Raw genomic sequence first — 72,089 nt, 5'->3', positions numbered from 1 at the left:
GCCCTGGTCGGGGTGGGGAGGAAAGCTCAACCCGCTCCCCTCCAAGGGACCCCGGCAAGGAACAGCCAGGCGCAGGGGCAGGAGACTGACTGCACTGGTCTCGTCCGGGAGCTGCATTTTGTAGTCTCTGAGTCTTGGCCGCTGATGGGATTACACGGCGCCAGGGGGCCAGGTGGTGGGTGTGACCCCCGCCTACTGGAATTTGGAGGATCTGGGTGGAGGATGCTCGACTCCAATTCGAGTAGGCTTGGAGATCTCGGTCCCGGAACCCGCGTGGCTTTGTCCCTCTGCCAGTACCTTCATGTGTGCGGAGAGTGGTCTCAGCATGGTGGTGGCTGGTCCTGAAGGTTTTCGGCTGCCGGAGCCCTGGTCGGGGTGGGGAGGAAAGCTCAACCCGCTCCCCTCCAAGGGACCCCGGCAAGGAACAGCCAGGCGCAGGGGCAGGAGACTGACTGCACTGGTCTCGTCCGGGAGCTGCATTTTGTAGTCTCTGAGTCTTGGCCGCTGATGGGATTACACGGCGCCAGGGGGCCAGGTGGTGGGTGTGACCCCCGCCTACTGGAATTTGGAGGATCTGGGTGGAGGATGCTCGACTCCAATTCGAGTAGGCTTGGAGATCTCCATACCCGTCAATATAAATGAAATATTAGCACATTACTGAACAGAACAACAGAGAGCTATGGGGAGAATTCAAGAGGAACAACAGGAGAATCATTGGAGTCTCTAAAAAACAGGATGGCAGGTTCAATGAAGAACCACTAAAGAAATCATAGCTAAGGATTTCCTAGAATTGAGGACTTCAGATTTAAGAGGCCAGAAGGGACTCAGTGAAAATAGACCCACGCAGAAAAGTCCAAGACATCAGAATCACATGACAAAAGTCAAAGATAGAGACAGAATATTGAAAGCAGCAAGATCAAAAAAAGGAATTTACATACAAAGGAAAGTCCGTAAGATTCACAGTAGATCAATCAAATGAGAGAATGGTGGCACAGAACAAAAACTCAATGAAATGTCACCTCAACAAGAATACTTTATCTAGTTAGATTATCATTCAGTTTTGAAGGAACAATATAGGCCTTCATGAATAGGCAATGACTTAGAAAATTTTGTAGCCTTGAAACCAGTCTCATAAGCATTAAAGGATCTTCTCTAAAAGACAAAACTTCTCAGCACCTTGCCATTAAGTATGGCATGCCATCAGAGTGCTTATGGTTGCCCTATAAAAGATTAGGAAAGGGGGCTGGAGTGATAGTACAGTGGGTAGAGTATTGGCCGACCCGGGTTCATTCCCAGCATCCCATATGGTTCCCCGAGCACCACCAGGAGTAATTCCTGAGTGCAAAGTCAGGAGTAACGCCTGAGCATTGCTGGATGTGACCAAAAAAGAAAAAAAAAATTAAGAAAGCTCTGTATATTCCTAACTTGCTAAGAGATTTTCCACTTTGCCTGTGGATTCTTAAAAGTAAAACCACTTTACAAAAGAATAAGTCAAAGTTCATCAAAGTCAACCTTTAGCCCATGTTAGTTTCATGTACTAGCCACCCACGACTCTTATGAAGGATTTCCTATGCCACAGAATTCTTTCAAGTATTAATAAAAGAAAATGTTAAGAAAATTATATCAGGGGCTGGAGCAATAGCATAGCGGGTAGGGCATTTGCCTTGCACGCAGCTGACCCAGGTTGGATTCCCAGCATCCCAGATCTTCCCCCGAGCACTGCTAGGAGTAATTCCTGAGTGCATGAGACAGGAGTAACCCCTGAGCATCGCTGGGTGTGACCAAAAAAACAGAAAAAAAAGTAAAGAAAATTATATCAGATGATCAAGTTGAAAAAGTTGGGACTAAAAGTACTACCTTTTTTAATGAGTATTAGGGGGCGGAGCTGAGTGCACAGTTTGGGACTGAACCTGCCAGTAACTAGACAGTTACACCCACCAACTGCCGTGTAACTCCAACAACGGCCAGGATCCAGAGATCATCACACTCAGCTCCTGGGAGAGAACAAGGCAGAGTCTCCTACCCTATGCCTGACTGTCTCCACCAGGGCCCAACAGCTGAAGACCACCGAGGCCCAGCCAAGGCCATGCTGGGAGCACTCTCCACACACTTGGATGAGCCTCACGCATAAAAGAACTGACAGAGGAACCCAGGTGTGTGGGACCCGGGGCTGAGATCTCCAAGCGTGCACAGTTTGGGACTGGACCTGCCACTAACTAGACAATTGCACCTACCAACTGCCGTGTAACTCCAACAACGGCCAGGATCCAGAGATTATCACACTCAGCTCCCGGAAGCTGATGATACCTTAAGTGATTAAGTGAAGGAAAGTGTTTTGGAGTAGGCTAAGTTTACCATTCATTATTCATTTTTTTTATGTTTTTTGGGTCACACCTGGTGATGCGCATGGGTTACTCCTAGTTCATGCACTCAGGAATTACTCCTTGCAGTACTCGGGGGATCATCTGTGGATCATTTTATCATCTCATTCCTAACTTGGTCAAACTGGCAGGCTACCAAATGTAACATGCCCACACGGCAGAGTCTGGCAAACTCCCTGTGGTATACCCAATATGCCAAATACCAGTAACAATGATGGGTCTTATTCTCCTAACCCTGAAAAAGCCTTGAATATGGCACTTTAAAAAAAAAAAATCTCAGGGCTAGGACGAAGAAGACGTTACTGGCACCTGCTCGAGGCAATCGACGAACAACAGGGTGGTCGTGATCGTGATCGTGATTAGGGGGCGGGGTGGCAGGGGGAGTTTGGGCCATACCCAGTGGTGCTCATGGGCTATTCCTGACTCAGGAATGAACCCCGATAGTATTCAGGGGACCAGGAATTTATCCACGTATTGGAAATAGAGGGGCGAGGTGGCAAGGCAAGTGCTGAACCCTTGTACTCTCTGTCTCCAACCCAGACTCTCCTTTTTGTCCTAATAAATACTTTAAGTTCTCATGTACCTATTCCTATCTTTTAAAAATAAAATAAAAACACTGGTGCTCATTTGGGATAGTCTATATTTCTAATTTGTAGAATACCAGTCTTCAGTTTCAAGATAAAAATTCTCTGGAAGATCATTATTATTTTTTCAACTTCGTGAAATATTGAGAGCTTTCTTTCTGTGTAATATATTATTCTTAGGCTCAGAGGTTGAAGAGTTTTTTTTTATGGTTAAGATGAAAAGATTAACATTAATCAATACATTTTCTTTCTCTCTTTCTTTCTTCTTTCATTTGTTTCGGGTGGGAGAGGATGGGTAAAATTGACTGTACTTAGGGCTTACTCCTGCCTCTGGATCATTCCTGCTGGGATTCAGGGGAACCATATTGTTGCTGAAAATTGAATCTGGGTCAGCCGCATACAAGACAAGCAACTTACCCAATGGATATCTCTCTCGTCACATATTTTTATTTGCAAAGCATGTGTAATTACAAAATGGAATCTATAAATATACTTTCTTCTTGAATCTTATTCAAAAATGTGTCAGAGCTCCTGTCTTGAAAGTTTCAAACCACAAGTTTAATCCCCGACACTTCCCTACATCCAAATGCATTCCAGGAAACCTCTGCTGTGTGACCCATAACAATGCTTGTGGATTTTGGAGCAGTCAAGTGTGTGCAAGCACCACAATAGGACAATCCCCGGAGAACACTGAAACCAACTGTGAGAGACTGTGACTCCCATGATTACAACAGCAAATGAAGGGAAGAGAGGAAAGGCATACATTTATGTCAATTCTATTGATCAATTTCTATTTATTTCCGAGGGAAGTCACAATAGAAGACCATTACAAAGCCAAACACAGGGAATGTGCCATTATTTCCAACTTTGGGAATAGTTCTATCTGAATACCCACAGAGATCTGCCTATAGGCTATAGGACTTTTTTCCAAAGAAGAACTCACTTAGTCCAAAACACTTTGGCTCTGTTCACTTTGGAAATTAAGCTGAAATCCCTCTCCGCCCACAAGTTCCTCACCCAGCTGGCCCCTGCCTTTCATAATTAATCCCATTTGTGCCGGATATTCTTAATCTTCCATGCCATCTGTTTCCAAATACTGTTTTTGTCAAAGCCTGGCTGACTTACCATTCTATTTCACGTCTCCTATGTTTGCTTCTCAATTTTTAATTGCTGTGCTTCAGAGGTTGGTTTCATTACCTTGATGGTGAACTCAGCAGAGGCGCCAACATGCCCAATTTCAAATCCTTTAGGTCTCTGATACTTCCTCAGTATTTTGCCTGAGACAGGACAAGACCTGGTCCTGCCAAATAAGCGAGATGGCCAGTCTACCATGCTACTCTCAGCCTGAGGATCAGCTCCTGTAGACATTGCCTGGTGTTGTAAATATGGCATTGTGCACAGCCAGAGAGAAAAATTCCACAAATATTGATGTTGTGTATGTGTGTGTGAGAGAATGTGTGTGTATGTGTGTGTGTGGTGAAATGAATTTGGTGCTTGAAACCACATGTGAAATTTGCTCATGGAGATTTGTTCCAAAGCATTCATTTTTCTACCAGTAAAGACCTGCCAAAAACCTCAAAATAAAGTTGTGTAGAGGTTTTCTTAGGATGACTATAGTTGCTTTCTATTAAAATAGCCTTCTCCTCTTCTCCTTGCATAACTTGTTTCTCTACTAGAGAAAGTTGGTTAACCTATAAGTTTCTAAATTATAGCTTATTTCAATTTAGGTCCAGGGTAGGAGAAATTTTTTGAGAGGGTAGCTTTATTTCAAGAATGTTGAAAATAATAGTGCAATTATAAACACTAGCTTTATTGCTTATCGTGTTATGGTTTTCCTTTTTTCTCAATCGAGATGAGTTTTTTGCCTAGGATTTTAGTAGCAAGAGTATGTACTGTATCTATTTTTATTTTTTCACCTAAGATCTATACAGCATTTGGAGAAGTTATGTATTGAGCTTGTTTGAATAGTCAACTATAGGATCAATTTATTTTATCATTTTGATGAATTAATTTAACCTAAATTTTGGTGGCAGGTGGGGTGTGGAGGTTTTGGTCACACCTGGGATTACTCCTGGTTCTGTGTTCAGGGCTCACACCCCAGGGTAGATGGAGTACCAAGGGTCAAAAGGTTTCCCATGTGCAACACTAATTAACAGACAGCGTAGGCAGAAAGCAAAGGAAATTTATAACTATCTCTCCTAACTACATAATTCCCCCCTAACATAGCTAACCAAACTTTTTTCCTTTTATAATTTAATAGGTCTGCAGTAACAAGAGTACTACAGTGTCAGTAGTGCTATAGGACCACTAATACCATCAGCTGAGCGTCTCTTCCATGCTGGGCATGTGCTTGGCATCTTGGGGCTATCTCCCTGACTCTTTTTCCTTTTGGTCATTTAATCAACACCACATTTTTGTCTTTCTCATAGTTTCTTCTTTCCATATACAAAGGAAAAGCAAAACAACATTTAACTACAGATTAACTCTAATTTTACCAAGATCATCCCCCTCTCTTTGGCAAGGCCTGGTGTCTCTGCCTCCCTCTTCCTAACTCTAGCATCATTTAGGCCAACCTTATAGCCTCTTATACTACACCAAAGCTCATGTGGAATGAGAGCAAAAAAAAAAAAAAAAAACTTGAAGAGACTTTTAGGCAATTCTTGGAAACTAACACAGCTTTAAACTCTGGAATAATTTCCTTGCAGTTTGGGGGGATGCAGTAATAGTCTGTTAGGATGTCTCTAGAAATGAGCTAAGTGCTTTCAATTTTCCTCTTCACTGAAGTCTAGAGGTTGAAGGTTCTGTGTTCCAGTCACCAGTTTTACAACTGAGCCTTCCTAGTGGTTTTGGGGGACTCCTCCCACATTGTCTCTGAACGCTGTTTTAGAAAAGGGGACCAGAGGGGAATTCTGGTATGACACTCCCTCCCCCATCTCTTCCAGAAGCTGCCAGTGTTCAACCTCAAGAAACCTCAGACTGGGCTGAGAAACCCCTGATCCAACATCACACAACAGATTTCAAAGGCTGTTATAGGTCAGGACATGGCAGAAATTTCCAGTCACTTCTTGGACTCTTTGGTCTTAAACAAAAAAAAGTCATTAATAAATATCAGCTCATTCCCCTGTGCTTTCACTTTCATAGTTGTTCTTGTTCTGCACTAAGAAATAAATCAGGGTTTCTAGGGTATCTAGGCCCAACTCTGATGCTCCCAAAATAATAAAATAAGCCAATATCCCCTGGGGCTTTTCCAAGCAGAGGACAGAAACCGGGAGATGTACTCCAGTACAGAAAGGTGTTTTTTGTTTTGTATTGTTTTGGCTTTTTGAGTCAAACCCTGCATTGCTTAGAGGGGAATCCTGGCTTTGCATTCAGGAATTAGTCCTGGCAGTGCTCAGAGGACCATATGGGATGCCAGGGATCAAACTCAGACTGGCTACATGTAAGGCAAAGGCCCTCCCCACTGTACTATCACTCTAGCCTCACTAGAAAGCTTTTTATTATTGGTAACTCTACTAGATCTCCAAAGATAGAATGAAATAAGATAGAAAATTTTCATATACATTCATATTCAAAGGATTTGAGGAAAGACGTGTGTTGTTTAACTAGTAGCTTAAATGTAGCTTAGTAATTAGGATATTGTTTTGGCTGCAGCCACATTAATCACTTAATCACTTAACTTCCCGTTAGTCGTCGATTTGCTCGAGCGGGCGCCAGTAACATCTCCATTTGTCCCTGTCGCGTGCTAGTGTAGCCCAATGGCATCTGTTCACTCTGGGAACATGAAGAGCCTCAAACCGATCGTTCATGATCTTGATGAAGCAGTCTGACCATCTGGTAGGTGGGCGGCCACGAGGTCTTTTGACATCCCGTGGAATCCAGTCAGTAACAGCTCTAGTCCAGCGGTCATCTTTAAATCTCATTATGTGACCAGCCCATCTGATTTTTTACACCTTGGCAAATGAGACAGCGTCCCTGATTCTTGATCGGATGTTGGAACTCCAGATTCATTCTCTCATTTGAGTGAAACGTGATATTCCAAGCATAGCTCTTTCTATTCTTCTTTGGGAAACCTGAATAGTGTTCTCATCCTGTTTGCGTAGGGCCCAGGTCTCTGAGGCATATGTTAATGCAGGAAGAACAGTGGAATCAAGGAGATGTGCCCGGAGCCGGAGGTTCTTCGTCCTCTTAGCTATTTCTTCGACGTTCTTGAAGGCATTCCAAGCCGCTCTCTTCCTCCTGCGCAGCTCAGGTGCCAGGTCATTTGTCATGTTGACTTCTCGACCTAGGTACACATAGCTGTTGCATTCGGAGATGTTCGTTCTGTTGAGAGCAAATGGGGCGTCAGGAACGAGGCTGTTTGTCATAAACATTGTCTTCGTAAGATTCAGCTGTAGAGTTTCAGAGTTTCTCTGCTTGCTCCCACCAACCACAGGTGACAAAGGGATTCTAATCAGGAGCCCCACCCTACCCTGTCCTGTCTGCTTCCATCAACCACCCAGGGATCGGATCGCGCACAAAAGACCCACCCTACCCAGATAAATACCCCACTGGCAGACTTCCACTATCGACACTACCTCCACTACCCAGCCGTCGTCACACTCCAGGATGCCTTCCGGACCCGCGCGGCCGCTTTGCAGCCGCCCGACACATCATAAGACACTAAATACCCATCTTCCGGAATTGTCATACCATATTTGATAGGGTTCAAATATGGTAACACCTACAAGGGTGATTAGAGGTCGCCCCAAAAGCCTCTATCCCAGAAGGGAGCACCAAATAAAGGATGTTTGGAGGATCCTCCCAGGAGGGGAGATGCATGTCGAAAGTAGACTATGGACTGAACATGTTTGCCACTCAATGCCTCTTTTGCAGACCACAACACCCAAAAGGAGAGAGAGAACACAGGGGATTGCCCTGCCACAGAGACAGGGGGGATGGGGGGATGGGGGTGGGAGGGATATTATCCATGGTGGTGGAAAATGGGCACTGGTGGAGGGATGGGTATCGGATCATTGTATAATTGAAACCAAAGCACAAAAAATTGTAAATCTACAACTTTAAAAAAAATAAAATAAAATAAAGGGGAAAAAAAAAAGCCTCTATCCCTCTCGGAAAGACTGGCAAGCTACCGAGAGTATTCCGCCCGCACGGAAGAGCCTGGCAAGCTATCTATTATGTATTCGATATGCCAAAACCAGTAACTACAACTGGTTTCATTCACCTGACCCTGAAGGCTTCACCAACATGGCAGCACTGAGAAGGATGAGAAAGGAGAGGCCGACAAAATCTCAAGGCCGAACTAGGCTGTCACAACGAAGGAAGACAAAAATGATCGTCTGTACTTTCAATGCACATATGCTAGCATCAGATGCATCCATCGAGGACCTGATGGTACAAGCGAGAATGATCAAGTATGACATCATTGGTCTGACCGAGACAAGAAGGCACGAATCTCACCATGCCGTTTTCGACACTGGAGAAGAATTGTTCCTCGGAACATGCGATAAAAGAGGTGTTGGAGGCGTCGGTGTCCTTGTCAACACAAACTTGACCATGAACATTGATTCATTTGAATGCAGCCACATTAGGGCTCAAAATAACAGTGACAGTTACCTAATAGCAGTGAACTATTGTATAACAAATTAAGTGATATCTGCAAAGAGCAGAGACTGTTTTCCCCTTCCAATATAAAAGCACATGTTGACAACCCAAGCCAGTAAGACTGCTCCACAATCTTTCTTTTTTATTTTTTCCATGTAAATCTGTTACATGAGTCGACTGTGTATCTCACACGCTTGGTTGTGGTGCTGTCCAGGGATCACATACCTGCTTACAAGGCTTGTACACACTGTCATGTATTCTCTGGGGCTCACACACTTTAGTTTCACCCTGCACTGCAGCATCAAGGCCCTGAATAGTAGAGCCGTAGGACTGTCCTCGGTGCGTGAGAAACCATCCATGGGCATCCAACTCATGGCCACACACCTGTGTGGCAGGTACCTTTCAGTCACTAGCCAATCCACAAACTCTTGAGATTCTTTTTGGTTACTGTCTTTTGTGGGGTTAGTGGGTGCACCACATCCAACACTGCTTGGGGCTTTTCCTGGAGAAGTATGAGAGACCCTAAGGTTCCAGGAATTGAAGCAGGGTCAGCCTCATGCAAGAAAAGGACCTTAACCCGCCTACCCCCCTACTAACTCTCCAGTCTCCTCCCTATTTGTTGCACTTTTCATTCTCAATAGCTGGTTTTAATCTTGGAATATTAGCCAAGGCAGATTCAGTTCATTCCATCTACTTCCATGCCAACAGGACAAATAAGGCATGGGAAGTTCTCTCTCTCTCTCTCTCTCTCTCTCTCTCTCTCTCTCTCTCTCTCTCTCTCTCCCTCTTTCTCACATGCACACATGCAGCACAACAAGCAATGGGATATAGTTCCCCTACTTACAGTCCATGACCAAGAATCTGTGGCTATGCCCCTTCCAAGGAAGGGTGCAAAATAAAACTTTGGCAAGATTACCATGAACTCATCTTTTGAAAAAATTTGGATTTGGAAGGCAACTATTAATTTCTGCCAGAGGCCACTTTCCAAGTATTATGCTGTAACATCTGCAAAAACTAAAGAGATTCATCTTTGTTTATAACTTTTAGATCACACTCAGCGGCGCTCAGGGCTTACCTCTGGCTCTGTGTTCAGGAATCACTTCTGACAGTGCTTGGGGAACAACAAGTAATACCTGGGGAAAGAGTGGTTTAGATAAATATTATGAGACTAAAGCCAGGAAATATTATAAAAAATATTATGATCCAAGGCCAGGAAAAACAGGGGCCAGGAGAACTGGTCAATGGTTGGAAGCTTGCCACAAGTACGTGGGAGGCAAAGGGCAGTTAGGATAAAGAAGGGGCCAGTATGACAATAATAGTTAGACATGATCACTCTGGACAAAAACTTAGTGTTGATAGTAGGTAAAAGGATATACATGATAACCTTTCAGTATTTGGATTGCAAACCATAATGTCCAAAAGGAAAGAGAAAGAGAGAGACAGACAGAGAGAGAGAGAGACAGAGAGAGAGAGAGAGAGAGAGAGAGAGAGAAGAAAATTGTCTACTGCAGAAGCAGGCGGGGGTGGGGGAATGGGAGAGAATCTGGGGACATTGGTATTAGGAAATGTACACTGATGAAGGGATGGTGTTAGAGCATTATATAACTGAAACTCAATCATGCACAATTTGTAACTGTATCTCAGTATGATTCAATAAAAAAAAGTTTTTAAAGGAATGGTTTTGACATCCACTTCCAACACCGTCACACTAAGCAATTGGTAAAAACACATCTGGAGCTATGTTGTTTTCATTGTTTTAATGGCAAATAATTCTTCCTGATCTTCTCCTGTGGTTCACATGTTTTCCAAAGTATTTAAGCCTAAACAGTTAAATTATTTTACATATTTTTACATGTTTCTATTAAAAATATTAATGCTTTTTAATCTCGTGAACTAAAATTTCTAAATGTTCGACTTAAGGTCAGAATCTTCATCGACTGCATTATTCTAGATACTGATAATACTTTTTGTGTTTCAGAGAGAGAGATGATATGTATATGCTGAGGAGGCAATTTAGAGGGATGGAAGTGTTGTGAGTCAGGTTTCTCTGTTTCAAATCTCAGTTCAAGTTTTCATGAACCCCCTGCTTTTACATGAATTATTTCATCTTTCTGAGCTATATAGTTTTATCTAGGAGTCTGGAAATAATCCTTTTGCAAATTTATTCTAAGGACTAAGTTATCTGTAGCATAACAAGTCTCAAACACAGTGCTTGCAACATAGCAAATGCTTAGGAAATGGTCATTATTTTTTGCCTGACTTCTTTTCTTCCTCAGATTCCTACCACAGCAACTTCAGCTAGCAATGTGCTCTCTTTTTGCTCATTCATTTCTGAAGAATAAGGAAAATCTTGACTTCTTGGTGATTTAAACACCACTTTTCAGTACCTTATTGGATCCTTTCCTCAAGGCCAGAATTCCTTTCCCCTCTGACTGGAAACATTTACCATGCTTTTCAGTACCTGCCCCTCAATGATGACCAGAAAGCTGAATTTTGCCAGTTGAATTATTTTAGCCAACTGTGCTTGGGCTAAATGTATTTAGGCAAGATAACATTAACTTACCAATTTATATCCTTGGTACTTTATAACTAAAAAAAAGGATATATCCTTACTGATTCATTTATATTTGAAAAAGAACTTGAGATTAAAAGAGCAAAGATCATCTAGAATAGAAAGATGATGATTAGAGGTTGCAATGTTCGAATAGTCCATATATGAGAATCCTACCAATAACAGTTTGTAAACCACAGTGCCTAAAATAAAATAATTTTTTAAAGGAACAATTGCAAGCTTAATGACAAAGTTTGAAAAATGAAACTAATGGCTGTCACTGAGCTGACAGCAAGAGTAGAATGAGATCACAGATGCAGAGAGCTGCAATGTGTCAGCCGCTGTTGAATCAAATGCTGCATACTCCCTTGCTAGCATATCCTTAACCACATTTTGTTCTCATTTAGCATTTCCACAGGTTCTTGGACACTGAGATCTTATGTGAAACAATTTCGAATGAAATTTGTTTTGTCATTTATATCATAATATGGCTGGAGCGATAGCACAGCGGGTAGGGCATTTGCCTTGCACACAGCCGACCCAGGTTCGATTCCTCATAGCTCTCGGAGAGCCCGGCAAGCTACCTAGAGTATCTCACCCACATGGCAGAGCCTGGCAAGCTCCCCATGGCGTATTTGATATGCCAAAAACAGTAACAACAAGTCTCACAATGGAGATGTTACTAGTGCCCACTCAAGCAAATCCATGAACAATGGGAGGACAGTGCTACAGTGCTACATCATAATGTGATATGATATATTGTTTTTGTCGCATTTCATGTCACATTGTTATGTCACTACTTTTTTTTCTAAGTTTTAATTTTTCAACATCTGAAAAGACTTTAGGGTCATCATTCAAACATGCATGATTATATTGAGGACTAAAAAACTCTCTCACCCCCCCCCCCCCCGCACACACACATACACACCTCAGCTGTGTGGCCTTAAAGATCTCTGAGAAGCTGCCACAAAGCACCTTCCCGTCTGTTGGGCGAATAAAGCTTGGAACAGAGTGGGTAGTGGCACATTGTCCAGATCTTTGATTGCTTCCCTTTACTCTTTCTCTATAACTAATACAATAGTACTTCTTTCTACAATGGTCCAGAGTACTCTTTGGTGTTCATGACCATTTTTGTTCTCTAGCAATTTCCCAGTGTGTGCTGAATAAAATAATCCACAGAAATTACAGATTTTGGATAAACACTTCCAAACCACTGAAAACAATGTCCATCAAGAATCTATCGGGGGGGGGGGGGGTATTCTTCATTCTAATGTCATCCACCCACTAGCTCTGAGTGCAGAGTTGATGAGTTGATTTCTTTTTCTTTTTTAAACTATCTCTCTCTCTCTCCTTCTCTCCTCTCTCTCTCAATTCATGAATGAAACTATTTACTTCACCAAATTTTTTGTATTTATATGTAAAACCCACAAGATAATAACAGGTTTTGCCTTTTCAATAAATTTCCTCAAAGGAAAAAAAAAACACACGCAATGCAACCTTTGTATAAGCATACCTCAACATTTCTTAAGAGAGCAAACATTTTAGAACCAAAAGACATTAAATCAAATGCCATCACACAGCCGACCCAGGTTCGATTCCTCATAGCTCTCGGAGAGCCCGGCAAGCTACCTAGAGTATCTCACCCACATGGCAGAGCCTGGCAAGCTCCCCATGGCGTATTTGATATGCCAAAAACAGTAACAACAAGTCTCACAATGGAGATGTTACTAGTGCCCACTCAAGCAAATCCATGAACAATGGGAGGACAGTGCTACAGTGCTACATCTTTTATTTTTCAGGGAATTGAAAAAGACTAAAGGTAAGAAACATAAAGTCTTCCAGCTCCTAATCCAAGAATACTTTTATTAGACTTTTTATTGTCAAACCCAAATAGAACCACTTTGAACACCACCTACAGGTGAGATGTGAGAACACAAGACAGGTGTCCCTTAACTGAAACCCTTGTGGCTGAGTGTTTCTGAATTCAAATGGATTTGCACATCAGATATTCTCTCAGTGCACATAGTATGTATTTCATAACATTTCTGGTGGGTTTAGAGTAGGACTTGCTGATAAGACACAATATTTCTGCCATAATGGTGTGAACATTCTCATTATATATAGTAAGTACAGTAAGTCAGACACAAAAAATTCATGCTACTTTTGCCACCAAAATGAGTTATGAAAGCTTTCTGTTTTCAGTGCTCTGGATTTGAGATCTAGGGCTAAGTGAGTGCTAGCTCTTGTTCCTCTAAAAGTGAGGGGTTCAAGTTTGGTTGTGTTATGGAACCAGCTGGGGTGTCCCAGCCCAGAAGCATGGAATCAGATTCTTTGGGATGCAGCCAGGAAATCTGAGTATTTGACAAATAACCCAGAATGTATTAATGCAAATGCCTAGAGAAGAGCACTTTGAGAAACAAAGCTGAGCACATAAAGTTAGAGCATGGGAAACAGATGGGAACCTCAACTGGACTATTTTTATCACACCCCCCTCTAGATACCTCCCTTTGTCCTGAGTTTGACCTTGTAGTCAAGTTTCACAAAATTTTTTTCATGACATTTTGATAGGAAGTAAGTCTCCAAAGAGTAGGTATATGCAAATCATTGAGGGCTCAAGACAGATGGAACAAAGCTCAATGAGTAGAAGGGAAAAAAACACCTGCTACTATAAGAATCATCAAGATACAGGCTAGCCATGAGATTATGTAATATGTATGTATTTGTGATTTGTTGAGCACTTATTAAGGATCAGACAATGACAGGCATTTGTATAACCATGGAGTATTCCTATACCAACCAAGTAATTTTGATTTGTGAGTTTGGGGTTTTGATTTTTGAGGGGGCCATGCCTGAAGTACTTAGAGGGTATTCCTGGCTCTGTGCTCAAGAGTGACCATTGGTGATACTCAGGGGACCATGTGTGGTGTTTGGAATTGATCTTGTCTTGTAGTAGCAATATAAGAAAAGAGCCTTAACTCTGGTCCCCAACCAAATAATTTTGAGGAATAACTCTCCTTTTTTCCCCACATCTTCTTGTTGTTTTTGTTTTTGTTGTTGTTTGAGGGACGGGCATCATCCACTGGAGTGTATCAAGCCCTTTCACGTTGCAGCTCCATCTTCTGGAATATAAAAAAATTCAACCTTATATTCCAGGTCTCACAACTTTCTACTACAGGTGAACATCTCTGTGTTATTAAATCATAGTCCACTGATACCTGTGGTCTGGGAATGCATGTTGAAAAAGACACTGTCTGGAAGTTTAGCTGGCCCAAAGGCATGGAACCCTTTAAAACAAAAAAGCCATCTCAGGTGCCTGGAAAACCTTAGTGATGAAGATTCAAGGCACAGTGCACAGATAGATCGCTGAGTGGAGGCTTAACGCCTGCAGGAGAAGGAGAAGTCTTTGGAACAAAAAGTTTGCTAGGAATATCAAAAGAAGAACATCAACAGCTCTAAGCTCTCCCCCTTAGCAATGGGCTTTGGGGATAGTTTGGGAAAATTACGTATAAATTTATTTGGCAGAGGAAAAAGTGAGGAGTTACCCATATCTGCCCCTGAGATGTGCTCTTCCTTAAGTTATAGTCTCTTTGGTCTGTATCTCTGCCTGGAATGCACATATTCTTACTTTAGTGTGCATTTCTTCCTTTGGGGAAAATGGCCGTGCACATTATTATTTGGGATGTGTATTTTGCTTGCTGTTCTCTCGTCTCTCTCTCTCTCCCCCTCTATCTTCCCCCTCTCTATATTTCCCAAATAAACTTGTTTTACTTCACTATTTGCCTTGCAAGCGGCTGATCCAGATTCAATTCCTTCGTCCCTTTTGGAGAGCCCGGCAAACTACCGAGAGTATCCTGCCCACATGGCAGAACCTGGCAAACTCCCCGTGGCATATTCTATATGCCAAAAAACAGTAACCACAAATCTCACAATGGAGATGTTACTGGTGCTCGCTGGAGCAAATCGATGAACAATGGGAGGACAGTGCTACAGTGCTAGTTTACTATTTGTTTCCTCCTGAAGTTCTTTTTTGTGCAGCAAGGAGAAGGACCTGAAAATCCAGGTAAGATTTCAGACTGACTTTCCTTTCCTATAAAGACAATGAACAGTTCTCTTCAGCTCCAGTTCAAAGATCATACAGCAAGGGTCATCTCCATGTTGGGCAGAACAAGTGAAACCCAGGTGCAGTTTGAGAACAACCTTGTGGGGCTGGTGAGACATGAGGACTGTAAGGTACAGGGGTTCATTTTATACTATGATCAGTCCTAGATTTCCCCAGGAACTACCCTGAATGACCCAGTGGGTATAAAAGAGGAAGCCTCAGGTTCCCCTTGCCAGCTAGCTGAGCTGCTGTGAGCCATCCATTTTTGACTGTCCCCATCCTACATTTTTGACTTCCTGAGAATTCTTGGACTCTCTGATAAACAGGAAGTGAACAATTGACCAACATCATGAAATTCTGACCCAGAGCTTAGGCTCACCAGGAAGCTCTAAAATAAAGGGCAATACCTAAGGATTTATTTGATTCTTGCTTTCTCTGCAACATTCTTGTCAACGATAAGAAATTCAAGAGCTTGGGGCTGGAGTGATAGCACCGCAGGTAGGGCGTTTGCCTTGTACGCAGCAGACCCAAGTTCGATTCCCAGCATCTCATATGGTCCCCTGAGCATCTCCAGGGATAATTTCTGAGTGCAGAGCCAGGAGTGATCCCTGTGCATCACTGGGTGTGACCCAAGAAGATTAAAAAAAAAAAGAAAGAAATTCAAGAGCTCAATTTTCATTTAAAAGGACTTAACACACACCAAAAAACAAACAAACAAACAAACAAACAAAAACCTTATCTTTAACTTCCTGTATTCTCTGTAAGACAAAGACCCAGTTTTTCTATAATAACTCCACAAAAAGAGCCAAGTTAACTTAGTTCTACAACTAAGTTCCTGGGGGAGGAGAGGGAGGAGTCCTTTTCCTTCCTCTTTTACTTTTCAATAAATATTTCTACTTTCTAACTCTGAGTCTGAGCACTTTATTACTCAACATTTTCATTCTTGAAAACATTGAAAAGTCCAGGAATAGACTCCCCCCTCTCAACTCTCCCCCTTCCCCCTCTCCCCCCATGGCTCCTGCATCAGGTAGAGGAGAGTGGCAGACTCCTTTTCCAAGGCTGGCCCCATTCTTCACTACACAGAAGCAGCTCAGAGAACCTTTCTCCTTCATAAGAGTCATGTCTCCTACCAGCAATCGCACCATTTGCCTGTCAGTTGTGCTCACAGTTGTGTTACTTGTTTGTTAGCTGCCAGTGAGGATAGGAAAGTATTGTCTCCACATTCTACTAGAGTGCATTTGGCTAATCTACATGGTTTAGAAGGCTTTAGTAGTAAATAGGTTAATACCTAAGAAAAGCGTTCTAATACAGCCTGTACTTGCTGGAGATGAAATATTGACCTTTGTAAGAGTAGTAATTAGGACTGAGCTCTGGAGAAAAGCTCCAAATGTGATGGTCATTGGTTCTGGGTATTGGCAATGGTCATTAACTAGGCCTGGGCACCCAGAATGCCAACAAAAGCCCGCAGTGGCCCTCTGGGTTCACCCTTACATTCAACAAGCAGCGATTCTTTTGCTAGGCATTCATTTTTTTCAACTCATTTTCTCTATGATATTCCGATTTTCTTGCAAAATTCCGTATTTTTTTGAAATGTATTCACCAAAGCTCACTGCCTCACCGCTCTCCCTTCTAAGAATCTGTTTCTCCAGGTTTGTCTCTTGGTCTCAACTTACATGCAAAGATCCGTTCCTCTCTGCAGAGCTTTCTTAGCGGATGCATCTGTTGGAAGCAGGGACCTTCTGTAGGTAGATGCATATCTCTGTGGAAGGTCATGGAGGTGAAAGTTTTTTTGTTTTTATTGATGCAGGTGAGGCGGAAGCAGTGGCAGCTGGTCTCTGATTGTTTGCAATTCCCAGGTTCTTATTCAGTGAAAATGCTGAATAATAAAGATGTTCAGACTCAGAGTTGTAAAGTAGAAACGTTTATTGGGAAGTAGAAGAGAAAAGAAAAGGAGTTCCCCAAGTGGGGAAAAACTTAGTATAAGACTAAGTTAAAGGTAAGAGTTTTGTGTCGGCCTTTTTAAAGGCCCTTTTAATTGACATGTATTACAGAGAATACATGGAATCCACAGGGTGGTTGGGCTGGTTTGAGTCTTTCTGGCCATCTGCCTCAGGTATTGTCCACTGTCTAGTTTCTCTGTGAGCCTAAGCTCTGGGGCAGAATTTTATGATGGATAATTGTTAATTCCTTGTTTTTCAGAAAAAAAAAACAGGAATTTGCAGGGAGCCAAAAATGTAAAATGAGCAAAACAAATGTGGGATTGATCACAGAAGTTGGCAAGGGTAAACTGAGGCTTCATCTTTCACTATTTAGATAGCTGAGTTCATACATGGCAATGTAACAGGAGATATGGCTGGCTTTTTAGATGGCTGGCTTTTGTGTAAATGGAGGGGTTGAATAAGTGAGGGGAAGGCGAAAGAATAAATATTTGGGTAGAGAGGGTAAAGAGAAAGAATAAATATTTGTGGAGGTGGATATGGGTATAATCCATGGAAGGGTCCACAAGAAAGCTGGATTTGGGAAGCCCCCTCCATGTGGTTAATAATAAAGAGTGAGAACTTCATTCATCATCATTGTTCTCTGGACTTTTCTCCCATGCTAGAGCAGGGCCTGTCTGACACACAGCAGTACGTGTTGAATGAATGAACATCATCATTATGGCGGGAACTGTTTCCTAAAGTGGTACCCTTCACTCATCTACAACTCTGTAAGTTGTATACAAGGGTTTCTTTTGTCAACACACAAGAATATTGAAATGCAAAGGCAGCCATGAGTCCATTAAAGTTGACCTTGAACATGAGACAAGGCATTTAATTTAATTTACATTAAAAAATTTATAATTTTTTTAATTGAATCACCATGAGGTACAGTTACAAAGATTTCATGATTGGGTTTCAGTCATACAATGTTCCAACACCCATCCCTCCACCAGTGTACATTTCCTACCACCAATATCCCCAGTGTCCCTCCTGCCATCCACCTGACACAGTGTGCCTCTATGGCAGGAACTTTTCTTCTTCTTCTTCTTCTTCTTCTTCTTCTTCTTCTTCTTCTTCTTCTTCTTCTTCTTCTTCTTCTTCTTCTTCTTCTTCTTCTTCTTCTTCTTCCTTCTCCCCCTCCTCCTCCTCCTTCTTCTTCTTCTCCCTCTCCTTCTCCTCCTCCTCCTCCTCCTCCTCCTCCTCCTCCTCTTCCTCCTTTTCCTTCTCCTTCTCCTTCTCCTTCTCCCTCTCTTTCTCTTTTCCCCTCTCTCTTTCTTCTTTTGGAAATTATGGTTTGCAGTACAGATACTGAGAGGCCATCATGTTTGGCCCTTTGCCCACTTTCAGCACACATCTCCCATCCAGAGCAGAGGAGCCTTCTCGATGTGCACATCTCTGCAGATTCCATTTCTCTTCCACAAAACCTGCTTCTATTCTCACCTTTCCAACTCAGTTATCAGCCTTGTCATTCTTCCCTCTGCGTGAACTAGGAACCTCTTTTCCTTTATTTCTTTTTTTAATCATTAAAAAAATTATGTAATGTGAACATTGTTCAGATCATTCAGGTTTAATAATCCTTTTCCATTTACACCCTCTTCTGAGAACCTCCATTTTCTGTATTTTCTTCTACATTCAAGCACAAGACACAGAATAATTCCCTTGCCTAGTTACTTATCTCCCAACTTCCACTCCTACATGTATCTCTACCTTTCACCACACTGAAACTAGGGTGAATTTTCAATTTTAACAAGGTCAGTAATTTCACTGCTCAGCCCTAACTCTATTTAGCCTTCCCACTGTATTAGAATAAACCTCAAACCTCGGCCTAGGCACCTGGAGTCTTACTCCGTTGCTCGCCTTCCACCACATTTCCCCCAGCCCCCAGCTCTGCTTCGCTCCAACTCCTGCCTCTTTTTGTCTCTTCAACATGCCAGCTTCCTTTTGTGCTGAGGTCTTTACTATACCATCCCCATTCTTCTTTCATCCTTTCTCCCACCCCTTCTTTCTTGGTTTCCTCCCCAAGTTCTTTCATAGTTGAATCCTTTCGCATCTTATACATTTCAGCCTGAAGGCAACTTAGAGACACTTTCTTTCATTATTCTATCCAAATAGGACAAACCCTCTATTACTCTCTATCACACAAGTCTCTGTTGTACAGGTCTCAGGACTCTTCCGTCTGTACTTATTGTCTGTATTGACTGATTATCCCCAACAAGGATGTAAGTTCCACAAGAGTAAGATTCTTACTTGGTGAATCTCAAACTCTTAGACAAGTTGCCTAGTCTGAACGAGAAATGCAGTCAGCATGTGCTTTAATAAATAAACAAACCTCTGCAGACCTCATTTTCTTATTCTGTGGCAGCTTATTTTGCTAGGCAACTTGACTCATCAACTTTCTGTGATTAAATGAGAAAATACCAGGCAGTCAACCAATATGAGCCATAGTTATTACTACTAATCCTATTCTTCCATATTGTTACTACTAGTAGTCATAGTTAGAGTACCATTATTCTTTTCATTAAGCTTCTCTAGGAAGTTAAAATTATCTATCACAGGTAATGAAAGACCAGAAATTCAAATAATGTGCTCAAGATTACTAAGATAATATGTATTAGTGCTTAAATTTTAAGTCTGAAGAGTTGTACCTGACTACAGATCTCAAACCCAAGTAAATAGAGAAAACTTGACACCAAGTAATTTAATATAGGTCAGGCACAGATTAACCAAAAAAGGGGGGAAGCTGTGTTTCCAGGGTTTCCTGTTTGTTTGTTTGTTTGTTTGTTTAAGGGCAACTCCTCACTTGTTGCTTCTATGTTGTTCCTGACGGTGCTTGGAGCAATGTCAAGAATGTGTTCCATCCCTGAAAATCCACCTCTCCTGCCCAGGAAAATTCTGAGTGCTGAGTGCATAGCTGGGTTTCTAAGGCAAGATAGCTAATAAACCAGAGGCAAATGCAGAACTTTACTCAAAAAAGTGGTTAGAAGCTTGAGAGTTGAGGATCAAAAACATACCATGTCTCCACGTGACCACAACATCCCTAAAATCAAGCAGCTTTATTAGCAAAACTACACCCACCCCCCAACCTGTATACACCCTAAGGCTGAAAGATGCTCTTTGCTCCTCCAATGGCCTCTTCCTCTCTCTAGCAAGCCCTTCCTCTTATGCACACCAGCATGTACATACATTGAAATTATTTTTCAGTTTTTTGTGTTCCAAGATTGTTCCTTGCTATATCCTACATTCATTTTGGAAGCTACGAGGTTATAAAGAATATAAGTTCCAGGATGCCAACATCTTTACAGTCTGATACAGGATCAGGATCAGGTGTTGTGAAGTTTTAAAAATGATACAACAAAAACTCCTAATATCGATGTCTCTAAAAATAACTAAAATTATCTAGTACTTTACCATGTCAGGCACTATTCTAAGTATTTCACACACATTATCTAATTTGTTCCTTATGATCACCCTCTTGAGGTAGGTGCTATTTTATTCTTTCTTACAGTGGAAATAGAGTGACTAACTTTTAATGTCACAAAACTGTTTACAAGACTTGAGGTCTAACCCACACTGTAGCATTTTAGTTTGGTTATCACGAACAATTAGGATAAATAATCTCATGGTCTCGGCTCTTCCTCTCCATTAATTCTTTCCAAAGATGTGTTTCCCATCAGAGGTGAGGAAGGGAAAGAAAAAGGTCAAGCGAAAACTGTCCTGTTGCATAAATTAAAATATTTATGCCTAGGTCTCTGAAAGAGAATGCAAAGAGAAAGAGAAAGCCAAACAGTTGAAGGAAGAGCATGAAAATTTTATTTTGAAGCACGAGGAAAGGAAAGCTGGCTGGTAAATAAAGGTGAATGTGAATGACATATGTGTTCCTAGTGCGTGAGTTGAATCGTCAGCAGTATCAAAAATTCTCTTAAATTGGGGAAGGAAATTAAGTTTACATGTAATTTCAGAGTTGTGTTTGAGAATTAGAGACCTAGGACACAAAAGAATTGTCTCTTCCTTGAATGTGAAATGGAAAACAAAGGAAATGATACAAAAACAGATCATTTGAAGGGTTTTTGTTTGACTTTTTGTTTGTTTTTTTGTTATTGAACAGTAACTGGCAGTACCTGTGGCTATATCTGGCTCTGTAGAGCTCAAGATCATTTGAAATGAAGGTGAGTTGAATTGATAATGTTTATGCAGGTTAATTTGTCATTGTCCTGGTGGAAGAAAATGAAATAGGTGGTTGAATGATTTGTGAAGGGAGCGGGAAGTTTAAATGAAGAGGTCTCAAATGACCACTTAGCAACAACACTGGAGAAACTCACCTAGTAGACAACAAGGAAGGCTAATAATCATACTGTGCTTGAGTCTTTCTTTCTTTTTTTTTAATTTTTTATTAGTGAAACACCATGAGGTATAGTTGTAGACTTACAGATTTTTGTGCTTGGATTTCAGTTATACAATGATCCAGTACCCATCCCTCCACCAGTGCCCACTCTCCATCATTTTCATTTTTTAAAAAATTTTTATTAGTGAAACACCATAAGGTATAGTTGTAGACTTACAAATTTTTGTGCTTGGATTTCAATTGTACAATGATCAAACACCCATCCTTCCACCAGTGCCCATTTTCCACCTGAGTCTTTCTTAAGCCAGGACTTCACTCCAATTATCTTCAGAGCTGTGTTAAACTGACAGATATGCAGAAAGCTGATGAAGGGCCAAAGAGAGACAAATAAGTCACTTGCCTCACATGTAGTGGACACTGGTTGAATTCTTACTCTGCATGTGGGTCACTCAAGCCCCAACAGAAGTGATCCCTAAACACAGAGCCAGAAGAAAGCCCTGAGCAAAATTGGGTGTGGTCATCCCTCCAAAGAAAAAAAGAAACTACAGCTGATGAAGGGTGGTGCCCGGTTGGATCTGTTCAGGAAGTTCAAAGAAAGAAGAAGTTAATTTGACCATAGAGTTTTTCATTGCACTATGGTTGAAAAACAAACTGAATACACTTGGAGGAAGCAGAGAGAAGATCAGTGAGGAGGCTGTGGTTAGAGAAATATTTGCAAGTGAAATCCTAATTGAGAAATATTCCTTTGGAATACATAACTTAGGGCACATAAAAATACAAGTGCCATGTCTAATAGAAGGTTTAATCTCAAGAGTACTAACTGCCAACTCTACATGGACAGGTATTATTTTATAACTCAGATCATATAATTACAAGTTTATTGGGAGTGGAGTTCACAGTACAATAATTCAAACTTACTTCTATCAGCAGTAGAGGATGCCCTAACACTTAAAAATGGTGACTGGGTAGATGGATGAACTGTTCAACAGCAATGGAAGTTCAGAATTTCTTCTCAGCTTTTTGTTCATAGGGAAGGAATGGCCTCCTTTCCATAGGGTTCTTGGTGGTCTACACTGGAGAGGGCATCAAGACCACAGATGAGCCCCAAAGGAAACTGAAATATGGCCCAACTCAATGCCCAAGTTTATACCACATTTCGGAGCTATGTTACCAAAACTGTCTTTATCTAATGTAGGACTTGTCTCTTTTGCGGCCAGATCCTTATCACATTCTTGCCTTTCATATATCTGCTCTTATTAAGACAGAAATCACCCTCTCATCACAATGCCTCCCACCTTTTCATCAGCTGGGATTATTATGGTGTCAATGAACAAAATAATACTGTCAGGAACATTACAATATCAGTACATGTAACACCTTGTTCCCTCTAAAGTTCAATAAAGTTTGATGAAGGAAACAAGAAACACATTATTACATCATTCAAGAGATGTAGCTTTTCCAACAACCAGGAAGGAGATTTTAGGCAAGTCACTCCGTAGGTCTGGGATCAGTTTTCTATCTGTCCTATAAGAAAGGCTTGATTAGATCACTTCCCAGGACTCACACACCTGAATCTCTACATCAGTTTGGTCAGTTCATTTGCTACTTCCTCTCTCTTTACTCCCAACATCCCCCCGCAGAGCCCACAATAGCTATAGCAATCTTGATATTAGAAATGACATCCTGAGGGGGAAAACCTCAAGGTTCTCATTTGTTTTCTAGCATTAAGCTAGCAAAAGAATTTACCGGCAATCCACTTAAAGAGATGGAGCCTTATTAAAACCAAAAACAAGTGGCTCATGGGAAAGCTTTTGTGCACTTAAGCGTAACTCCTCATTTGTGTCAGTCAAAATTATTCTGGCTCACATTGCCATGCTTTTTAACCAAATTAAAGTATCACATTGTAAGGACGGGTTTCACAATTTATATCTAAGACTTTTCTTCTTTCTCTTACCAAGAACTTGAATCGAAGATAGTCAACCTGCAAAATGAGAGAACTTATGGAGCAGTCAGCTGACCTGTTTGCTTCATTTAAGGGGTGCACGATGCCGTACCCAGCGGTACTCAATAATCACTTCTGGCAATTCTCCAAGAGCCCCATGTAGTGCAAGGGATTCAAAACAGGGTTGACTGCATGCAAGGAAAATGCCTCACCTCCTGTATTCTCTCCAATCTTCCACGCTTAAAATAAAAATAAATTTCCTTTAAATTTTTGGTCCTCCTATCCTCTTGTCCACTGCTGAGGGAAGTATTGTCTGGGTAACAGTTTGGAGGGTTTTCAGTAAACGAAAAATTGACTTACCATAAGTCCCATCCATTCCCACTTTTGGACATTTACCTCCAGGAGAGAAAAACATTCATTCAAAAGGATGTTGTACAAAAGGATGTAGACCACCCCCCTCCACTCTACCCCACAAAAGAAATGCCAGGGAACTAAATAATCACAGTTGTGACTTATGCAAATGGTTTATAATAGAATGTACAGCAGAAGATTTACAGAAGCCTGGCCTCTGGACAGAGATGCTACTTTAGAGCCAATCCACCAGATGCACATTAACTGGAATTCATGATTGGTGGCTTGCCAGAGCAGTATTGCCCCACTTGTCTAGAAGAAGAACCCATGCCTAATATCAAAACACTTTGTGGACCCCCTTTCCCTTGCTCATCATTATCATCTTTGCATTTGTCAGTCAATAAGTATGGACCCCCTTTCCCTTGCTCATCATTATCATCTTTGCATTTGTCAGTCAATAAGTACACAATGGCACAACCAACTGGGAAGCACTTGTTCTGGCTGTGAAATGCCCATATCCAGTGCTGATCTGCAATCATGGGCCAGACTCTTAAAGCTTTTCTCCTACACAGTTTTGCTAGTGAGGAACGACACTGGAACTTGTCAGTACAGGTGACAAGGAGCTTCTTTTTCTGGTTCAGGTGCTCCCTTTATTCAGGTGCTTTATTTTGTTCTTCCTGCACATCTGGTCAGATGTATCATGCATAGAGCCATCCATTGATGCCCTGACTCTGCTACATGCTACATGTTCAGAGGAGCAGTTCCACAGCTGCTGTTCAGCCCTAGCTGCCCTGAAATCACTTTCTCACAGTCCTCCAATGTGATTGATATATATACCTGGCATCATGATCAAAACTGCACCTCCCTTCACCCCTCTGTGCAACCTTTCTGTATAGTCAGGCACCAGTCTTCACCTTTGTGCTCTAGAGGCTTGTTACGTGGGGCCTCCAAACATATGCAATTCAGATCTGTTTGTGTCTGAAATCATTATAGAAATTGATCTTAGCTAAGATAATCATTAGAAAAATAATAAATAATTGTAGCAAAAATAACTAGATGCTGTAGACCCGCTTAAACAAAAATATTTTTCTCAGCTCAAAAGACTGTAATTCCTCCCTGACACAGCCAGCTCTTGATAAAGGTCCTTTCCCTTCCCATTCACACAGCAGAAAGAGAGGCGAGAGGCACTTTCTTTTTTTTTTTTCCCCTTTATTTTATTTTATTTTTTTTAAAGTTGTAGATTTACAATTTTTTGTGCTTTGGTTTCAATTATACAATGATCAGATACCCATCCCTCCACCAGTGCCCATTTTCCACCACCATGGATAATATCCCTCCCACCCCCATCCCCCCATCCCCCCTGTCTCTGTGGCAGGGCAATCCCCTGTGTTCTCTCTCTCCTTTTGGGTGTTGTGGTCTGCAAAAGAGGCATTGAGTGGCAAACATGTTCAGTCCATAGTCTACTTTCGACATGCATCTCCCCTCCTGGGAGGATCCTCCAAACATCCTTTATTTGGTGCTCCCTTCTCTATCTGAACTGCCCTTTCCTCTAGGATACCCGGCTGGCCTCTAAGTTATGGAGTAGTCCTCCTGGTGCTGATCTCAGCTATTCTTGGGTATTAATCTCATACTTTGTTACTTTATATCCCCCAGATGAATGCAATCTTTCTATGTCTATACCGCGAGAGGCACTTTCTCTCTGCCTTCTAACCACGACACTGACCCCACAATGGAGGCTCCCTCATCAGGAACTAATAACTTCTCAAAGTTCTCATCTTCAAATACCATCACATCAGAGTTTCAGCATATGGTCGGGGAGTGAGAGGCAAAAACATTCCTGCAGTAGCACATATCTACAATACCATTGAGCCCATACCCAAAACCAGCTTAGTTGCTTAAGCAAGGAGGAAATCACTTCCTAACTACTGGGCAAATATGCACCAGCTCTTGTCCTAGTAAACCTCACTTCTCTAACATCCAGTGTGCTGACAACTCATCTTCTCCATGTATGTCTGAACCCCAACCAGATGGAGGGAATCCTTCTTTTAAGTTGTCCTCCAGGGCTACTCTTCCTCTATCCAAAGATACCCTTTAAAGCCTCCTTACATCTTTAGAGTTACCCTTCCAGCATAGTTTAGTAATTTTCTATATTAAACTTCTGCATGTCTGCATGGTTTCTGTTCTTCATGGAACCAGAATTGTTTTGAAACAATAGCAACACACATGTGTATGAGATATTCAATCTACAGAGAGTGCTTGAAAAATAAGAAGAGACAGAATGTCCTGACCCCGTGCTCGGCTGTCTTCACAGTGGCACCTCGGAAGGGAGTGGGTTGAGTTTCCCTTTTCACCCCAAGCAGAACCCTGGCAGCTAAAAACGTCCAAAACCCAACCACAGCCATGCTCAAGGCCACTCTCCACAAGCACAGACGAGCCTCAGCTATGAAGGAACCTGCAAAAAAACCCAGGTATGCAGGACCCATGACTGAGCTCTCCAAGCTCACTTGGAACTGAACTGGGCCTCCTCCCCCCAGCTCCCTAGGTTTCCCGTAGTTTGGCAGTCACACCCACAAACTGTCCCCCAGCGCCACGCCATATAATCTCATCAATGGTCAAGTTCCAGAGACTATTAAATAAAGCGCCCAAAAGAGAGTAAAACAGAGTATCCTAGGTCGTGTGGCCACAAGTGCAACCTCTCATTCTCTAGCCTGCTGATGTAATAAAAGTAGCACACATTTATTTAGTTTTAACAAACACTCTTGGATTATCTTATATAAGGGTTTAAATGGCTCCAGGATTAAATACAACAATCTTCACATTCTTTCCTCCTATGGTAGTGGGAAGGTACATGGTGGTGGGATTAGTGTTTGAATATTATCTGTAATGAATATTGTGAATGACTTTATAAAAATAAAATATATTTTAAAAAAATAAAAAGAGGAAGAGTAAATCTGCTTCCTAATCTTGACCCAGGATTCATGAACCCAAGGTTTGCACTACAGATGTAAAGGGAAAAGTATCCTTGTGCTTTCTGCCTCTCTGATTGTAGCAGCCCATATTGAATGGGGGAATATAACAAAAAACAACAACAACAAAAATCTATGAGCATCACAAACAACGTCTGTCATGGAATGAGGATAGGGTGGAATCCTCATTCTCAGTCAGGATGATTTCTCAGTCAGGATGATTTCAACAATGGTATGAAACTAGAGGTTGTAGTGGGAAAAAGAATCAAAATTCCAATAGTGAGGACCTGAGAAAGGCTTGGGAAATGAAGGACAGAGCAGTCACTCAGCACTTATTCAACTTCTGCTCCATACATGAGAATATGAATCAGTGAGATCTGAGGTAAATTGCTCAAAAGCACCTAGTTTACAAGTGGGACATATTGATTGGAAAACAATTCACCTAGATCTTAGTTAAGAGTTCTTCTTTACCACATTGCTATTCTTAGTACGTTCCTCATTGTTGGTAGGACAGAAGGTTTCTGTATTTTTTTTATGTTCTGGAACAGATGAAACAGCAAAGAAATTATCTATATTTGGAAGACTGTATTAATGATATTAATCTTTAAAAATATCTGTAATTAACACACTAACACTAAATAGAATCTGTAAAACAATCTAACTGATGTTAGACTGTATATGTCTTAGAGATACAATTTAATACTTCTTTAAAGCCGAATTGAAGAAATCAGAGGGTAAAGGACAAATTGCTAATGATCTCGTCATCTGTGGTGGTATGTGGTCATATACAGTGTAAAGAAACAAAGCAAAGGGATAGGCAATATCCAGTAAAACAGCCCCTCAGAACTCTGAAAACAAGACAGGGTTACAGGGTGTGGTGGACTATGTGCAGTAGCAGAGGATTAAATCAAAGTTGTGGCTGAAGTGGTTGCATGCAAGACAAGTGCCTTACCTCCTGTATGATCCCTCCAGTCCTCTAAAATTATTGTTTTTATTCAATTCCTCTGATAAAAAGTAAAGCTAAACATCATTTGATATCATTGTATTCTGTTCTGTGCATGCTTCAAGTAATGTTTTATTTTCTTCTCCCATTTGTCATGCTGTTGGAGGCTGACACTTTTTTTTTTATTTGCAGGACTTCCTTGTATTTGTTAGATGTGTTACTTGTCAGCTTTGCAACTTGCAATATCTTCCTTTATTATATTATAGCTCTCTTCACTCATCAATGCTATCTTTGTTTTGAAGAAATCTTTTTTAATTTTGACATAGTAAACTGTGTCATTAACTTCTTAATCTATAGTTTGCGCTCTTATTTCTTAATTTCCACATTTATTTGTGCTTATTTACTTTCTGTTATTATTTTGGACCACATACCACCACACATAACAGTCATCGAAGCCCTAGCCAATCAGGGTGTTCAAACTCAATACATTAGGATCCTCCATGAGCTGTACAACGGATTCACTACCAGGATCTCACCATTATACAAAGAAGTGATCATCCATGTCAAGAGAGGGGTTCGGCAGGGTGATACTATTTCACCGAAACTCTTCAGTTCCACCCTCGAGAACATCGTGCGACGACTGGAATTGGAAGGAATGGGAGTGAAGATTGATGGTAGGCAACTACACCACCTCTGCTTTGCTGATGACATTGTTCTAATAACACCAAACATCAGCCAAACGGCACAAATACTGACCAACTTTGACCATGAGTGTGGAAAGGTTGGATTACAGCTGAATCTCGCAAAGACAATGTTCATGAGAAATAGTCTTGTTCCTGATGTTCCATTCACTCTCAATGGAATGACCATCTCTGAACGCAACAGTTATGTATACCTAGGTCAAGAAGTCAACATGACGAATGACCTGGCACCTGAGTTGCCCAGGAGGAAGAGAGCGTCTTGGAACGCCTTCAAGGGCGTCAAAAAAAAAAATAACTAAGAGGATGAAGAACCTCCAGCTTCGAGCACATCTCTTTGATTCCACTGTTCTTCTTGCATTAACATACGCCTCAGAGACCTGGGCCATACGAAAACAGGATGAGAACACTATTCGGGTCTCTCAAAGAGGAATGGAAAGAGCTATGCTTGGAGTATCAAGCTTCACTCAAATGAGAGATAGAATCCAGAGTTCTGACCTCCATCAATGCTCAAGAGTCAGGGACACTGTCTCGTTTGCCAAGGCATCGAAAATCAGATGGGCTGGACATGTAATGAAATTTAGAGATGACCGCTGGACTAGAGCCATTACCGACTGGATTCCACGGGACGTCAAAAGATCGAGTAAACACCCACCTACAAGATGGTCAGACTTCTTTGTCAAGACCCTGAACGATCGGTTTGAGGCTCTTCATGTTCCTTTTGGGTTACGCTAGCACACAACAGGGATGAATGGAGACTTTACTGGCGCCAGCTCAAGCAAATTGGGATATCAAGTGATCAAGTGATTGTTTTGGAGCACCACCTGGTGATGCTCAGGGGTTACTTCTGTCTTTTTACTCAAAAATTATGTTTTTCAGGGGACCATATAGTGTATACTCACCAAGCGATCAGGAATCATGCGTGTTCTCTCTCACTACGTGCATTGGGTGATCTCGGGCCACTTCCCCACCCAGGATGGCCAATGCCATGAGCGAACGAAGGAGGAAACGAGGGCCAGGATGGTTGGTAATTAGTTGCCATTTATTCCATTCTCCCTGTGCGCGCCTTTTCCAATCTCAATAAACTCCCCATTCCATCTCCTCCTGTCTCCCTCGCTCATCTCTCCACACTCCAACTCACTACCTTGGTCTCTCTTTCTCTCTCTCGTCTCTTACCAACTCCCAGCATTGGGTTAGCAACCAGACCCAGGTTCAGTAGCACAATCAACTTCTGAAAACCCTCTGCTCAAGGGTGAAATACCACCTAGGGTTTATTTCTTTTTCTTAGATCAATAACTTAATTAACATCTTAATTCTACCTTTTAATATTAGTTATTTTGTATGGACATAGTAAGAGATATATTAAGCGTGTAGGGTGGCTCTCCTGGGGACATCTCACTCACTATAAATCCCAGATTACAATGCTCAGGCCAGAATAATCTTTCTTTCCTAACTCTAGCAGGGTCCTAATCTAGTTGGTACTTTTTGGATCATGACAGAATCTGTCTATGACCATGCTCTTAACTTATAGTTAAGTATTATGGTGCTTTGGTCTGGCCCATTTCAATGCCAGGGTAGCTCACAGCTTGCCCTCAGTCATCCAATCCCTCATCAGGACTCTGCTTTGGGGATGCTAAGAAGCAAGGGGAACTGAGGCTTAAATCGAGAGAACAGATGCCCAGGAGTGAACATTATTCGGAGTCAATTAACTTCCAAGTTACCAAAGCATAGCATTAACTGTCTTTCTGTGTCTGTACAGAAAGGCCTTTGCTCTAAATTAACTATGCAAAGAACATAAGGAGAAGAGAAAAGCAATATTTACAAGTTAACAGAGTCTGATTAGGAGATAAAGGTGACTGACCAGTTGGGGAAGCAGAGCACAAAGAAATAGTTTGCAAATATTGCAGAGGAATGGGAGCATGGTGATGGAAGTAACCCAATAAAGCTAAGCTCCCTGTGGCAAGAGAGAAAGGACAAACCAATGTTATCCTTCAATACAGGATAATGGAGATTGAATCCAGGTCAGTCCTGTACAAGGCTAAGACCCTATCTATTTAGTTTCTCTCCAGCCCCTCTACTTACTTACTCTTTTTATATTTGTTTACAATGTCACTTTTTCTTCTGTAATTCTGAGTTAGATGTCTGCTTATTTTCATCTTTCATTTTGATTTACTCAGTGAATTTGAGATAAGAATATTTCTTCACAAATGTTTTGACCATAATGAAAAACTATTATTTACACATAGTTGAATGTTTTATTTTAAAATAACTTAAGTCATTTTAATTTTTTAATTTAATTTTATTTTTATGAAATTGTTCATAATAATTCATTACATTTAATATTCAAACACCAATCTCACCACCATTGTACCTTCCCACCATCATAAGAAGAAAGTGTGTAAAGATTGTTGTATATCATCCTGAAATCATTAAGCCCTTGTATAAAAGATTACAAACATGTATTATAACAAACATGTATGTTAAACAAATGTGTGTTACTCTTGGTACATCACTGGGGTAGAGTATGAGAGGTTGCTTCAGGAATTCTGAAATTTAGAATCTGATTATAAAGCAGATTCACACATGGGTTGGGTCTTTGTTGCTCTCTTCCAGGAGATTTATTTCTGAGGCTCTGAATCTTGGCTGTTGATAAGATTTTGCAATTCACGATTGGCTTGGGTGAACCCCAGCATCCAATATGATCCCCCAACCACCATCAGGAGTGATCCTTGAACACAGAGTCAGAAGTAAGTCTGAGTACAGCTTGGTGTGGCCCAAAAACAAAAGCAATTTATTGCAATAAATTGTTCTATCTTGTTCAATATTAAGGATCAACAGTCAGTTTTTAAAATTTAATTAACTTTCTTAAAAGATTGAGCAATATCTAGCATAAAGAAAAATGTTCCTAAAATCTATTTAGAATGAAAGATTTTTATGGGCATAAAAGGGTAATGATTAAGAAGAGTAAGTAATTTCAGGTTGACGTAACCTACCTATGAGAAACTAAGACCTTGCAACAGATTGTTTATCTTCCTTTGTGCAATGGAAAGATAGTCTCATTTATACTGACCAGAAAACTCAACACTAACCAGTTAGAACTACATTTCTAAGGGAGTTGAAATTGTAAAGGTCTTAAAATTTGTGTTCAATTTAGTTAGCTATTAACAATTGTTGTACTCAATACATCCAACTCCACTTTGGACCTACATTTTTCCCTTTGACAGCATAAATGCGCATATATATATATATTTGTATATATGTAGATATATATACATATAGAGAGAGAACCAATATTTTAGCAAACTCAAATTGCAACTTGAGAAAAAAGTATAAATATAGAAACTGAACAGTATAAATAAAATTCAGAAATATTTATAACGTGAATACTAAACAGAAGTCTAATTTGTGCCACTTTTCTGAAGACTGGTGCTATAGGAGTTAGTTAACAAAATAACCATGGTCCACACTGCACTTTTGAGTTAGAAAAGCAAAAATCAAGGAAAAAATTAATAAGGCAATTTGAAACAGGCATTTCCAAAAAAAATGAGGTTAAAATATGATAAATTTACAGCTAAGAACTTATCCAACAGGAATCCAGTAGAACAGAGGTCACCAGGAAGAGCACTTGGGTGGCCATAACAAAAGCCAATGAACCCAACAATGCCTCTTCCATCTTTATGCAAAATGCTATAAAACCTGGTTCTAAGAGCAGATTGTTGCAAACAGGAGAAGCAATTTGTTCCGAAGACTTCATCACACACAAACTCGTGTGTAAGCAGAATTGACCTACAATGGAGACCCAACAGAGCAATATAACTTCTTTGTAGGAAAACTAATTCTAAAAATTTTTAAATGCTTTGGGCTTGCTGGGGGATGGGGTGCACATGCAACATGTTACTTGCATCTTTTCACCCAATTAGAAGCATCTTAGTTCTTCCAATTTCTAGTCTTGCTGACTTTGGGTGTTCACATTCCAAGACTTGCCCATCCACCCACCCCAAACATATACATTTCTATTTGAGGTACTTAGGTTTTTGGTCACTATGCTCAGTGGTTCTGCACTCAGGAGTGACTCCTGGTAGTGCTCAAGGAACCATACTCAGTGCCAGAGATTCAAACCAGAGTAGATTCTGCTGCAGCTACATACAAAGCAAATGCCTTACTTCCTGTATTATCTCTCTGGCCCATCTCTTCTATTTCTTACAAGAGCAATTTATCTCTGTTCAATCCAACATTCCCTTTAATCACTTTTAGACCTCCTCAAAAGAGACAGCACTTCATATATTGACATTTTGGTGGTGGGAATGGTGTGGTAAGAGTGCATGGCTAAAATACTATTTGCAACTGTGAACAAATTCACTATTCACTGCTGTGAACTATAGTTTCTATCATTAAAAAGCAGTGGGTACTTTAGATATTAAGGTCATTTGTAAAAATTCAGGAAGGAACTAGAAATGAGAACAAAATCCTTTTATAGTTGTATCTCCAATTGTATAAGAGAGAATCATGTTGGCTAAGAGAGAATCAGTTGTAAGATGACCAAGCAAGTATTTATTCAATGATAGGGACATGATCCTAGTCCACAATAAGACAATTCTGTGTCCCAGAAGTGACAGGAAATAGGGATATTTTAGAGAAAATGGTCAATTTAGTCAGGTTAGATCAGTCTGTTTGGATTTGTTCTTAACTGGATTGGTTCCTTTGGGCGTGATGTGGTGTATGCCCAGGACTGTGATGTGATCAAGAATGGAACCCATGCCTCCTGTATACAAACCAGGTATTTTAACCTGTTAAACAATCTCTCTATCCCTTGAGTGGTCCTTAACTTCATGTGTCTATTAACAATTGGTTAATTAGACTCTATAGACTGATGAAGAAATTTTTGTGATAATTGCCTGATGGTCTTCTTTCATAGTCGCTATTAAGAGAAGACAGAAAATTGCTCAATCAGGCTGTAGTCCAACTCACCCATGAGTTTTAATATAGCAGATAACTACGAGATGAAGCGCATTTGATTCAAAGATGTGTTCACCACATTTCAACATTTCCAATAATGATTTCAATGTGTGAAGATTTTTCGAGTTCCACAATGAGTATGTGTTACCATAATTTCACAGGAATGATGTGTCTGTAGAAATTTTGTTGCTTCAATTGGTTCAATTGGTTCTGATTCATTTTGTCTCTTTGGCTAATTTATCTGCTATTTATAGCTTACTTTACATTAATCTTTTATGGTTAGCTGATATCTAAAAGTAAAATGGAATTAAAGTCTGTATTTGCAGTAGCATTAAAATGATAAAAACATTTTTTGAACCTTAACCAAAAATATGAAACTTCATATAAGAAAATTTGCAAAACCCTCCTGCAAAACATAGTAATATATTTTGATGACATAACAATTATGCACCTCAAATTATGCTATTCTGATATAAGGATAACTTTGTCCTAAGAGTGACTGAAAGAAGCAGACACACATACCTCTTTGCCCTTCCGCATCTTCCAGGAAGAGTAAGATGACTCTTTTTTTTACTATTTTTTTTGCTTTTGGGGTCACACCCAGCAATGCACAGGGGTTACTCCTGGCTTTGCACTCAGGAATTACTCCTGGAAGTGCTTGACAGACCATATGGGATGCCAGGGATTGAACCCAGGTTGGCTTCATGCAAGGCAAACGCCCTACCTGCTGTGCTATTGCCCGGCCCTTAAGATAACTCTTAACCAGAGATAATATTAAACTCTAATCAGCCCAGAGAATCTAAGTCTAGATCTTATTTGCTGGCTCTTTATTCATTGCTTCATTTGTTCACCTTCCCACAAACTTCCCTAAAAACTGAACTCCTTTACCTCTGTCTTGTTGATTGCCCATTTTATTGTTTTATGAAAAAGCCAAATCACTCCCTTCATTCTAACCACCAAAGAGTTAGCCATCATTGAGGTTTTAAGTGATATTATTAAGTGATATTTGAAGTGAGGTTTTTATGTGATAACCAGGCAGCCAGTGTTAACAATCTGTTTTTCTCATCTTAACCTGCCTTTCATTCATTTCATTTGCAGTCACCAATGGAAGAACCTAGGGGAAGTAGAGAAGGTCGGTTTCATGCTCCCCCCCCCCCCTTCAACTTCAACTCATGTACATCACAGGTGGGGATGGCATTTGGACAGTCAGTTCTCCCTAAGTCAGCTTCTTAATGTAGCATCCCTCCAATAAATATAACACCGTAAAGTGTGTGTAGAAAATGAAGAAGCAAATTTATTTTTTTTTTCTTTTTTTTTTTTTATTTTTTTTTTTTTTTATTAGTGAAAAACCATGAGGTACAGTTATAGGCTTACAAATTTTGTGCTTGGGTTTCAGTTATACAATGATCAAGTCCCCATACCTCCACCAGTGCCCGTCATCCATCCCCATGGGTCCCAGCATCCCCCCCCCTCATCCCCCCCCCCCCCCCGTCCCATCCTGCCTCTGTGGCAGGGTATTCCCCCTTGTTCTCTCTCTCTTCTTTTGGGTACTGTGTTTTGCAAGAGAGGCTTTGAGTGGCAATCATCCACAGGCTCTAGGTGAAAAGGAAGCTCAGATAGAGAAGAGATTACCAAATGAAGGGTGTTGTGAGGGCCCTCCCAGGGTGGGAGAAGCATGCTAAAAGTAGTCGATAGACCAAACAAGAAGCAAATTTAAACAGCTAGCAAAGTAACAGAAGAGAAGATGCAAGGGAGATTCTGTTTACTAGATACTAAAGTATATCCCAGAATGTCTGAATGTTGATATAGGAATGTCAACAATGTTAGTGTTTGAATGTCTGGTATTGATATAGGAATTAAAAAATTTTAAAAACTCTAATCTGTCTCTTTTTAAATTTATTTTTGGGGGACACTCCTGATGGTGCTCAGGGTCTACCCCTGACTAGATGTTTGGGGATGCTCAGGGAGTATGTGGTACATGCAGTGAATTCAAGCCTCCCACATGCAAAACATGTGCTCCAATCTCTTCGAGCTATTTCAGACCCTGAATTAAAACACTTTATAAATTAGATATGAAAACATACATAAACTTGGTATGTAATAAAAAATACATATAACAAAACCAATAGCAGAACCAATGGCAAAGAAAGGGAAAGCAAATGAAAAGATGTTTCACAAAAAAAAGAAATATTCACTAATATAGAAGAAATTCCAGCTATCCTGTTAAGAGAACAAAGTAGACTTGGAAACATGGTACCATAGGTTTCATTTTGCATAATGAAATGGGTGGGCAAGGAATAATATGTTGTTTTATTTCCACTTGCATAGGAATAGAGGAATACTAACAAATTTTTTTTAAAAAACCATGAAACAAAACTAATAAAAGAAATAGAAAAATATAGTCGGTTCAAAGGAAGGAGATATGAAGTGAGAATTCTTTGTGCACTCTCTTTTTATCATTTAAGTTTTGCTTTCTTAAATTGAGATATAATTGACTCATAACATTGTCTATCTTTTCGGTATGCAGCATGTTGATTAGATATTTCAATATATCAATACTTTATCACCATAGTAGGTTTAATTAACATTAGCTACCAGATACCGCAACCAGAATCATTTTCCTGATGATGAGAGCCTTCAAGATTTACTCTATTAACGTTTTTCTAATGTGTAATAGGTTATCATTAACTATAACATACTCTATATTAAGCCGTCAGGACTTATTTATTCTTATTTATTTTTTAACTAAAGGGTTGGACTTTTTGACAACTTTTACACATTTTACCTGTCCTTTACCTACCACATATGGTCACGGTCACGGTCCTCCCGTTGTTCATCAATTTGCTCGAGCGGGCCCATAACGTCTCCTTTGTGAGACTTGTTGTTACTGTGTTTGGCATATTGAATATGTCACAGGTAGCTTGCCAGGCTCTGCTGTGGGGGCGAGATACTCTCAGTAGCTTGCCGGGCTCTCCGAGAGGGCTGGAGGAATCGAACTTGGGTCGGCCATGTTGGCTGCGTGCAAGGCAAACGCCCTACCACTGTGCTATCGCTCTAGCCCTACCACATATGGTAGCCATCAATTTGTTTTCTCTGTGTATAAACCTCGCTTTATTTGATTTCAGTCTTATTTTTTAGATTCTAGATGCAAGTAAGATGTATATATTTGTCTTTTTTTGTTCAAATTCATTTATCAAAATTCCACTGATGTAATTAATGTTGTTACAAATGACAAAATTTCAGGCCAGAGCGATAGTACAGAGAGTAGGGCATTTACCTTCCTCGTGGCCGACCTGGGTTCAATCCCTAGTATTCCATATGATCCCCTGAGCACTGCCACTGCCAGGAGTAATTCCTGAGTACACAGCCAGGAGTAACCCCTGAACATCGCTGGGTGTGACCCAAAAAACAGACCAAAAAAAAAGACAAAAATTTCTTTTCTTTATTTTTGGTAACTGAATCAATACTACTGTGTCTGTGTGTCTTTGTGTCTGTGTGTGTGTCTGTGTGTCTTTGTATGTGTGACACAATTTCTTTTCCATTTAGCCATTGATGGGCACATAAGTTGTTTTCACTTCTTGACTTTTGTAAATATGCTTCAGGAACATTAGAAGGTGAGGAGCAGCACATGTCTTTTTTAAATTTTGTTTCTATGTTTGTTTCTTTGTTTTTTTGACCACACCCAGTGAAGCTCAGTGGTTATTCCTGCCTCTGCATTCAGGAATCATTCCTGGAAGATCCAGGGTATCACATGGGATGCTGCAGATTGAACTCTGCATGCAAAGCAAGTGCCTGCCTTTCCCACAAGTACTATTGCTCCAGTCCCTCACACATATCTTTTAAGGTTGGATTTCCACTTTCTTTGGGTGAGTACCCAGAAAATATCATTTGGTATCTCTGTTTTCCTCCCCTTTCCCTACCCTTTTAAGGGGCTCTCCATACTATTTCCCCATTGTGGTTACTCCGATTCAAATTCCCACTGACTGTGTCCAAGGGTTCCCACAATTTTCAACCATATAAATGTGCTTCCTACTTGGAAAATAAATACTATGCTTTTTGAACCAAATACTTGTTTTCCACCACAAATGAGATAAACAACAGAACCCAAACAAGACAATTCTTAGTTTCCATATTCTATGTGACTTTTAAAACTGTTTTTTTTCTATATGCATGAATCATGGTGCATTATTCACATTTAAACTCAAAATAGCATCACTCACACACCCACGCTGTTGTCCTACCGGGCAGCTCATCTAAACTGACAGGGTCGTCAAGCGCCAGATTCTCTGGAACCCTGACTCCTGCTGCATTCACTATTTTATCAGAATTCTGTTCTGTTTGTGTCATGCTAAAACCAAAGCATTAAAAGCCATCATGTTTATGCACAGGATATAAAAAAGAAACTAGTTTTAGTTTGGTTAGTCAAACTAAAACACTTTGACGGCTTTGAACAAAGTGAAGTGAAGCTGAGGATTGTTCCTTGGTCTCCCTTCTGGAAGTCCGTGCCACACTGGGATGCTGTCTGCACCGGCTTGCTCAGTTCCCATCTGGTGGTGCCTAGTGCCCTGCTCTAGCCAACCCACCACTGACAAGAAGAACACCAATAAGTGGAATCCCACATAAGGTCAGTTTTTTATCTTATATTCACTTACCCTCTTCACCTCAATGTAGTTACTGCTTAAGAAAACTGGTAAGTATTATTGTCCACTTCTTTATGCAACTGACCTGGAGAAATAATAAACTTTCAAGTTAATATTCCAAGTACTACAAGTCACAGAACTAGGACTGAAGTTGGCTTCATCTTAAGTAGTACTGCTCCTAAGAATAAAAGAGGCAGGTTAAGAGCCATCTGTCTCTCTTATCTCATAGGCATCACAGGCATCAAAGAGTTATCTGTGGTGAAAGGGGAGGGCAGGAGGTTGTTCGCTTTGAGGCTGTGTGCTCCTTAACCAGCTTTCCATGACTTGAGGTTTTCCTTGACTGGGCTGGTTTCCTGGCAAGGTGCAAGAGGCTTAGCAATAGGGTGACAGCTGACATTATATGAATAAGTGGCATTTTAAAGTTCTCAGGTTCACCCAAAACTGATTTAAAAAATGTCATTTCTGAAAGGGTCCCCACAACTAGGATGTGAAGCAATGGTTACTTTTCTCTGTAACCAACTCCAACACAGAAGCCATAGAACTCCTGACTTGTTAGATTTTCTTTGGGGAAGAGGGGGTGTTTCAATGCCACATTCGTAGTATTCAGGGCTTTTTCCCTGGCTCTGTTCTCAGGGATCAGTTCTGGTGGACTTGGAGGAACATATAGGGTACCAGGGATCAAACCTGGGCCAGACATGTACAAGGCAAGAGTCTTATTTGTTGTAGTATCTTTCCTTGCCCTCAAGCTAGGATTTCTTCTAGGAATGCAAATCCAGGGTAGTGATCCCAGGTCCAAATAGTCCTTACATAAACAGACTAAAACTCAGAAAGATCAAGCCACCGGTTAAGCTAACATGGGCAAATTTAAGGCAGTAGATCTTGAAAATGCCAAAGTCCCTCTTTAGTTTGATATTCCTCTTGGAAGAGATGGTTTTTGCTCCACATATGGAGAGCAATAGCACAGATGGTAGGGCGTTTGCCTTGCACGCAGCCAATACCGCCGACCCGAGTTCGATTCCTCCGCCCCTCTCGGAGAGCCTGGCCAGCTACCAAGAGTATCTCGCCCGCACGGCAGAGCCTGGCAAGCTACCCGTGACGTATTCGATATGCCAAACACAGTAACAACAAAGTCTCCAATGGAGATGTTACTGGGCCTGCTCGAGCAAATCGATGAACAATGGGAGGACAGTGACCTTGTTGATGGATCATCTGGCTCTTTTCTGTACTTCCAACACTGAGTCTAATCACACAGGTCCTTCTTTACCTCTTAGAGGTATCAAATCATAGGGAATGTTCCTCTAACAAAGTCAGAACTTTTTAATAATCTGACCAACTGTTCTAACTTGCACTCCCATCAAATAAATACAGAATAAAAACTCCCCTCGAATAAATACAGAATAAAAACTCTATCCCATCTACAACCCACTTTGTGGGTTCACTCTTCCAAATCTGTGTATCTGTGCTAGACAGATAAAGCTCCACGAAAGCAAGTTTCGTTTTCTATTTTCCTGGAGCTTCCAGACTGTGAAGGCACAGCTGGGCAATAACTTTTTTCCTTCTCTGCTACAGGTAAGGAAGTAGACTATTTACATTCATCTGATAAAAATTCCCCTTCTATTTCCCTGTAGATTGGTCCTGGCTTAGAGCTGGGAAGAGCACAGTCTGAACAAGGAACTATACTATGAAATAAAGAGAACAGGACATACATCCTAACTAGGTTAGTGGGTCCACAAAAAATTTTTGTTTGGGTTTTAAGATATGTGGATCACACACCTAGTACTGCTCAGGGATTACTCCCAGCTCAGTACTCGGAACATATGTACCAGAATGAAAGGACAGCAATATTCCTTGCCTATGGCCGAATTGGGTTCAATCTTCAAAATCCCATTTTGTCCCCCGAGTCCTATTTAGAATGATTCCTGAGTTCGGAACCAGGAGGAAACCCTGAAAACCACACGGTGTGCCACACCCACACCTTCCCCAGAAAAAAAGGACTCCAAGATTACTCCTGGCAGTGCCATTGTGAGCAAACCCACATGTCCTGCATGCAAAATACATGCTCCCATTGTTGTATTCTCTCTCCAGGCCACAAACCTTTCTAAAGTGCTTGTTTAGTATACAGAGATGAGCATGACTTTTGCCCACAATTGAGTAGTTCATAGAGTATTAGGAGCAATAAAAGAATAACTGGAAATAATAAGATAAAGATTCCGGAAAGCACAGAGGCACTATGACACAGCAGTACTGAAACTGAGGTGGGCCCAAGGGGGAAGCTGACTTCACGAGAGCAAGTGGGTAAGCCTAGCTGGAAATTGATAAGCATTTTCACTTGTTGGGTCTACTTTAGAACTGAACATCCATCATCCCTCTCTCCTAAAGTTGTCTTGTTTGAGAACCTACTTTTGGCAGGTGTGACAGTTCTTTACAAACATAGAAATGTTTTCCCACTGTGACATCATCTATGTTAAAATGGGAATACAGAATAAGGGAATAAAATTATGTAAAATTTTCAATTGTAACTAAATGCTTGACTATGGGTTTTTGGGTTTTGTTTGTTTTTGCCCTGAGGTCACATCAGGGCATGCAAGGCTACTCCTGGCTCTGTGTTCAAGAATCACTCCCGGAGTACAGGGGATCACAACAGGGTCAGGTGTGTGACAAGCAAGCAAATTACCTCCCTATACTACTCTCCAGCCTCTTGCCTATGTATGTTTCCAAAGGATGATGGATGTTAAGAAATTAGACCCTTATTTTTTATTGGACATGTACTGTAGCACTGTAGCACTGTCGTCCCATTGTTCATCACCTTGCTCGAGCGGGCACCAGTAACGTCTCCGTTCATCCCAGCCCTGAGATTTTAGCAGCCTCTCCTTTCTTGTCCTTCCCAACTCTGCCATATTGGACACTCTTTCAGGGACAGGGGAGTGAGGCCCATTATTGTTACTGCTTTTGGCATATCGAATACGGCATGGGTAGCTTGCCAGACTCTGTCATGTGGGCAGGATAAACTGCCTTTATTTATAACAATATTTATTGGATATGGAAAGTCTAAAACTATAAATATAAAACTTAAGATCACATGAGAGACCCATGTTTACCTGCAAGAGAGACACATCAGCCGTGACTGGTGGGGCCCCTGTACGGCCATGGTCTGAGGGTAGTCCCTCAAATGGGCCTGCCCCCACCATGGGCAGCGCAGGGAGGATGGGGGGGGCAGAGCCCACCATACTGGGGTTCAGGCATCGGAGGACAAGGTCAAAGCGGAGAAACTCAGGGGCCAGAGCTCAGTGCCAGATGCCACCCAAAGCCAGCCCCAGTGCAGGGTTAAAGCAGCAGAGATGCACCGTGGCTAGAGAAAAATCAAGGAGCGATAGCACAGCGGGTAGGGCATTTGTCTTGCACATGGCCGAGCTGGGTTCGAGTCCTCTGTCCCTCTCAGAGAGCCCGGCAAGCTACCGAGAGTATCTCACTCACCCGGCAAAGCCTGGCAAGTTCCCCGTGATGTATTCGATATGCCAAACACAATAACAACAAGTCTCACAATGGTAACGTTACTGGGCCCGCTCGAGCAAATCGATGAACAACGGGAGGACAGTGACAGTGATAAGATCACATATTTAAGAGATTACACCCTTTGCCACTATTTATAATAAAAATTATTCAGAATATCAAGCAGAATATATAAAAAGCAGAACATAGTTTTAAAGATTATGTTAGAGGTGCCTGATAGAGAGTAAGGAGCTTGCCTAGCATGTGACCAAGGCAGGTTTGGTCTCCAGCATCACATATGGTACCCACGCACCATCAGTAATGATCACTGAGTGCAGAGCCAACAATACCCCTCTGAGCACTGCTGGGTATTGCCCCCAAACAAAATGAAACCAAAAAATGGTTTTAGAGGATGAAGATCAGTTCTAGAAGATAAGTTTACATTTTTGCTCAGAACTGGATCAGGATGTGGGAAGGATGCACAGAGGTTAGACTAGAAGTAAGAGCTCTGGGCAGTCTTTAAGGACTGGGTGGTTGCCCTAACAGAGAGAGGAGATGCTTCCTGGGGGAAACCACATTGAACCAAGGCTCAGAGAGGAAATCCTGGTACACTTGGATATAACTATCAACCTCCTTAAACACAGGTAAACATTGAAAAAAAATGAGGAGGGCGATTGGTGGAGATGGAAACAGCAACCTATCTAGTAATAATATCTGACTCATTTCCTTTGTTGTGCTATACTGGCCTCAAGTGGATGGTTGGAATAGACTTGGTTGAAATAGTCCAGTGAGTCTTGGATTGACTTTTTTGATAATTGGGAAGTTGAACAAATTCTTTCTTTAGATCTTGATTACAGTGTCTGCAAAATAAATAAATTAAGAGAAAATTATATGTTCTAATTTCCTAGGCCTTCTCTAAAAGTTAAATAAGATAACCCATATAAAACCATAGTATCTAATGTATATAATCAGCATTAATGAATATTTATCATTCATGATTATTTCTAATACCCAAATCTGATCCAGTCACCAGCATTCCCTATCATTCTTCAATGATTTCTTTTGTCTTGAGTACAAAATTCCAACCTCTAATGGTATCTGGTTTCCCCTTCACCTTTTATATTTTTTTTAAAAATTTTATTATAACACTATGATTTACCAACTTTTTTCATAATTCAGTTGTTTCAGGCCTTAAATGTTCCAACACAAATCCCACCTCCAATCCTACCAACCAGTCGGACCTTCCCTCCACCAATGTCCCTAGTTTCCCACCACCAACACAGCATGCTCCCTTGCAGGCATAGATTTATTTTATATTGCTGGTTACAACACAAAGGCAAATGGAAATATCAAATCTTAGATTGATATTAATCAATTTGTGATCATTGTTATATCTCAGAATGATGTTACTAAATTCATTGTCTGAGGATCTACTGTGCTGGTTACTGCTAGTTGAGCCTTTCATTTTATTGTCTTGGCTCACTGAGCTTGGTAGACTTCTCTGCCACTTTTCCATCAGATTTGCTATGATCCTACTGTGTTAATAGTACTAAAGAAATTGTGAGATATTGCATGGCTGGATATGAGACCTCATAGTCTAAGAGGTGTGGAATTGGAATGACTTGGCGGCATGGCCGTTTGATGAAGTTCAGTTGTGTTGCTGGGCCGTTTCTATGTTGGAGGTGATTGGGTAATGGATGCTGGCTGCTGTGCCTTGAGGAAGAAAGGGGAATCTGTCTGCCCCCACTCAGAGAATACCCCAGAATACTCAGCCTAGCCCAGTCCACCTGGGAAGATTTGGTAGTGCCATATTCTTTTGGAGACCTGACACCTTTTCTCTACCTGCCTGCAAATGGCAGCTATAGGCAGAGGCTTCTGGGTTTTTCAGTTGCAGGGATGAGGGTGGGATTTTTGAGGATTCAGCCTGAACACATTCCAAGAATATTCCAGACTTCTGATTACACAGACAGGTCCCACCTGGGAGGTTCAGCTGCTCATTATTCTGTTTAAGATTAGGTGTGTCATTTCTTCATATTTTAGAGGCAACACCCAGCTTACTCTCAGAATTGAGAGAATAAAAACTGAGAGCATTAATAAATTAAAATATCTATGATCAGATTATGGGATCTGTAGCCTTTCTTTAAATCTTGAGAAATCAAGGATCTCTCCCTATGTCTCACAAGTACTAACTTCCAGTAGTAAAATGAGTACCCTTGAGTGTCAGATATCATATGGGCTCATTTTACAGCAATACATGTAAAATGCAACTCAGTCCAATTCTGAAAGGACATAACTTAATCGAAAGAAACTCAGAACTGGGAAATAGAGAGGGAAGTTAACAAGTGATTTTGAAATATGTGGTTGGAATTGCCCCAATTAAGATATTTCTTAGTTCCTTTCTACTGAATTTTTTTTTCTATTTTGTTTTATACACTTCAAAGGAGAAGTTTTTGAGTGGGAATGAGACTGGAAGGAATCGTCATCATCATTAATCTTAGACTATTTTTCAATGTGTCTTTCCTAGTTTCTTCTTTCTGCTACAGGGAGGAAATAATTGCTTTGTCTCTCAAATGTCAAGAACACATGAAACCTAGAATTAGTAATGTCCTGATTCTAATCATAGTAATCTATATGTATGTTGTGTGTGTGTGTGTTTGTGTGTGTAAGGAGAGATCACAGGACAAAGGTGACTGCCCAAATTTTATCATCTTCTCCATGACACACAACCAAGACAACAAAAATGGTCATCAAAGATACATTTCAGATACACCTTAAATGTCTAGCCCAATGAAATTAACATATGACTGAGGTTGATGAGGGAGAAATAGAAATATAGAAAAATCCTCTTATTTCTATTTTTGGCATAAGATAGATTGTAGGATATCACTATCACTATCATATCATCCCATTGGTCATGAATCACTCGAGCGAGCACTAGTAACGTCTCTATTCCTCCCAGCCCTGAGATTTTACCAGTCTCTTCTTAATCACTTTTTCCCCACAATTGGAGGCTCTTTCAGGGTCAGGGGAATGAGACCTATTGTATTACTATATTTGGCATATCAAATACGCCACAGGGAGCTTGTCAGTCTCTGCCAGTGTGGGCGGGATACTCTTGATATCTTGCCAGGCTCTTCGAGAGGCATAAATGGGTAGGAAGTGTCTTATAATGTGTCACACAGCTGATGTGCGGCCGCGTGATCCAGAAAGCATCCTGGAGCATTACAGTGTTTGGGCACTGGAGGTTGGCTGCCAAGGCTGGGTCCCTTGGGATGGGGAGGGTTCTCACCCACCCCACAACCTGGTGCGGAGTCCAGTGGCATGGTTCTGGGAGCCTCCTTTTATTCTCCTGTCTGGAAAGAGCATCTGTGAGTTCTGGAGGGAGACTGATGAGAAGATTATCTGGTGCCAGCAGGCTGTGGCTTATGGGTGTGATCCTGAGTCACTGGAGACTGGGGAAGCAGGCAGAGGATCTCTGTTCCGGGTCTTGTTGAGTCCAGGGTCCAACGTCACAAAGTTCTGCATTATCTGGGTTCTGTGAGACTTCTTTCTTGTGTTAGGCTCGGCCTGAGCATCCGGAAAGTAGCCTGGAGCATGACGGTGGTTGGGCAGTGGAGGTCGGCTGCCAGGGACTGGGTCCCTTTGGGTGGGGAGGGCTCTCACCTGTCCCACAGCCTGGCGTGGATTATAAGATAGACTGATGAAATATATATGTCAGTCACTAACACAAGTGTTTTTGAGATCAGTTGTGTCAACCTTAAATTGGAAGACCCCATGAGAAAGTTAAATGGAGATGATCAATGGAAAGCTAGACTCATGAGGAGAAGGAGAGTAGTAAGATCAGGAATGAATAAAGTTGAAGTGGAAGTTGTCACTTTTCCTGTTAGAGTAGACAAGTGCTGAGAGAAGAGAACAGACAGATCTTTAGGAAATTGCATCATTTAAAGATTGAAGAAAAGCTACAGAAGAATTGACAGAGGGTTAGAATAAAAACCAGAGAGAATATTATCTGAGTAGTTAGTAGAATGGTTTGTATAAGAAGGACATGATTAACAAAGTCAAATTAAAAGATGTCACAAGCTAGATTTTTTTCCCTTGTTTCACTGAGTTCTTCCTTCAGCAAGTATTGAGTGCCTCTTATGCTCTACAGATTGTTCTGGGAAGAAGGGTAATTATGAAACCATCTTTTTATCATGGAACTCCGGAAAAAAGAAAATAAACAATTAAACTATAAAGTATAATAAATAAATGAGGGTGTTATGAGATGGTATGGTGTGGCTGGACCCTCAGGACAATGCTTTCAGGAGTATGACATGGGTAAATACTACCTTGTGTAGACAGCATCTTCTAGCAACCCATTCTCAGCAAGTAAGAGACCAAGACTGATAACCATAGATAAATACTTGGAGGTGTTAGAGGGATTATTTTTTTTGTAGGAGTACTGCTATTTATTCAGCCACTGATTAGCTGATTGAATTGAACATGAACTCCACCTTAATTTATTTATTTTATTTTTTAATTTTTATATTTATTTATTGAATCACTGTGGGAGAAGTCACTAAGATTTCAGGTTTAAGTCTCGGTCATACAATGATCAAACACCTTTCCCTTCACCAGTACTCATTTTTCACTACCCAGAACCCCAGTATACCCCCCTCCCACCCCTCCAAATGCCTGTGAGGCAGATGATTTCTACTTAACTCTTCTCTACATTGATTACATTCATTACTTCGACAAAAGATGCACCATTGTTGTTTAGAATTTCCCCCCAAGTAATCAGAATTGCTGAAAAGGCATTGTTAAATATTTTGTTTTCTATAGCTGGTTATGAGAATCATATAATGTCATACGGCCATGATTTTGGATTTCTGCAAAGAGCCAGATAATTACGAGATTGGTTTCTGTGTGTCTGGTATTATTTTTAATGATAGAAACAACTTGGGTTTTCTCAAGAAAAGAGATCGAAGATAAGAAAGGTAGTAAAAAGGACTTACTGATTTACAAACCCTGGGTGGAGTAGTGACATGGGTGCTTGGAGAAGGGGGTTTAAAATCCAAGCTTGGGGCTGGAGCAATAGCATAGCGGGTAGGACATTTGCCTTGCACGCAGCCAACCCAGATTCAATTCCCAGCATCCCATATGGTCCCCTGAGCACCACCAGGAGTAATTCCTGAGTGCATGAGCCAGGATGTAACCCCTGTGCATGGCCAGGTTTGACCACCCCGCTCCCCCCCCCCCACAAAAAAAAGAAAAATCCAAGCTAAAGGTAGACAGCTCATCTTGTAGAAAAGGCAAAATTTGGCTTTCATCATTACAACTATCAGAAGTAGATTGGGAGGGCAGATGGTTGAATGGATGCATAAAATGCAAATAAACCTTGAAACCAGATGATAGGCTTTGTAAATACTAAGAGTGATCAATTAGTAGGTAGAATTGTTGATCTCACCTTTCCCTCAACTCATACTAAAAATAGTGAGTAAAAAGGATTTACTTGAATGAGCAACCTCGATGACCTTTCAAAGAATCTGGTAGACTTTTCTAGAAACACTTTGATCAGCAGGATGATACATGGGAACTAGGTTTGTGGGGCTCTGCTGGGAAGTGTTTGATTGTCTGAGCCCCAGTCCTTCAGAGAAGGATTTTCTCATATCAGCAACCGTGAAGCACGAAGGTCACTGGGTCCAAGGAAGTAACATATCCATTTCCTCCCCACATGCTTCTTCTGTATCACTAGCATTCAGCCTTTAGCCCAGCAGCTTCCTTGAAACCTGTCTCTTGAAGGTCATCAATGACACATTTTTAACTAATTCAAGTGGACCTTTTCTTCCATTCTCATCACCCCCTCACCTCAATGTATTTATCAAAGTCATTTTGGTGATGAGTGACACGATTGACCTCTTTTGAAAAACCTCTCTGGCTTCCATTACACTGAACAGCTCTGATTTTTTTCCTTCCTGCTTATGAAGAAAGGGCAATATTTAGTAGACAAAATAATTAAGATGAAAAGATAGCTCAGTAAAGATAGATTGTGTCAGTATGGCAAAGTTCTTCTTCCAATGACTACAGGTTTGTCAAAATCTGATCTTCTCGTCAACTAATCTCTGATTACCCACTCATCCCACTCCATTCAGGGGGCTCTTCAGTCCTGGAAACACCAGACACACTCGTGCTTTTGTCATTGACTCTGCTTTGTTAAACACTTCCTCTTGAGATTCTCTTTTGAATTTTATTTACTACATGAATTGGAACATTTGGTTTTGCTCTGAAAGTTGAAAAGAACAATGGGATAAATGCAGTTTCTCAAATGTGTAAAATATAGTAAGTTCACAGTGAGACATGTAAGAAAAGGACATAGTGAAAGAGCTGTATGATTTTTAAATGTATAGAAACATTGTCTTTCAAGTCTTTGTTTAAATAATACTATCTCAATAACACTTCCCCTGACCATATATCAGTCTCTGACTTCTGATCCCCCCTTCCGCTATTCCATTGTTGATTTTTCCTTAGTAGATATTATTTTCCAATATATGTGACTTATCTATTTCTTATGTTCCTTGTTTACTATCTGTTTCTCCCACTAGGATCTTCACCCTCCTGTATCATATCTAATATTCAGAGATTGCCCACATTCCTAAAACAGTCTCACAAATCATGGTTATTATGTAGAGTTGTTTAAGATCAGGCATGGACAAAAGAAGTCTTCTAAGGGCTGAAATGTACAGGTAGTATTCAGTTTACAAAGATCCACAATAGCAGTAAGCAAAGCCAATGATGGAAGGTTTTGAATACATAACCACTGGAGAAGGTTAGGCAACCAGGGATAATTCACTAGAGAAGACAGAAAGCTCAAATACTATTTGGATATATGGAGAAATGCTAGGGGGAAAATAGCTCTGAACTCCCATTTCCAATGGACTCTTGGAAAAAATAGTAGTTTTTTTCTTTTCCATTGGCTATGTCAGATTCGGTTTTTTTAACACCCCTTTCTAAATTTGAGTGTAAACTCTACTACTTGAAGTTCCAAAAAAATAATTACATAGAACAAGAACAGGACATAGTTATGGATTTGGGTGAAAAGGAAAGTTGTGTACCTTATTAAGGATAGCAACCCTTTCTTGATTTCTGACATACAGGAAATATCAGTCCACTGTCTCAACATTCAAGAATGTTCAGAAATTCTTCTTTTTGTTTACACTCTTAAAATTTTAAATTCTGAACTGAACAGAAAAACATCAATTTTCCTTACCACATTATTTTGTATGAATGCTATCAAAGGGTCTCATTGGTTGCTTATTTCCTTTTCCAATCTTTATTCACTTTCTCAGCATGGGCTTTTTTCTCATTGTCCTCTGTATCCTACACTTGCAAGACTCTTGTGTGATTCTAAGACACCTCCAAAAATCCCTTTCTGACTCACCTCTTAAATGCACCAATATTTAAAGATACCAAGGGAGCAGCTGTTAGGGCATTTGCCTTCCACTGGGCTGGCCTGGGTTCAATTTCCAGTAACACATATGGTTCCCTGAGCACCCCAGGACTGATCCAAAAACAAACAAACAAACAGAAGACCTATCTCATCACATCAACTTCTCATATTAGTATATGTGGTTTTATAATCTTGATGGCCTTAGCAGGTGGGAGAGATGAATCCCCAGAGAAGAATTAGGGTTCCCAAGGTGGTTTTATAAAGTAGGGAGGAGAGAGGAGGTGGAAAACTCAAGTAGAGACTCTACTAATTCTTTCTCTATCCACCTAGGGAAGTGTATGGAGAATTCTAGGACTGATGAAGGTTAGCTATGAACCAACCTGCACTGTACAGACCTGACATCTTACCCTACTCATGACATGGTTGTCCAACCGCACCTAGATTCTGCCCTACATGGTAAATAATGCCCACCACCCATTTCTTGTGGGAGCCATGGAACTCAGACTGGAGAAAGGAATTGTTTCTTGTGGGAAAAGAAAGTCAATTTTAAATCATACCCAGGCTGTCTAGGTCCATCTTCCCTTACAGAAAAGAGTTCCAGGAGGAAAACAAGTTAATCAGGGAAATAAAGAGATAGGGAGGAAAATACACTCAAGAGAGAAAGTGGACTTTTCCAGAGTAGAAAGCAAAGTACACATATGACAGGCCATTTCACCTAGAAGGAAAATTTGCCTAAAACTAAGGAACTTCACAGCTCAGGCAGATGCAGGTCAAAGAGTCTACAGGTTAAGAAAATATACATCTCATGAAGAGATGCGGGCAAATGGATACATTTTTATCTGCCAAGTTAGCTTATCTATGGTTTTCCCAAACTATTGCTCAGGTGACTGTCAAGAGGATGAGTTTGGAGGTGTTGATGATCTTTTTTGTGATATCTTAGAATGGCCTTTATTCCAGCAGTAGAGCCTCTACTTCAAGAGAAATCAGCCAGGCGCTGGGTCTAGAATTTTGCATCTTAAAGGTTTTCTAGTCTTAGTGGGTCCTATGTCTTCATGCCTTTGGGTTGGTTTGGATTCCAGACAGTGTTATTCACCCAGTAGATATTCTCCCTGTATCTATCTGCCTCTGCCTTATGAACAGATCATCCACTGCCTCCTTATACTAGATTATTCCCCCAACTAAACTTTAAAGTCCTCAAAGTGAGCCTCTGGTAAAATAGTGCCTACACAATCCTTACTGTTGGAAAGATGGGTCTTATTCTGGTCTTTACCATCTATCAATTATGTTACATTGAATTAGTGGTTTGAACTCTCAGTTTCTTCACCCATAAAGTAATATTTCTTCACAGAGAAACCAGCCATGTACCTCAGTGGTTGAGCCCATCATGTTTTTTTATGTGTGAGAATCTAGATTTAATCCCCAACATTCACAACAAAAACAACAACAAACAACAACAACAACCTAGAGAGGTTTTAAACTTTAAAGAAGGTTAACTGAAAATGTATATTCTCAATAGATAAAGAATGTGTCTGGTACATAAAGGTACATACGTAAGGACTCAACTAATTTTAATTGTTTTTATTTCAATGGAAAGACTTACATTTCTGTACACTCTACTTTGTATAGTAGCAGTAGAGTATGACATGGCCGACCCGGGTTTGATTCCTCCGCCCCTCTCAGAGAGCCCAGCAAGCTACCGAGAGTATCTCGCCTGCACGGCAAAGCCTGGCAAGCTCCCCGTGACGTATTCAATATGCCAAACACAGTAACAACAAGTCTCACAATGGAGAAATTACTGGGTCTGCTCGAGCAAATCGATGAACAATGGGAGAACAGTGCAGTGCAGTGTTTTGTTCAACAGAAACTTTATACTATATAACTGTTGATTTGCTTCAGGTAGGAAACATCTTCCTGATTCTAGTAATCTCGGTTTATGTCTGATTTTCATTCTTGGACATCTCTACCAAGACTTTATGGATACATATTTCTCTGATAATTCAATATAAGTTTAGCTCACCAACAGTACAGAAAGATAAACAAAAACTTACAGCATTTTTTTCTCTCCTATAATAAGAATTTATCTAAAGCAGTGGTTCTCATATGAAGTGGTGAAGACATTTACTTGACGAAATATGGCATTGTTTGGAGACTTTCAGGGATGTTACAAAGAGGCATTCAGTACTTTATTTTTAGAAATTTTGCTAAACACCCTGCGATGAAAAAGGAAAGAGCCTTTGCATCCTCCTACAGCCCCCAAATAATTATTTAACCCAAAATGTTTTAGAGCAGAAGTTAAAAGTGAACAGACTATGCGTTAATCCAGGCCATCAGGTCTGTCCGGAGGGGAAAGGGTGTTGCCCCAGTCGCCTTCTCCTCTCTGGAAAGAAAGATGGCGGCCGCATGGGAGCCTTGTGGACAGCAGGTATGAGCCGGGGGACTGGGGGCGACTAAAACCTCATGGGAAGGGGGGCGTTTCGGTCCGCCCTTCACACCCTACCGAGGCCACCAGTTGTCCCCCACTAGCGGCTCTCCAGCACGGCCACGACTCCAGAGCACAGAAACCAATTTCTTAACTATCTGACTTTCAGTAGAAATACTTCCAGGGTCAATAAGTAAAATAGCAGAAATCCAAAACCAACATATAGTTCTTGAACCCAGCTGTAGAAAGCAAATCACTTCACAATGCTTTGTCAGCATGTCTGATTGGGGGGGGGGGGGGGTAAACTCTAAATAATAGTGGTGAATCTTTTATTGAAACAATGAATCTAATCAAAGCAGATAGAGTGTTAACTAGAATTCATCTGCCCCACAGGGACTGGGAGGGGTGGGGAGTGGGGTTTTATTGGGGTTCTTCATGGTAAAAAATAAGTTTTGGTAAAGGGAAATGTGCTTGATATTTGCATGACTGAGACCTAAACCTGAAAGCTTTGTAACCTTTCCCATGGTGATTCAATAAATAAATAAATTAATTAATTAAAAAAAAAACTTCATTTAAAGACTTCTCAATGCCTAGGGCAATCACTACTCCTAAAATCGCTCCTTTTCCACAGTCCTCTGCTTAGCCAAATTCACTGGACAGGAGACAGAGAAATAGCTAAAAGGGGTGAAGTAAATGGTGGGTGGTGAGAGGAGACTAGAACTCTGGAAGAATTTCTCTAAGGTCAAGGACTTCTAGGAGCAGGGAACTGTTGCCATCTTGTCATCATATTCACTTCAAAGCTTCGTCTTTGGTGTGTGTCTGAATACAGTCAATTCTCTTCTGAATAATCTCTCCATTTCCCCCACATGATTAACCTGGAAACCAATGAGAGCAACCCCTTTGAAGGCTGTGAAGCAAGATTAAGTCTTGAAAGCAAGCTGATAATTATGCTAATGTAAAACCCATTCAAAAGGACTAGAACTCTTTGTAAATGTAAATTCATTCTTGTAGTTTCCCATAGAGACAGCTTCTTTTATAAGAAGGTCAACTATCTTTTTTATACTGACAAAGAATACATGTGGTTATAATTCTGGTTTCCTCTCTCGGAAATTTCATACATCAGAGGCTTGTTTCTTTTTTTTTTTTTTAGTTAAACATAATCTAACTGAATGCTTGTGAAAATTTTTTCTTCTTTTACTTTCTTTTTTAATTGCCTCTTCTTCCTCCTTTCTGCCTTGTACTCGCTTTCCTTCCTTCCCTCCTTCCTTCCTTCCTTCCTTCCTTCATTCCTTCCTTCCTTCCTTCCTTCTTTCCTTCCTTCTTTCAAATTCTAAAAACAAGAAGGCAGATTGCCAAATCTCTATCTCTAGGGGAAAAAAGACTCTCAGCTACCTTTGTTTTTAAAATAACATCTTACTGGGGCTGGAGAGATAGCACAATGAGTAGGGCATTTGTTTTGCACACGGCCGACCCAGGTTTGATTCCCAGCATTCCACATGGTCCCCTGAGCACCGCCAGGGGTAATTGCTGAGTGCAGAGCCAGGAGTGAGCCCTGTGCATCGCCGGGTGTGACCCAAAAGGCAAAAAAATAAAATTACATTAAAATAACATCTTACTGCCATCTTGTGGTAAATTGAGATATTATAGCGAGTTAAACGAAACAGGTCAGAATTAGTGCAATGCCAACAGTGCAATTGGAATTCTATTTAACTAAGAATCCATGTTTTCTCATTTTGTCGTCTATGAGCCACTGTTCATATATTTCCATTTTCTCCCCAAAACTATGGTTTCTCCCAGGCAGGAAGCAAACTTTCACTCTCAAATAGAAAAAGATCTCTGTGTCTAAACCTCTCTGTAGGTTTAGGGCATGTTTATGTCTTTAGAAGAAAGTCCTCAGGGTTTGGGTATGCTTCCCCCCCAGCCCCCCCCCCCCCCCCCACACACACACACACTCCCAAGTCATCACTGTAGATTCAAGAGTCATGGAGTTAACAAAGCTCAGTCAATCACGGTACATACATTATGAGATCAATCCTCATAGTCAAATACTTTGACAAAGACAGAATACAACACAAGAAAGTTAAAATTGATGTAGGCAGGTAGACAGGGAAGGCCCCCTTCCTCCAAGGCAATGGCAAAAGACAGCCCTGCAGAAAATAGGAAAAACAGGAACTAAGGCCTGATAAGACCCTCACCTATCTGCAGCAACAGACCCAGGGAAGCTCCTGCAGAAACAAAAGGTCAGGAAAGGAATTTCAAAGAAGACCATCACCTTTCCCAACCCCCCTGGTAACTTCCTTAGCAACGGGCCCATGTGGGGCAGGTTGGAGAAACCCTACAAGGCCACCTTGAACAAAGGAAGGGCGCGCATATGCTGCCTGAGCCCATGTGCTGCTTACCTCCACGTGGCAGAGCACATGTGGTGCCCAAGCACATGTGTTGCCCGCATCTCTCCTCTTGAGATGTGTACTTTCATACTTTCGTGTCTAATGCTAGAATGTGTGTAGGGGCTCTCTCCACCCTCGGAGAAGCCTGCGTTCTCTCAAGTACATTACTCTCTCTCACTCTTTCCCCCTCCACACCTTAAAATAAAATAAAATAAAATAAAATCTATTTATTTTACTGCTTGTCTACTCCTGAAATTCCTTTCTGCGAGGCGAGACAAGAAGTCAGTAACGCTGGGTCCTGGGTGGCAGGGGCAGGTGGGGAGAAAGTGACCATCTTTCTCCTCCCCACTTCACGTAAGTCACCCCTGGGGCCCACTGACATCAAAATGATTCTGCTAAAGGTGAGATAGTATTTATTCAATGAAACCTAATATTGTCTCTCTTACTATGGCAAGGGAGCTATACAAATAACAAAGCTAATAATTAATGAAAACTCTAAGCTGTTGGGATCTGAGCAGACACTCAGACCTCAAAGCTAGCAGATCCCATAGCCATAGAGATGGTACAGGGCTTAAAGCACTTGCCTTACACATGACTGCCCTCTGTTCGATCCCCAGCACGACGTATTGGTCCCCTAAGCATCACCAGGAATGGTCCCTGAGCAGAGAGTCAGTCTGGAGTCAGTCCTGAGCACAGCCACAAAATCAGACAAAATCCCCAAATGGAATTCTTTAATCTATTTCCACATCTCACACTAATACATACACCAGGTCAGGAAATGGCTCAACCATCACCCAGTTCTTCAAAGAAAAATCCTGGAAAACCCTATATCTAATCTATCATCCTTCAAATCCCTTTGAGTCACATACACTCACTCTTACACACACACACACACACACACACACACACACACACACAGTCCCCATACTTGGGACTGAAGTCCTCAATTGCTCCCTAGCAATACAGGGTCCCCCAAGCACCATCAGGCAAAGCCTTAAAGGCCCCTGGCACCTCAGGGTCAATGCAGCACTGTACCCTCTGGCAAGGGCCAGCCTGGTAGACCAAAAATTGCCACAGGAACCCCCTAGAGCACCATTTAGAAACTCCTAAGCTTTCCCAAATAGATATAATAGAACACAATCTAATAATGTTACTATCTTCAGTGTCCTCGGTTGACCTTTTGTCTCTGGAGTAAAGTTTGAAATACCCAACCCACATCTGACTTCCTGTGTGCTTCTCAGGCTTTTGTACTTCATCGACATCTGCTTGCTTTGAAGCACTGGGCCTTCTTCTTTCTCTGGGCTTGGTTCCTTAGGTACACACATGAGTACCTCTTCTTTGGTCCCGATCTTCACGCTCATCCTGTGCTTTTTAATCTCTCCTTATGTTGCTGAGGGTGGGGGAATTATGAGTTTTAGCTTGCTATACAGATTGGATGCACAGAAATATTTATTTAGCTTATCTCTCTTACCAATAACAGTGATAATAGTGATAGCACAGCAATAGGGCGTTTGCCTTGCACGCAGCCAGCTTGGCCAACCCAGATTCGATTCCTCCGCCCTCTTGGACAGCCCGGCAAGCTACTGAGAGTATCTTGCCCGCGGGGCAAAGCCTGGCAAACTACCCTTGATGTGACGTATTCGATGTGCCAAACACAGTAACAACAAGTCTCACAATGGAGACGTTACTGGGCCTGTTCAAGCAAATCAATGAACAACGGGAGGACAGTGCTACAGTGCTATCTCTCTTACCATGATTTTGAGCAACAGTAAAATAAAATGGAATTTGAGAGCGAGGTTGTCTGTGGCTTCCTGACACAGCATCTAAATAAGATACAAGCCCAGTGATTGGATAACTTGTACAAATCCTCTCAATGTCTAATGGCAGACCTGACATTAGGATTCAGTCATCCCAACAACCAATCCCCAAGGATCCTGGGACACAAGACACTCCCTTTGGAATAAATGTTGGGTAGAATAAAGGTGGAGGAATGAGCACACATCTAGTGTGAGATTCTTTATTTCTTTTTCTTTGCTGATTGAATGACAGGATAAGACGAAGCAGATACAGTGACATGATGGGCATTGGAGCTATCAGACAGTTTATAAATCAGTACTGTATTTTCTTTATTTTCTCCCCTCCCCCTTTTTTTTTCTGTAACACCTAGCAGTGTTTACTTCAGGGTTTACTTCTGACTCTGTGCTAACATTTCCCTACTGGTGGTGCTTGGAGAAACATATGTAGCGCTGGAGAAGGAACCAGAGTTGGCTACATGCAGGGCAAGTGCTTTACCCTGTGCGCTATTCCTCCAGTCCCGTTTGCTTTCATTTTAATTCCTCTTAGATGCTTAGTGAGAGATTTTTACGTCCACTCACATGGAGTTTCCAGTTTTCCCATCTGTTTGAGAGTCTGCCTGGAGTCCTGTGGTTATCTGTTTGGAAGTTCTAAACTGTTGAAATCCATCACTTTGTGGTTTGAGAAAGGTCACAGCAGAGCCATTTTGATGGGCCCTGGAGAAAGGGAAAGGAAAGTACCTAATGTTTATGTTTTCAGAGCTTCTAGTAACTAGAAAACATCTGTTTTTTTCCTCAGTTTAAAGAAGAGGTAATTTAGGCCAAGATAACTTAAGGAATTTTATTAAGAGCTCTGTGGAAAAATAAGCCAGGATGGTTTAGGATCTCAGAGATGCCAGTCTTGATCCCCAGGGAATGAGGATCAGCCCTGAGACATTCACTAACACAAAGGGCAAAGGGGAGACACTGAAGGACAGCTGGGAGACCCTCTTCTTGTGAAGCACCCCATATAGTGAGATGCACCTTGGAAATAAGGGTACTTTGATAAAGGGAATAAAGGAGAAGCTTCTACTCCCCACCTGTGAGGTGATGATGTGTAATGTGTATTTGATCTTTATCCAGGTTCCCAACAAAAAACTTCCACAGCCTTTGGAAATTCCTAAGTAAATAAGACACTAGGTTCAAAGGTTTGTCTTTGGCCCATCCCTGACACAGAACTTTTACATCCCCTGTAAATTCCTAAGTGGCGAGAGTACTAGGAGCATCTTCAGTTCTCATAAAGTGACTCTGGGTGGGTTCCTGGATGGTGGCTGGTAATCAGAAAACCTAAACTATGATTAGGAGTTTGTCTTCTGCTATACTTCTCAAAAGAGGGGGGAGGGATACAAATAGCATTAGCTCCCCGAATAGGACATTTGCCTTGCACGCAGTCAACCCGGGTTCGATTCCCAGCATCTCCATATGGTCCCCCGAGCACCGCCAGGAGTAATTCCTGAGTGCATGAACCAGGAGTAATCCCTGTGCATCGCCGGGTGTGACTCAAAAAGCAAAAACAAATCGAAAAAAAAGGTGCTTTGGCTGGAGCAATAGCACAGCAGTAGGGCGTTTGCTTTGCGTGCAGCCAGCCTGGCCAAACTGGGTTCGATTCCTCTGCCCCTCTCAGAGAGCCCAGCAAGCTACCGAGAGTATCTCGCCTGCATGACAAAGCCTGGCAAGCTACCTGTGACCGTACTGGATGTGCCAAACACAGTAACAACAAGTCTCAAAATGGAGACGTTACTGGGCCTGCTCGAGCAAATCAATGAACAACGGGGGGACAGTGACAGTGACAGTGATCTAGGGCCAGAGAGATAGTTCAGGGGTTAAAGGGGTTGCCTTGCAATCCTGCTTTCACCCCAGACACTTCATAGGGTTCTCTGAGCGCTGCCAGGAGTGATTCCTGAGTGCCGAGTCAAGAATAAAGCCTGAGTACTGTGAGTGTGGCCCCCAAGAAGAAAAAAACAATGATCTATCACATTAAAGACTTCAAAAATATCCCACATGTAAAAGTTGGGGAGATAGTTGAACAGACAGGGCACATACTTTGCATGAACTGGGGCCCAAGTTTGATCCCTGACAGTATATGACCTTCAAACACTGCTGGGTGTGGCCCTGAGTCCCCCACCCAATCCCATACTACCTTGGTGGTCTCTGGCACTGCAGGGACACTGAACACCACTGTATCCACATGCTCTTGTGTTGCCTCATTCCATTGGCTGAGTATCACCAGGAGGGGTCCCCAGACTTTCAAGCACCAGTTGGGGAAACCCTCAAAATTCCCACAAAGAAGATATTCATAGGGAGTTGGTGCACACATTCAAACTGCAGGATCATACATCCCAATTGTGGAGGAGGAAATAATCCTGCACTTGGGACCCCCAGACCTCCACTTCTATATTCCTTTATTAGCACCCTGTGTTATATCCCTCAACAAATGGGTAACACTAAGCATTTCCTTGAGCTGTTCTAGCAAAGAATTGAGTCCATGGGAGAGAGAGCTGGACCCTCCGATGTCCAATGTGAAGTCAACACTGGGAACAGGTGGCAAGTGAGTTGGGACTTAATACTTGAGATAGGCAGCTGAATGGAGGCGGGATGTCTCATGAGAAAAACTCCACCTCCTCGCCCCACTGTGGGTTTTCCCTCAAGGAAATAGAATCAGCACAATGCTGCATTGCAGTGGTCCTCAGCTGCAGTCACAGTGAATGGTTCGCTGTGGGAACTGTGACGAGAAGTGTCAGAAGTGAGGCGGATGTGGTTGTCAGGGGAAACAAAAAGAAACAAAGAAACCCAGGTGGAAAGATGAGTAGCTGTCTCACACAGTTGCCCTGGAAGGACCCCTGGGGAGCACAATAACTGTACATTTTGCTGGGGATTACAGAATTTCTATGGCATGCCCCTTCTAGGTACCTGTGAGGAATCTGTTCTGTTCTTTGCCTTATGTAGTTCTTTGCTTTATGTTGTGATAACGGATAAATCATTTAAGTCCCCAAAACCCGAGGCCTTAATTTCAGAGATTTTTGTGGCCGGAGGGGGAGAAGGGGCCTGGCTCTGGTGGACAGTGAGGGTCAGGAAAGTAGACTGAGTCACACAGTAGAGGGAGAAGAGAGACCCAGAGGGATAAGTCAGCTTCATGGGGAGGCCCTGGGCTGAGTAAGAAGTAGAAAAACGGTGTGAAGTTCTCTGACAGGTACTAGGTTTGTGTCAAAACTTTCTTAAAAACCTATTTCCCCAAAAGGGAAGGTGGGTGCTTTCCGGGGCTGGCTGTGAGAATTGAGGACTGATTAGAAATGGGAAAAGGGGGCTCGTTGGAGCATGTGTGTTTCCATTCGAGACCAAATTGTCCCTGGTATCTGAAAAAGTTGCAGAAACCCAGGGGTGGGGTGCGGATGCCACAGTGAACAGCTTGTGCCAGGTGCATCTTAGTCCACTGAGAAAATTGACTGTGTTTCAGATGACTCTTGCAGATTTTGAATATTTATTGCACAACACACAATATCTCAAAGAAATTGCTTTGAGGGGGCAGAAAGTTAATACTGTGGGTAAGATGGCAGCTAGCCCGGATTCAATACTCAGCATCACATATGAGTTCCCCAAGTCCCATTAGGACTAATCTCGGAGCACAGAGCCAGGAGAAATCCCTGAGTACTGCCAGGTGTGGCCCCCAAACAAAATAACTTTTAAGACACTCTAGTACCAACTGTTCTGCTTCACCCTTCTCCAGAAAAGAATGAGAACTTTGTCCTACAGGTTCTGCCTCCTCCCTTGAGTCAGTGCCTGTGATAGTTCTCTCTTCCTCATATTTGCCTAACAAAACCCAGTCCTCCTTACCTCTCCTCTTCTGTCACTCTTATCTTCAGCCTTACAGCTGTGCATTTAGAAAACCCATCCATCTTGACAACCACATTTCTATAAATTTGATGACAGCTATCATCTGACGTCTTCAAGGGCCCATGTTAGCCAAAGCAGTTCCATCATATTTCCCTACTCAGCCACTGGGATGGCCTTTTCGATGCCTCTTACACACCTATTCCTTCATCTTTAGCCTCCCTTCATGTTCTCTCCATTTCTCATGCTCACTTGAAGGCTTGACTTCTTATAACACAATGGAAGTGGATAGAACCAGAAAAGTGAATTGTATACATTGCATCTCCACCCACCTGCCTACCTCTGTCCTCAGTAATTTGCCTTTCTTCAGTAACACTTCTTCTAATCTAAGACCAACTTGAACATTATTTTTTTTTGTTTTTATTGAATATCACTATGAGATACACAGTTACCATATGTTCATGATTGGGTTTCAGTCATACAATGGTCCAACACCCATCCCTCCACCAGTGTACATTTTCTACCACCAATGTCCCCAGTTTTCCTCCCGTCCCTTTCCCACTTGAACCTTATTTACCAACCCTTTTGCATTTTGGATGACACTATTTTCTCTTTTTTTCTTACGCATCATTTATTTCCCATAGGGCACTTGCCTTGCATGCAGCCAACATGGCCGACCCGAGTTCGATTCCTCTGCCCCTCTCAGAGAGCCCGACAAGCTACCGAGAATATCTCACCCACACACAAAGCCTGGCAAGCTACTCGTGACATATTCGATATGCCAAACACAGTAACAACAAGTCTTACAATGTTACTGGGCCTGCTCGAACAAATCAATGATCAATGGGAGGACAGTAACAGTGACAGTGACTTTCCTGTCTTAGTCCAAACATACTATAATAGTCCCATGTATATCTCATACACATGGAATATTGGAAAGTCACTTTCCCGTCTATCTGTTACCTCATTCCTCATTTCCTCTTTTTGTTTTATCTTACCAGGGTATCTATTCCTTTGAGGTAGTGGAAGATGATCAAAGGCGACAGAGAACTGGTCTGTGGAACTGAGCTTACCACAGCTTGCCAATGAGGAGGAAAGCAAACACTGGTGAAGCCAGGGTGTGGGGTTGAAACATTGCAACTCATTGTTGAAACACTTGAGGCCCTCTCATCATAGTACTGAAAATCACAGTGCCACAAATAAAATTAAAACATAAAAAATAAATGAATAGAATAAAAAGAAGGTACATATACACAATGGGATACCATTTTCAACACTAAGAATGAAACAGGAGGAATTATGCTTACAGAAATTAAGTTAGCTGTGAGAAGATAAGTAGGATTACTTCATTTATGTGTGGTACGTAAAGAAACAAAGCAAAACAAACTTTCAGACTATAAAGACAAAATTGTGGTTACAAGAATGGAGGGAAGAAAAGGGGAAACAGGCATATCAGATAAAAGAGGTTAATTGTATGGTGATGAAAGAAACCATATTTTCGCAATAAATACAATATGCTGCTTACAGATGTTTTTTATAAGACTTTGGGCACAGAATGTATGTAATATCATAAACATATACTACTTTAAATTAATAAGCAATAAAATTGACTACTTAATATATCTGGAAAAATTTAAACAATGTGTTAGTTTTCTTACCTATAGAAAAGTTGATTAAAAGTATATTAGTTTGTAAAAGCAAACAAACCTAAAACTATATTAGTTTGTTTCCATGATAATTTGTAAATATTTTTCCACAAATTTTATCCATTAAAATACTATTGCAGGGGGTATGGTGCCACCAGCAGGTCAAGCTGTACCTGTGAGGTGAATGCATAGGCAGTCTGATGGTGCCTTCAGACTTCTAGATACCCCAAAATTGCTGTTGTGCCTTTGGCCAGGACCCAACAACCTGGGGCCAAGTTTACCAAGAAAGTAAACAGCCAAAAGTTAGGTATGTGGGATACATACCCACAAACCACCTCCGGCTCAGCTATATAATTGGAGGCAAGTCCTCTCTGGTTCCTGATCAAACTGCTTAATAGCTATAATCCCAGAGACTTAGAAACAAATCTCCGAACCCAGTGGCTTTTGGCAGAAATGCATCCTGTCCCCGCAGTAGGGTACCGGCACTGGGCCACCCCAGGTGGGAATAGGTTTCTTGCCTTGCTCATTCCCCCTGGAGGCTTGGTGACCGCCATTCTCCAGAGGCCATTGGATGGCCAGGTTTGGGCCCGTAGTGACGAGACACGTGGGGCCTTATGGGATGGGTGTGGAGCCAGCTCTTTCCTCCCCACCTCAACAAGACCCTGAGTCGCCACTCACGAATGGCCTCTCTGGCTCCTGATCAAGCTGCTTAAGGGCCATGGTCCCAAAGACTCAGAAACAAATCTTGAAACACAGAGGCTTTTGGCAGAAAAGCATCCGGACCCTGCAGTAGGTTACTGTCGCCAGGACACCTGGGGGGAAAGGGTGCTGTCCCTCTGCCTGCTCCCCCTTGGCAGCTTGGTGGCCACCATCCTCCAGAGGCCATTGGACAGTCAGGTTTGGGCCCGCAGTGACAAGACATTTTGGGCCTCATGGGATGGGGGTGGAACCAGCCCTTTCCTCCCCGCCCCAACAGGATCCGGAGTCGCCACCCACGAACAGCCTCCCTGCTTCTGATCAAGCTGCTTAACAGCCACGATCCAAGAGACTCAGGAACAAATCTCGGAACCCAGCAGGTTTTGGCAGAAATCCTCCAGATTTAATTGCTAAAATTTCGGAATTCCAAAATCACACAGCCACTACTGTGGCCACGTGACATCATATATTATTCTTAACCAGCAATAGAAAACAAATTGTCTATGGTTGCCTTTTTTGGCAGACCTGAATATTGGGGTAAAATCCCAAATAATAATGGCGGGTCTGGTGTCGAAATATTGAATGTAATCAAAGTAGAAAGAGAGTAATGTGGAAATCATCTGACCCACAGGTAGGAGGAGAGTGTGGGATGGGGACTATACTGGGGTTTTTGGTGGTGGAAAATGGGCACTGAAGGGACGGGTGTTTCATTGTATGACCGAGACTTAAACCCATGCTTAAATCATGTGTTAAGCATGAAAGCTTTGTAATTGCTCTCATGGTGATTCAATAAATAAAATTATAAAAAAGAAAAAAAAAGTAAGGTGGGGTTCATGCCCAATTCAATCAGCCTAATCAATGGCTGAATAAATATCAATACTCCTACATTAAAAATAAAACAAAATAAAATACTATTGGAAAGTCATTGATTATGTTCTATTGGACAGTTTTATTCTATAGAGTATCATACTATTAACAAGGAGATTGCTACATAAAAGATTGCACACTTACAAAAGAGTTTTCATTTTATTAAGTATTTGTCAAAGCTACTCTGTGCAAAACTCTATAAGGGCATGCTTGATCACTCGATCACTTGACTTCCCATTAATCATCGATTTGCTGGAGTGGATGCCAGTAACGTCTCCATTTGTCCCTGTCACGTGCTAGTGTAGCCCAATGGCATCTGTTCATTCTAGGAACACGAAGACCCTCAAACCGATCATTCAGGATCTTGATGAAGAAGTCTGGTAGGTGGGCGGCCACATGGTCTTTTGACGTCCCGTGGAATCCAGGTTGGAACTTCAGATTCTTTCTCTCATTTGAGTGAAACGTGATATTCCAAGCATAGCTCTTTCGATTCCTCTTTGGTAGACCCGAATAGCATTCTCATCCTGTTTTCATAGGGCCCAGGTCTCTGAGGCGTATGTTAATGCAGGAAGAACAGTGGAATCGAAGAGATGTGCCCGGAGCCGGAGGAGGTTCTTCCATCCTCTTAGTAATTTCTTCGACGCTCTTGAAGGTGTTCCAAGCTGCTCTCTTCCTCCTGCATAACTCAGGTGCCAGAATATTCATCATGTTGACTTCTCGACCTAGGTACACATAACTGTTGCATTTGGAGATGGTCGTTCTGTTGAGAGCAAATGGAGCATCAGGAACGAGGCTGTTTCTCATAAACATTGTCTTCGTGAGATTCAGCTATAGTCCGACTTTTCCACACTCACAGTTGAAGTCGGCCAGCATAAGGGCATGCTGTACTAAGGAAATCATTTGGTGTTTTTAACAATGAGTGTTATTGATTGGCCTTGACCCTTAGAATACAAGTGATGTGACTCTAGAGATATAACCTATGACCACCATGCAATTTCCTTCAGGAAATTCTATATGGACTTCCAAATCTCTCTCTCTCTCTCTCTCTCTCTCTCTGTGTGTGTGTGTGTCTTTGTCTGTCTCTCTGTCTCTGTCTCTGTTTCTCTCTGTCTCTGTCTCTGTCATTGTCCCTTTGTCTCTGTCTCTCTCTGTCTTTCTGTCAAGTCTGCCTCTCTCTCTCTCTCTCTCTCTCTCTCTCTCTCTCTCTCGACACACAGGCATGAGACTCATTGAACCAGTGAATATTGCTCAGATGCTCTTCACATTATCTTTCTCAGGTCACCAGAGTCCACTCACCTTTTTGACCAAGGCATATCAGGATTTTGGACAGGAGTATGTCATATCTATATTGCCATATTCTCACTTCTTCAGGTAACATTTTCAGGAACATTTACTCTGTGACTCTACTCTCAATATCCTCTATGATTAGGGCCGTGTGAGCCAATCGGATGTCAAAAATTGTTCTCCAGAGAAACCTTGTGATGATGGTCATCTTTCCCTCCTCTTGGATAAGGATTACAGGCCAGGAGGTGACCTTTCCTGTGGGTTCATGAGTTTTTACACTCGTGTGATAAGCATGATTCCTTGATCAATTTTATTCTAGAGGACATTGTACCCCATCAATGAAACACAGAGATCTTTGTTTACAAGTTTACTCCTTTACAGCACGAAGTCTTCAACTTCTCTTATTAAACATTTGTGAAAGCACCTGGCTTGGGTGTGCCAAAGTTGGGCTCTGAACTCTGTGCCATATCCCTGCAGTTCTGTTTCCAGAACTAGGAGCAGTTGGGGGCTAAAGTGGACAGGGGTCAGCCTGGAAGGCATATTTGCTGAAAGAATGTCATGAGTATCTTACTTTGAAAAGTAAGATGCTATTGAGTTTGGGTTTTAGACTATCGTGTTTTGAGTAATACAGACAACTTTGGACTGGTCCTTGATGCCCACTCTTTCTTTGTTCTTATCTGTGCTGTGGTCCAGACTGGTCCTCAAAAACACAGGCACACAGCTGTCCCTTTTTCTATTGTAGCTGCTCACTCTTCCTTGTTCTCCCTCCTCAACACCCTTACGGTTGACGCCTTTGTCTCTGGAGATCTGTGCTCAAAACTTGCTGCTTCTGATTCCCTTCAATCTGCTTTATTTCTCTCAATGGCACTTATTATATCTGAAATACTACATACATAACCTTTTAGCATATTTTTTTTTTCATAGTGTGAATATTTTCTGCCCTTGTCCCTTCCCTCCTCAGTATTATCCACATATATATATGGATATATAAAAAGCAATATACATATTGCTTTTTGGGTCACACCCAGTAATGCACAGGGGTTACTCCTAGCTCATGCATGCCCTGGCAGTGCTAGGGGGACCATATGGGATGCTGGGAATCAAACCCCTGTCAGCTGCATGCAAGGCAAATACCCTACCCACTGTGTTATCACCCCAGCCCCACTCCCTGTATATTTCTTGAGTGTGTGTTAACTCTAACTTTTCATCATTTAAATGCCAGTTCAGGAGGGGAATGTCTTGTCTGCTCTGTAAATCACTTCACCTCCAATACCTCCAGTACCTAGTCAGGTTCCATATTTTGAAAATGGCAAATGCTCAAAAACTTCTATAACAGAATGTGTAAAAGTATTCATTTTAACCACCCTCCAATGCACAGTCAATTCCTGTTTCAAAGTGATCTTAGTCACCAGTTAATTTCTATACATTTAGTATCCAAAACAGCAGAAATAAGCCAGTGTAAAAGCCAGAGATCAAAAGCGTTTTCCTTGAAAATTATTTTGTACACAGAACACTTTTTTAGGGGTAGTGTATTATTTGGAGGCCACACTCTGCTGTGCTCAGGAGTCATTCCTGACTCTGTGCTCAGAGTTGACTTCCAGCAGTGCTGGGAGGCAAGGGGAGATGAAAAAAAATCGAACCTGGCTAAGTCACATACAAAGCAAGCACCTTAACCTCTGTACTGTCTTTCTGGTCCCTGTACACAGAAACTGAGTGATTTTCAGAAAGGAACTGGCAGCCTAGAATGCTGCAGGGCCCTGAAGTTACTGCAAGTACAAATCTAAAATGATCTGGTTTTGTGGGGCTATCAGGAACTGATGGAGAAATTCTGTGTGCTAGTGTTTTTTAATTAAAGTATCTCCTCTGGAAACATTTTAGTTAAAGTCAAGGGTTCATGTGAATAGCAACGGATTTCAAGGGTTCTTTCTTCACTGCTTCAAATTTTATTAGATTATGAGTCTTGTTTTTGTTTTGTGAAGATTCAAAACCATTAAGTGAATATGATTTTGAAGACAGATTTTGGCAGGAAGTGAAGACAAGCATAGAAAGAACTAAGTATAACAAAGAAGGGGGAGGTGTAGGTCTAGTTTAATCATTCTTTGTGGTCCTATGAGCATTTGTTCATCACCATGAGTGTAGTAGGTACCACACTATGTATAAAGGAATCAGAGATGAACTTCGTAAATGTTATAATAGGGACTGGAGCAATGGTGCAGTGGGTAGGGTGTTTGCCTTGCATGAGACCCACCTGGGTTCAATCCCTGGCACCTCATACGGTTCCCTAAGCTTTCCAGGAGTGATCCTTGAGTGCAGGAGTAAGCCCCGAGTACCGTGAGGTGTGCCCCCACTGTAATGACAAATAAGATGCTGTACATAATGAGAATTATGAAACTGTAATGAGACCTAAGAAGATGGAATAGGGACTGGGAAACTGAAACTAACCCCTAAGTTGAACAAGAGAAGGAAGAAAGAAGTGTTCCTTTTAGGACCCCAATCAACCCCACGGAGCCACCAGATTTGTGTAAGCTCCCTGGGCTGGAGAGATTTATGGGAGTGCACAGGAAGCAGCACCTGATAGCCACACCAAAATGGACAAGAGATACTGACACTGATTGTTTTTCTTTTGGGTACCTGAAGGTCATCCCATGTAGGAATGATGCATTGATAGATTTTCATTTACTTATTCCCTCTGTCGACCGCGTGCAAGGCAAACGCCCTACCCGCTGTGCTATCTCTCCAGCGATAGCACAGCGGTAGGGCATTTGCCTTGCACGCAGCCAACATGGCCGACCCGAGTTCGATTCCTCCGCCCCTCTCGGAGAGCCCGGCAAGCTACTGAGAGTATCTCGCCCGCATGGCAGAGCCTGGCCGTGACCTATTCGATATGCCAGACACAGTAACAACAAAGTCTCAATGGAGACGTTACTGGGCCCGCTCGAGCAAATCGATGATCAATGGGAGGGCCTTTACTTACTTACTTACTATTCCCTCTGTAACTCCTGTTTCACTGATAAGAATGTACGTAGATGGTAGCCCACCTTTAGAGGGTAAGAGAGAGCTTCTCAGCAAATGGGGCTCCAAGTCTCTTTCTCTTGGGGTCCTCAGCGCTTAGCTTCTAATAAACTCACTATCCTATCTTGAGCTGTCTCTCTCTCTGTTCATTTGTGACTTGTGCCAGCACAATAAAAAAATGCTAGAAAAAGTAAGAAAGATGTAAGAAGAGACAAGCAGATCCCATTAACATGATGAAGCTGGTGGTGCAAGGAAGTCACACTGAATGCAAGAGAGAAAATATCCCCAGTGTTCTGAACTGAAACGTCATGTCCAGCTTCTTATTATTTCATTAGACAAGTTTTGAGCTACTAAGAACATGGCTTTCCCCCCAAGCTTCCCAGACACGATGCACACTGGGTCTGGGCAGATGTGGGGCAAAAGATGATGGGCGCGCAGACATCCTCCTGAAGCAGCTGATGGCTGTTCACTTTAGCGCCAAGCACACATATATTTTATAGTGTCTTAGCTTACGGGAAGGTCCAATCACATAAAGTTTAGCCTTACTGGTTAATTACCTTTCCTACTCTGCTTTGCCCTGGTCCAACCCCATTCAAGGCTAGATGCTGCAGTTAGCATGACCTGCTAAGCATAAGTGACAGTTTCTGTGTCTTGGGCACATATGACTAAAAGGTTGAATGAGGCTCAAGATGCTCCCGTCAGTGGAGCCTTGCTTCAGAACAGGTTGGGTCTTAAGTGCTCCAGTGCCCATTGCATTGCTCCACAGGGGAATCAGATTGTTCTGGATTGGAATGTAGATTTTGTCAAACAGTAGTGGGGAAACCTTGGTTACTGAACTCAAGAGCATAGGTTTCTCATCATTAAAATGATGTAATTTGAATTAGAGATTTAGCACAGGTTTGCCTCACATGAGGCCAACCCCAGCTCAATCCCCACCACTGCATTTGGGTCCCCTAGCAATGCCGGGAGTAAACCCTGAGCACAGAAGCAGGAGTAAGCAAATCTGTGTGTGCTCCCACCCTACAGAGAATAAAATAAAAGAATGAAAATGGGTGTCATTGGAGCTCAGTCTTATCAGTTGTAGAGAATGCAGCATAAAAATTAAAATTGCTGCTTGAATAACTATCTTAAATCCCAATTCTTTGGCTTACCTTCTACACACCTAAGTTACTTGTATAAATTGATGGGGTAGATAATATACAGTAATTACCAGTGAATCAGTTTACACTTTCGTAAAATTGGTTATAATGTCTGTCATAATAATGTGTAATTAAAACTTATTGATTTCATTTTGTTACAATTAATGAATCTTCATTGACACAACATTGTCACCCAAAATCCATAGCTTACTTTATCATTCTCTATTGATGTTGAACATACCTTGAGTTTTGATAAATGTGTAATATCATGTATCCACCGTTATGGTGCCATCCAGGGTATTTTTACTGGCCTTAGCATTCTCTTCAGCCTATACATTCTTCCCTCCTCTCTACCATGGCAACCATGAATCATTTTACTGTCTTCTTAGTTTTATCTTTTCCGGCATTCACGGACTCACATCACATGGCTCTATGATGATAAACAGCCCTTTAAAGCAACGTTCATGGATTTTCATGAAATAATATGAATTTAATAATATGGATTTTTACCTTTTTGTGTATTTTCATGATGTGATAACTCACTTATGTACCACAATTTATTTATCCATCGCTCGATTAAAGGACATCTGGTTAATTTCTTAGAATTGGAAATTATGACTGAAACTATTAGAAACATCCAAATGCTGGGGTTTTTAAAGACAAAAATGAACAATTCATCTAGAAAATGCCAAGGATCATAATTGCTGAATTGTACAGTATGATATGTCAAACACAGTAACAACAAGTATCACAATGTTACTGGGCCCGCTCAAGCAAAACGATGAAAAACGGGAGGACAGTGACAGTGACAGTGACAGTGATTCCTTTCTAAATAAAATATAAAGTTGTGTCACTCTTCTGAGAGTTGGACATTTATCATCAAAATTGGAGATATCTTCAAACTAACAGTTAAAGTAAGGAGGATTTGAGAAACAGATAATATTTGAAATACTAGGCTAGAGAAATATTTTTCTCTGGCAGGCAGGGCACTTTCCTCACACAGGACACTTCCCTCACACAGAATGGATGCAGGTTTGATTCCCAGCACCACATGAGGTATGCCCCCCCCCCCCACACACACAGACATACACAGCCAATCACAGAGCCAGAAGTAGGCCCTGAGCACCACGGGGAGTGGTCCAAAAACAAAAACCAGAAAATCTTCATTATTGCTCTATAGAAATAGTTGAAGTGAATACAACAAAACTTATATGTAATGTTTAGTTTATCAAATGCACGGTACAATTATCTTTAATTTCTTTAAATATCTTTAATTTAATTTCTTTAATAAGAAAGAAAAGATAGAAAGGGAGGGAGGGAAGAAAGAGTTAGGAAGGGAGGGCAGGTCGCAGTTGCCCCTTTTGGCCTCTTTTGTGTTGAGCAAACTGCCTCCAGATGGCGCCAAAACACAGCAAGTTGCTACCAACGTGTAACCCAAGGGACGTCAAACTGGAAGGGTAAAAGGGTGGAGCACCTACTAAACTACCTACCAAGAGATGTCAATTGTAGCTTGTTCATCTGAGCATTGTTTTGACCATCTTTTAAAATTTTCACTGTAAGGGGCTGAAGAGACAGTACAGGGGGCAGGTCACTTGCCTTGCACGCAGCAGACACGGATTTGAACACCTGCACCCATATGGCTCCCTGAGCACCATGGCAGTGATTCCTGAGAGCAGAGCCAGGAGCCAGGCAGCTGTGGTTCAAATTTTCCCCTCCCCAGATTTTCACTTCAAGTAAATAATTAATAACCTGAATCCTTATATTTAATAATCTGAGTCCTTTACCAAATTTTAAGAGAAAGGAAATATGAATGATGTTTTCCTGACAATAAGAGCCAGTAAGTACCCACTAACTATTCCCCTGCTTCTTACAAAGTGACATATAATTAATGAGAATTGGAAGAATTGAGAATTTTTTTTAAAGAATATTTACTGTGTGTTTGGAGTATGACAATTTGACAAATGACCAATTTTCAGAGCTTCACAGCATATAAATTCTGCTGCATGATAAATTGCATTTAAGCATATTATATCTGACCACGTGCAGCTAGAGAATCCATGAGAGTTTTCTTTTAGGTTGCACATACTCTCCTAACCCATAAACTCCCTAAAGGATCTGCTAGAGGCCAGCCAGGGCAGGGCAGGGCAGGCAGTTAATCATTTGTAAAACCATGAATCAGACCCTGGGCTGCCATTAGCAGAGCTTTTCTTTCTACCACAACTCTGGGTTTATGCTGATTACAGCAACTATGGGTCCACCTGCCATCTGATTTTAGATACTTGTCCTCTGGGTCCAGACTTGATGAAGCACAAATGACCGACTATGCTTCTCAGTTACACAGGTTCAAAATCGGATGAGTAAATTAGCCCTGAAATTTGGGTGGAGAGGGAACGCTGTCATGGAATTCTTGGCTGAAGTTCCACTGGGTGGGGCCTTGGAAAAGCTTTGATGACTCCTGGAGAAAATAGCTTCACACAGGAGAGAAATGAAGAGATTACTGAGCCATTGTGCCTTGAAATGTAGAGATGACATTCTTATTTTGGGAAATTTCAGCAAAATACTGAGTAATGAGCTAAAAAATCAGGTATAGCTATATATATTTTAAAAACCTGTAAAATGTTTTCTCCACCAACCTCCTGATTAATTTGGTACTTTAGTATTCTACACACACACAGGCACACACACACAAATACACATACACAATATCTATAGTCTTGATTTTGAAGAGGTCTGTCTGTCCTCCCATTGTTCATCGATTTGCTTGAGCGGGCCCAGTAACGTCTCCGTTGTGAGAATTGTTCTTACCGTGTTTGGCATATTGAATACTCTCGGTAGCTTGCCAGGCTCTCCAAGAGGGGCGGACGAATCGAACCCTGCTCGGCCAGGCTGGCTGCGTGCAAGGCAAATGCCCTACCGCTGTGAAAATCATATTATTAAGTCCAGCTGGAAATGCAGTTTCACAAAACATTCAAAAGGCATACACCCCCCAAATTATCTTGCCCATCTCTAAGCAAGGATATTACCCTAAAAATGTATTTAATTCCAAATTCAAGGAATTAAATTAAATCACTTCCATTGGTAGAAGTGATTAATTAGCCAAGTAGAGAAGACTTTCTTGAATAGAAGTCAAGGTGAAGCTTTATGAACGTAGTGGGTATTCTAGAATATGTGATTTTTGTTTAAACCTCCTCATTGATTACTGGAAGTCTGAATAGTAAAAAATTAGTATGGCATAAGATAGAATTGGTGAACATTAATACAATAGGTACACATGTTGCATTTTAATTATCAAAAATTAAAACAGATCTTAAAATGAAATACAATACTACAAAACAATAAATGGAGGAGGTGAAATTCTTTATTTGTGGGGCCAGAGCGATAGTACAGCTGGTAGGGTGCTTGCTTTGTAAGCCAGTGGGTTCAGTCCCCAGCACCACATATGGTCCCCCAGGTTCACCAAGAGTGATCCCTGAGAGCAGAGCTAGAAGTAATCCCTAAGCACTTTTAGGTGTGGCCCTAAAACAAATAAATCAGATATCACAGTGGGTAAGGCGTTTGCCTTGCACGCAGCCAACCTGGTCAACCCAGGTTCGATTCCTCCGCCCCTCTCGGAGAGACTGGCAAGCTACCGAGAGTATCTTGCCAACACGGCAAAGCCTGGCAAGCTACCCGTGACGTACTCAATATGTCAAAAACAGTAACAAGTGTCACAATGGAGACATTACTGGGCCTGCTCGAGCAACGCGATGAACAATGGGAGGACAGTGTCAGTGACAGTGATCACTTGTCATCCCGTTGCAGGATTGCTCAAGCAGGCGCTGGTAACTTCTCCATTCATCCCAGCCCTGAGATTTTATTCTTTTTATTTTCTTTTTAAATTTTTTATTAGTGAAACACCATGAGGTACAGTTGTAGACTTACAATTTTTTTGTGCTTGGGTTTTAGTTATACAATGATCGAGTACCCATCCCTCCACCAGTGCCCAGTCACCCTGAGATTTTAGGAGCCTCTCCTTACTTATCCTTCCCAAT

Source organism: Sorex fumeus, unplaced genomic scaffold, assembly GCF_029834395.1.
Source record: "Sorex fumeus unplaced genomic scaffold, SorFum_2.1 ptg000061l, whole genome shotgun sequence".
Classification (NCBI taxonomy): domain Eukaryota; kingdom Metazoa; phylum Chordata; class Mammalia; order Eulipotyphla; family Soricidae; genus Sorex; species Sorex fumeus.
This window is presented reverse-complemented; position numbering follows the sequence as displayed.